The sequence below is a fragment of the Lygodium microphyllum genome, chromosome 2 (genome assembly GCF_053477565.2).
Source record: "Lygodium microphyllum isolate KBCC chromosome 2, Lygodium_microphyllum_v1.1.10, whole genome shotgun sequence".
Classification (NCBI taxonomy): domain Eukaryota; kingdom Viridiplantae; phylum Streptophyta; class Polypodiopsida; order Schizaeales; family Lygodiaceae; genus Lygodium; species Lygodium microphyllum.
Genome location: NC_141136.1, coordinates 112,000,815 through 112,072,903, shown reverse-complemented (window position 1 = coordinate 112,072,903; position 72,089 = coordinate 112,000,815). Strand labels below are relative to the sequence as shown.

Here is a 72,089-nt window from a genome sequence, read left to right as displayed (position 1 = left end):
AAGTCCATCAACCAATGAACCCAATGCCATCTCTCCTAGTAGCGGTGAAACCTCAGACTCATCCATGTGTTCTGAGAAGTCAAAGCAACTATTACTATCAACGGTTGCTTGCAACACTCAATCCACCAACAATAGAACTCGCATTGACCAATCAAGAGTGGATGCAACACTGTCACAACAGGGTGACAAAACTACACCAGTCACATTTGAGGAGAACCATGAAGCAATAGCAACAAAGCCTCAAGGGAAACATGAAAACCTTGAGGATATAGGCAATCCTAGCATTGACCAATCTTCTCATCTAGGTCCAACCCCCCAGCTACACTAACGCCTAGAGAAACTCCTAGAACCTTGCATGAGACAGCAACCGAGCAGGCCTTCATAGAACATAGAAGTGTCATAGAGTGCTTGAATGAGTTGGATGCTAAACTCAAATTATTCGCACGTGTCTACATCCTTGCAGACATGGGCACATTCCCTAAGAAGTAGCTTGAGGAATACTTGCCATGTCCCCTATCTTGGAAAGAGCAAGAATATCTTAACGACCACTACAACACACTCCTACATAAGCGCATGCAACTCATCTCTGACGAGGAGGTTGATGAACTACGCTTAATTGTGACATTCAACGAAGCACTTTGCCAACCAAATCTCTTAGAGATAGAGCAACAAAAGCAACAATTAGAGGATTGAAGTCAATTTGAAAAATGTTGGCTTGAAAACTGTGTTACAATGGCTGAACTAGGAGCCCTAGTCTCAAAGGAGCAATTGGCCAAATGGCATTCTCAAAGAGACCCAACCTATGTGGCACCAACTTCCCTTCGAGTACTAACTACCATTCAGGGTATGGACTTAGCCGAAACTAGCCAAGAAAACTCTCTGGTTGATGAGATTCTCGCTGAGGAGGAGCTACATGTTGCGAGTAGACTTGGACAAGGTACCATGCTACTCAATGTTGCAAAATATCTGTTATTATTGAGTAAGCTACCACGAGTAGTGGATGTGTGTGCCACACTCCAATACAATTGCGAGTTCTACAATTGGCTCTTATCCTCATGAAGTGACATGGATCCATAAATATCTACATAAATCAACAATGAATTTTGTAACTATGTATAGATAATGCCAACACACACAAGCAATGATAGTCAAATGCAGGGAGAAAAGTTGGATTTGACAGGATGAGCTCCTAAGGTCCTCCCCTCACCACACGTCTAGAAGTTGTGTGGCCATTCCTGCCTCCAAATGGAGGGCATGCAGTCCTCATGGCCGCCATGGGAAGCCCTGACCACCACCTTCGAGGGCATACCCGGGGTGTCGCCCCCTTCTACAGGCTTTCTCCCGTTTTTGATCTATCCTTCCGGGGACGAACCCTACCCCATTCCATCACAACCAGTCCGTGCAACTTGGTGTGAGCAAAGATATGCTACTAGCTGAAATACGCCCCACCGTCGAGACTGGACGAATATCATCACAGGGGTCATCCCTCCACATCAAACACTGCATGCCTCACCTCACCCCTCCTCATCATATGCGCTTGATAATCCACTATTTAATCTCTTTCATGCGAATGGTTCTATCCTGCCTCAAGGCCTAACACTTGGTTCACATTTTGCAAATTCCCCCACAATAGCCGTCATGGAGCACACAATGCAACTGGCCTGCAAGGAAGCTCTCCGCCATCAGAGGGAGCATACGGCACAAGCTCCTCCACGAGAATGCTAGTGCCTACCTAAAGAGGTATAAGCAGAGACGAGGCCCAAAGCAACACTGTCCGAAACGTAGGCCGCAAACTCCCCATGCCAAGAAGAGAAAGGCTCAAGGGAATGCCCAGGGGATAACGAACCCTACCATGTAGGCCCTCCCGAGACGCTCGAGCATCAAGCGATCAAAAGAAGAGAAGGAAGCCAAAAACAAGAATGAATTTGCTGAATTATTTAAAAGCATTCTTAATACGGCAATGGCTAGGGACTACACCATTTGGGTCCCATAGCCGATAGAAGCCCCCCCACCAGCAACGCTCCTGTCGCCTCACCACCCGGACTCACCCCACTTTATACAAATAAAATAGCCCCTATGTTGTATAAAATGTTTACCAAGTGCCACCTGGCCATGACTTTTTGTCTTTGGATGGTTAAAAGGGGGGCAAGTTCCCCAATTGTACCAACCTTCCATGTCTACTCTTAATATATTTCATGCATTTAGCAAAAGAAAAAGATAATCAAGCACAGGTGATATGTATCTAAGTTAACAACATGGGATTCAGATAAGTGATGTCTCTTTGCGTTGCACCTGTTCACTGTAGTTGAAGCATATGACTTGCATGTACTCTCATGAGTTGTCAAGTGGATATAGGATGACACATGTCTCTATACGAAAGTGTTCAATGTCCAAGATGCCACAAGACCACCAACCCCACAAAGAGCCATCACAGAAAAAGTAGTAGAAATACCATGAACAAAGAGCCACGACGGAAGCCTCACTGTCAAAATTGGAAATCACCCTTGCAGACCACCCACATCGCATGGCCCAAAGCATAGTCATTGGCTACTTTCTCATTCTGGGTCAAACTCTATATTTGGCTCACGATAGTTGTTACCTCAATTGTACCGATATCCTATGTCACAAAGAGGTTTTGTAAAATCTCAAGTGTATCTCCCCATCTTCACAACTATTCCCCTAGCAACGAGGCTAGTAACACAATCATCCTTGTAATATCCATTTTCACAGCCTTTGACTCTCTACAGTTCCCAATCCAAATGAAAGGCCGATGGCCTAAATGTATTGCAATGGTTTTATCTCCAAAAAAAAGGGACAATAATAGAAAAGAAAGAAAGAAACAATAAAAGAAAAATAAAAAAAGCACCCACAATCATCGCACAACACCTAGGGGTCCTCAAATTAGGTGTATCCAGTGACCTTGGTTGCCTGGCTCCATCCCTAGTCCCCTAGCCCTTTCCACATCCCCCACAGTTGTTCAAGGCACATCAAGGACAGGACATACCCAGGGAGCTTGTCGCACCTATGGTTAGACCTGTCACCTTAACCCAGTTGCACGCTTCCTTTTTTGCACTCCACTTCACTGCCATTGCGATCAATCCTGGTAAGCAACGCACGAATAACCAGGGAAAGTACACCATACTCATCAAGCAATACAAGTAGCTACTAGCTACCAAAAGTTAAAGTATCGATGAGTTCAATTATGCTACATTATGTTGTCACAACACAAATGATGTCTCGTTCACCTTCAGGTGTACTTCTCCTCAACCACATGTTGCTATGCGGCACCGGACTAGCAGTCTTCTAACTACGTAATATCTAAGTATGCACGTGCACTTACACAATATCTGCACCACAATTTATACAGAGTTTGGGTCCTCAAGTGCGGACATTACTCTCGGTTGGACCTGTCTCCCAAAATCATCAAACTTTGTCTTGTGCACGATAAGAAGACTAGCACTACCCCAAGGAGAGACCACATATGAGAGGTTTTCAATTGTGCAAGTATTGAAGACTCCAGCAAATGTACCATCATCTCATCATCAACAATCAACTCTGAATTCTTATCCTTCATCCTGCAAGCCTAGCAAGGAATCGTCGCCTACCGAATCCCCAGCACATCCTGATGCCAGAAGGTGTATTCCACGGTGGATTCCGTGCCACGGTGGATTCCGTGAGGTTTTACGGTGGATTCCGTAAATTTAGATGACCAAGGCTCATACACAAAGAGGATTCTTTGTGCGAGAAGTTGATGGGGACGCCTGTCCTTTTCGGGCGTTTCATTAATTTAGTGTGTACATGGGTGATTCCATAGCGGGTGATTCCGCAAAATGCATACTAAATTAATAAACGTTTATGAGTTTAGAGTGCGCACTCGTAATAAATTAAGGTTAGGATTTATTTCTAACCAGTTGATTTATTTATGTAGCTGAAGACTGCTAGGTATTCACTTTTGTCGGTTTAATTGTATTATTTTACTAACGATTGTGAATGCTTCAGTTGATGTGTAGAGATAGCAGCAGTGGCGGAGGAAAGCATTGGAGTCTAGCGAGTATTCGACCTTTGGATTATATTTTGATAGGCGCCACGCCTATATTTTGTTATGTCTATTGAGACATTGATTATTGATTATTATTTTGTATGCGCCCGGATATGTTATTTCTATTTGGACATTGAGATTGGGCGTGCCAAACTCTATGGGCACCGTCCATTAGCTTTATTTTCTTATTTTTGTAGAAAGCAAACTCAAAAGCTAAAAGCTTGTCATATTTTTGTAAATTGGGCTATTATTGAGCATGAAGATTGAAATATACATAAAATACATGCTTTGTGAAGCGCTCACACAAGGCATGGGGGAGATTGAACCCAATTTGTCTCTTGCCTCTTGTCGTGCATGCTTTTACATTGTTTTTTGTGCAAAAAGGTAGAGTTCATTGTTCTTGGGGACCTTCCGGGATTCACCACGTGAGCATTCTGCGACCAATCTGCGCACCAGTGGTATCAGAGCGGAGCAAAGATCAAGAGCTTCCAATCGCTACCAATCTCGGGCGAAGGCGGAGCTCCAGGAACGAACGGGCTCTACAATCAATTTCATCGCGAACCGTCGATACAGGCAGACTTCTGGCGATCAAGAACCCCTGTTTCTACTGTCAGATCGCGAAGGACCAAGCTCTGTAGGCGGAGGACCACGCATTCATCTCCATCAACAAGTCGTGAAGAAACAGTGAGAAAAACTCTTAATCCTCTTAATCAAAAGCTTAATCTTAAGCTTATAAGCCTTAAAGAAGCTTAATAAGCTTCATAATTCAAAATCGTGGAGAAACGGCATCATTCCGTGATTTTCGGCGCAAAAAACGGCCCCCTCCCACGAAATTTCACGCCGCCCTGTTTCTCCTCCATTAAGCTTATTAAGCTTAAGCTTAATTACTTAAGCTTAAGTCACTCAACTCTCATCAAGTCACACAGAATAGATAAGTCGATATACTCCAGGTCCTGCGCTGCCAAAGTCAAGTTCAGTAAGTCAAGTGGAATCAAGTCCTGTAAGTTCTGCAAGTCGGCCTAAGTTCAGCAAGTCAACAACTCTGCAAGTCTGCTAAGTCTGCAACTCTGCAAGTCAGACTAAATCAGAACTGAATAGTGCTTAAAACTCATAGAAGACTTGTTCATATGCAAAAACTCTAAATTGGAAAGTTGTTCGTAGCAAGCTGTTCTACCTAACTACATGTTCGTTGAAGTATTTTCAGCAAACGGATATAGAAAAATTGCAGATTTTCTGAAAATTGAGAAAGAAATACCCAAAAATACATAGCCTTGTAACCCCGAATTTGAGCTATGCTCATCCCGCTAACTTGATTTTGAGTGAGAAAGGTTTATTGAGTTTTACAGGATGACTACCCCACATATGGATGATCCTATGACTGAAGACGACTTACCTGAACCTACCATCGAACAAAAGCTGGATCTAATCATGCTGCAATTGGAAGAAGAGCAAAGGGCTAGGCAAGCATTGCAAGCGCAATTGACAAAATTACAAAGAGCATCTACCGACAAAGAAGAACCTCAAGCTGAAGATTTGATTCGCCGTACCATCGACGCCACTCTTGAAGCACAAACCATTCGCAAGGAATCCAAGATAAGTAAACGAAGTTTCAAGTTTCGCACTTTCAATGGCATACGAGAAGGAAAGACTGTTTTATCATTTATTAGCCAGTTTGATGACTATTTCCATGAGGAAACTTATCCAGAAAAAGATAAAATCAAGTGTGTTACTAATCATCTGATAGACAGAGCATCACTTTGGTGGACTATAGTCCGCAAGAGCATAGAATGTCTTGCTACTTGGGAAGATTTCAAGAAGAAGTTCATGCAGAATTTCCTTCCATCGCAATTTCATGAGAAGGCTATCAAGCAATGGGATTTACTTCAGCAACGGGATCGTGAGCCTATTCCACAGTATACAGAGCGTTTTTGGAATGCACTCCTACAGCTACGCATGCTTGAAGATGTACCAGAGGCGACACATAAGCGGAAGTATATGTCTAGACTTCTTGGACATTACTACACTGAAGTGAACATATTCAAGCCTGCTACCCTTGAAGACGCCATCTCCTTAGCTCACGACACTGAAGATAAGTTACGCGGAAGAGACGGACGACCACAGCAATTCCAAGCCAACGGTAATTATGGATCTAAACAATTTAATTCCAATTTTAGAAGGTTTAATCCAGGTCGTTTCTCATCACCATCTTTCCGTAAGAATTGGCCTAAACCACCTGCATTACCATCCACTGTCAATCCAAATCCAAAGCCTACTCCACAAGCAAATCCAAATGTACCCAGACTTCCAGCCATTGCAAATAATGTAACCAAAGCGAAGCCAATAGTATGCTATAAGTGTCACCAGCCAGGGCATCTCACAGCAAATTGTCATTCAAAGAAGCCACCAGCACATATCAACTATCTTGGAGCCATGGACGAAGACGAGCATGAGGATATGCCAGATTTCACTGAAGATGAGGATGATCCTACTACTACTTCCGACACTTTACCAGGTATGCCAACTCCACATTCATTGTTGACTATGAAATGTATGGTGCATGGAAAGGAAAGAATTATTTTGCATGATGACGGTAGTACCCATGACTTTATTTCAGCAAAATTGGTAAAGGAATTAAAATTGCATAATGTACCTACGCATTATCGCATAAAAGCTGCATTTTTAGGCACTAGGTACAATGGCACACAAGAAGTACAAGTTTAGAAATTCAAATTGGTTCATACATTGAAAGAAGAAATTTCTTAGTTGTTCCATTACAGTCAAGCGACATTATTTTAGGAATGCCATGGAGACACCAGCATAATCCAAATATAGATTATTCCACGCACACAATGAATATTAATTTTCAAGGAAAATCTATTACATTATATGGTATGCATGCATCTTATATTTTTCCACTGCTTTCGCATACTCAAGCAAAACGTGCACTACGCAAGAATACTAAATCATATCTCATTTGGGTTAATGAATTGCACGCAAAGGAAAATCATATGCACCCTAGGCATAAGGAATTTCTTGCATATTTTAAGGACTGTTTTGCAGAAGACCTACCACCAGGTTTACCTCCTTCACGTCCAGAAGACCATAAGATTGATTTAATTCCTGGCACACAACCACCTTGCAAAGCACCATATAGGCACAATCAAATAGAGCAAAAAGAAATCCAGAGTCAAGTTGAAGAATTACTAAATAGAGGCTTAATTCGACCTAGCAGTTCTCCATTCGGTGCACCTGTACTCTTAGTCAAGAAAAAGAATAATACTTATCGTATGTGTATTGACTACCGAGCATTAAATAAGATCACTGTAAAGAATAGGTATCCTATACCTAGAGTTGATGACCTTATGGACAAACTGCAAGGATCTTCTATATTTAGTAAAATTGACCTTAAGTCTGGATATCATCAGGTGAGGCTAGATAGAACTGACATATTTAAGACTGCATTCAGAACACAGTTTGGCCATTATGAATTCTTAGTCATGCCATTCGGATTAACTAATGCACCTGCTACTTTCAGTAGAATGATGAACCGTATCTTTCTAAAATATCAATATTGTGTGATTGTTTTCTTTGATGATATTTTGGTGTTTAGTCAAAGTGAAAAAGAGCATTATGAGCATTTATCATTAGTTTTTCAATTACTGAAAGAAAATCAATTGTTTGCAAATCTTGAAAAGAGTGAATTCTTTAAGACAGAAATAGAATATTTAGGTCATATTGTATCAAAAGAAGGAATTAAAGTTGATCCTAAGAAAATTGATGCAATATTGCATTGGCCTGTTCCTAAAAATGTACATGAATTACGCTCATTCCTTGGTCTTGCTAGTTTCTATAGGAAGTTTGTACGCAATTTTTCATTACTTGCTTTACCATTAACCAAACTTCTTAAGAAAGGAATTGTTTATCAATGGATTGAAACTCAGCAGAAATCCTTTGATTTACTGAAACGTGCATTAACTAATGCCCCAGTTCTACAATTGCCTGACTTTAATAGACCATTCTTTCTAGTTGTGACCAATGCTAGCGGATCAGGAATAGGAGCCATACTAATGCAAGACAATCATCCAATAGCATATTCTAGTTCTAAGCTGAAACTCTCTGAGCTCAAATATTCCACTTATGATAAAGAACTATTAGCAGTTGTACAAGCATTAAAACAGTGGAAGCACTATTTAATGGGTTCAGAATTCATGATAAAGACCGACCAGCAAAGCATTAGACATCTACTTAGCCAACCCCAAATTTCTGACCGTCATATCAAATGGGCTTCCTTCATTCAAAGTTTTCATTCTATCATTCAATACCAACCTGGAAAAGAAAATGTAGTTGCTGATGCATTGAGTAGAAGACCTGCAATTCATAATATTTCTATCATATCTTTTGATTCTTTGATTGCTATGAAAGATACATATCACCAGGATATTACTTTTCATTCTGATTGGCAAAAATTAGTTCAAAATAATTTTATTCCTGTTGATTCATTGTCATATAATGATGGATTTATGTTTTTTGAAAAGAGACTGTGTGTTACTATTCCATTCCGATCTTTTGTTTTGAATGAAATTCATTGTCCCCCATATCAAGGTCATAGAGGTATCATTTTTACATTACGCATGTTAACTGAAGATTTTTATTGGTCGCATATGGATGCAGATGTATCTAATTTCGTTTCTGAATGTTTGATTTGTCAAAGAATAAAGAGACATCATGGTAAACAGTATGGATTACTAATGCCTTTGTCTATTCCATCTAAACCTTGGGAACATATATCTATGGATTTCATTATTGGTTTACCAAATACTAAATCTAACCATGACATGATTTGGACAATTGTAGATAGATTTAGTAAGCAAGCATATTTCATTGCACGTAAGAAAACTTTAACAGCATCACAAGCAGCACACTTATTTTTGAAAACTGTTTTTACTAACCATGGATTGCCAAAAGTGATTATTTCAGATCGAGATTCTAGATTTTGTAATAATTTTTGGATTACACTGTTTGCAAATCTAGGCACAAAGATTGATTTCTCATCTGCATTTCATCCAAAAACAAATGGACAAACAGAAGCCACAAATAGCACCATTCTAGATCTTTTACATGCATACACTATCTCTAAACCACAGACATGGGATACTCATTTGCATTTATTACAGTTTGCATATAACAATACACCACACACATCTACAAAGAAAGCACCTTTTGAAGTCATTTATGGATATAGATTATCTACACCTGTTGCATCTTTGTCTAATAGAATTCAGACTGCTGATGATATTGCTACTATGCATAACAGTATTTTTGATGAGGTAAAGGATATGATTGCTAAAGCCCAACAATCATATACCAAACAAGCCAACAAGAAAAGACAAGCCATGAATTTCAAAGTTGATGATTATGTTTGGCTTAGAATAGAAAAGCGTAGACTGCAAAGTGTAGATAGACATCCAGTTGTCAAATTAGCTCCTAGATTCTATGGACCATTTAGAATCATTCATAAGATTAATGATAATGCATTCAAGTTAGAATTGCCATCTCATTGGAAAATTCATAATACATTTTACATTAGTTTATTGAGACCATTTAGAGGCCAATTACCTATCCACCCTGTTTATGAAAACCCACCTTTATTAGAAGAAGAGACTGAAATACTTGAACCAGAAGCCATCATAGACACTGACTACATGACCACTAGAACTGGCCGAAGGTATTCTAGATATCTAGTAAAATTTAAGAACCATCTTGTAGAGGAAGCACAATGGATGCACGCTAGAGACTTAAATGCTTTCCCCACTCTGTTAGCTCCACATTGAGCTAATAGCAATTGAGGTCAATTGCTATCCCACCCCGAGGGTATGATGCCAGGAGGCATATTCCACGGTGGATTCCGTGAGGTTTTACGGTGGATTCCGTAAACTTAGATGACCGGGGCTCATACACAAAGAGGATTCTTTGTGCGAGAAGTTGATGGGGACGCCTGTCCTTTTCGGGCGTTTCATTAATTTAGTGTGTACATGGGTGATTCCATAGCGGGTGATTCCGCAAAATGCATATTAAATTAATAAACGTTTATGAGTTTAGAGTGCGCACTCGTAATAAATTAAGGTTAGGATTTATTTCTAACCAGTTGATTTATTTATGTAGCTGAAGACTGCTAGGTATTCACTTTTGTCGGTTTAATTGTATTATTTTACTAACGATTGTGAATGCTTCAGTTGATGTGTAGAGATAGCAGTAATGGCGGAGGAAAGCATTGGAGTCTAGCGAGTATTCGACCTTTGGATTATATTTTGATAGGCGCCACACCTATATTTTGTTATGTCTATTGAGACATTGATTATTAATTATTATTTTGTACGCGCCTATGCGCCCGGATATGTTATTTCTATTTGGACATTGAGATTGGGCGTGCCAGACTCTATGGGCACCGTCCATTAGCTTTATTTTCCTATTTTTGTAGAAAGCAAACTCAAAAGCTAAAAGCTTGTCATATTTTTGTAAATTGGGCTATTATTGAGCATGAAGATTGAAATATACATAAAATACATGCTTTGTGAAGCGCTCACACAAGGCATGGGGAAGATTGAACCCAATTTGTCTCTTGCCTCTTGTCATGCATGCTTTTACATTGTTTTTTGTGCAAAAAGGTAGAGTTCATTGTTCTTGGGGACCTTCCAGGATTCACCACGTGAGCATTCTGCGACCGATCTGTGCACCACATCCACACCTGTGCCAACCCATGAGTGCAACTCTAAACAACAACCAACCCTATCACCTACTTCAACAACCCTATCACCAACCAATCAGGCCTACAAAGTGCCACCAACCACCTTCATTCACACCACCACTAAAACTCCTCCAAGGCCAACCACAATAGTCCCTTCCACCCACGTCTTCAGTGCATGCCACAACTTGCTACCTACGATGGTGAGTGCCATGGGACTGGTCCATCTTCTCTTCTCTTCTCTTCTCTTCTCTTCTCTTGCTCACAGCAATGGAGCTTGAGGATGGAGCTTTCTTGAAGCTTACAATTGGATCGTGGAGCTACCGGAGTGCTCAAGAGAGAAGGTAACTTGATCAAGCATGGAGATAAGCTCACTACACCTATAGAGATGAATAGTGTATCGGCTATGTGAGAGGTAGCCATTAATTCTCGGCTTGGAACGCTTGAAGCAATAAGCAATCCGTGGGTCTTGGTGGTTGATCGCCTCTACATATACCAATATCAGTGTGACATGGCATCAATATTATTTACACACTAAATCCTTATTCTTCCCAGCTTCTCACAATTCATCCCATCCCAAAGGTTTTTGCCCTCAAAAACAAAATTACAAAGACCGGAAAAGGATGGATAGAACAAAGTACCACTCTAGTTTTTATTTTGATGTACTTTTGGTACTATTTGGTGGATAGTTGGTCATTTTAGCCATTTCTCTTATTTTTAGCTTGTTTTTACATATTTACTGCTAATTATAGTAGGCTATTTTCTACATAGTCTGCCTCTGTGTGACTCATTATGACTGGTCATCTCAAAGATATGGCTTTGTTTAACATTGCCAAGTTGGATGGCACCACCTATGGCTACTGGAAGTCTCAAATATGGTAGGTTTTGGTGCAGAAATTTGTTAGAATATCAAGCTCCCGTTACTCTTCAGTTAGTCTATCTTTATGTGTGTGACCGACGTTAGCTAAATACAACTGTACATGTGTGTGACATTCAATAAGTCAGTGTAGTCAGTGACTTAATCACAGTTAGTCTTGGTTAGTCATACCTATATGTGTAAGTCTCTTTCAGTTAGCATGATGAAAGAATAATGGAAGAACAACAACAATGAGTTGAGGCTCATCTTTCACTCCACTCTGTCTCTCTCCCTCTCTTTCAATATGGTATTAGAGCTTGAATGTTTGAATTTTGAAGGCTTGGCAGTGGCCATTTGACATCAAGACATCAGATCTGAAGAAAACGTCATCAAAGGAGACTATGCCTTCATCTCATTTTTTTATAGAAGCTATATCTTGCTACAAATATGGTTTTTGGAGAAACGACTCACTCTCCTGACCATTTCGACGTGGTTGACAACTTTGCAGAAGAAAGTTTTTTCAAATTCCTCACAGATTTTGAGATATTCAGGACAAACCTCTGGAGACTGGTTGTTTACTGCAATAAATAGCATGTGATTCCAGGGCACTATTGGCTTTCATCCTAACAATGTATATGCCCTTATTATCATGCATTTGAGCATGATATTGGAGTGTCAAATGCTCAATTTTGGATCTTATTTGCAAGTTGGAAACAATGAACTAGTTGCTGTCCTGAATTTGGAAACAATATACCTATAGGGTTGAAGTATCTGTGATGCTTATTTGCTACTGACAAATGCTTGGATCATACCATTTGAGTGGTATATGCTTTTTGGGATATTGTGAGTGCTGAAAGTCCAAAGTTTGGACTAATTTGTTGCTGGTTATACTAGGGTATTGATTGGTTATTGTCTGTAGGAAGGATGCCTATCATCTTCACTTGACATACATGCAATATATTCTGACCGGTTGGACATGTATCAACTCCTGCATAGAGTGGCAAGTGAATGAGATGTTTTGGGGCTGTTTTGAGGTTTGAATACTCTTGTTTTAACAGAGAAAATACTATTGGTTATAGCAGTGGGCTGGCTGTATTTGGTACTACTACTTGCATACAGTACAAATATTGATACTTGTATGGATATAATTTGTTGTTGGGATGTTTTGCCACTACCATAGAATGTTTTGAACTGATTTGAGCTTGGTTTATGCTCAGTTGACTGTATTTTTTCATTGTTGGAATACAGTTTATAGCAAGCAGATTGTCAAGAAAACTGTCCTGAATTGTAGGAAATTGTCCTAAATAGTAGGAAACTGGCCCTGAACTGTAGAAAAAGGAGTCAGATATACATCACTGAATACCTAAGCTGCAACTATGGCAAATGCTCAAGGAACTGACAATATCACTCAAATTGTGGAAAAAAAGCTGGACAACAAAAATTTTGCTTTATGGAAGTTTCGTATGAAGAATTCTTTGGTTGACAGAGGTTATCGGGACTTATGTACATGTGATGAGGCTGAACCTAAAAAACATGAAAGGAGTCTGACAAATGATCAGAAAAGGGCTCATAAGCTATGGACTGAGAGAGCATGCAAGGTGTTACATTGGTTTTCCTTATGTATATCAGATGCTATGGTTATACACATTACTGGATGCAGTTTCCCAAGTTATGCATGGGACATACTCTTGAAGAATTATGGAAATGTAACACATGCAAGAAAGATTCAGCTAAAGTAAAAGCTTAATAATATGTCTAGGAATGGCAAAAGCATTCAAGCCTACACTACAGAGATCAAGAACATACGGATCAGCTTGCCACCATTAGATCTTTAGTGTTTGAGGATGATATGATTGCAGTGACATTGAGTGGACTTGGCAAAGAGTATAAAGCATTCGATACGTCTATTTCTGTGAGAGTTGAATCCCCTGATTGGGATGAGCTGATTACTTTGCTGCTGCATGAGGAAGTTAATCTTGGACTGAATATAGGTTCTAGTACGTCCCAAAGCAGAGACACTGTTCTTTACTCTAGCCAGCGTGGTAGAGGCGGTAGAGGCCGTGGCTCTTTTCGAGGTCAAGGAGACACTCGAAAAGCTTATGAACACCATCAACAGAATGCTTGGCATGGCACAAATACACAGGGCAAGCATGGATCTGCAGCTTTAGAGGCAGGGGAGATCACCCCATGGTAGAGGTGGTGGATTTGGTTCATGGCAGTCAAATGATCAGTCAAACACAGACAAGGACTGTCATTATTGCGGTAGATATGGGCATATAGCCAAAGATTGTCATAAAAAGAAAGCTGACATGAAAGCCAAGGGTAGACAGCATGGAAATTATGCTTCATCTAGTGGAGTTCCTGATGATCAGAGTGACAGATTGTTTGCCATGCAGCATGTGTCTAAGAATGCATCTAGGCAGAACAAAGATGAGAGATGGTACATTGAGTTAGGGGCTTCAAATCATATGACACCCCATGGAGAATGGTTTGATGAGATGCTTACAGGTTCACATGGTTATGTGTGTATTGGGGATGACACCCAACATGACATTCAACACACAGGAATTGTTCCATTGTTGATGCCTGATGACAAGAAAAAGAGCCAGCATGATGTACTACATGTATCTACAATAACCAAGAATCTTTTGTTAGTTGGACAAATGGTAGAATAGAATCTACAAGTGAGATTTAATAAAGATGGATGCTTTGTTGAAGAATATGATAATGGCTGCAAATTGATTGCTAGAGGTCGAAGAGATGGCAAAATGTTTACTCTTGATGCATCAATTCCAAAATTGAAAGCAACCATGTTTGCACATGATGATGGTGCTATACAGGATGTTGAGATATGATAAGCAGATTAACCATGTGAATGTACAAAATCTCAAATCTATGCAGCAAAAGGAGATTGTGCTTGGACTGCCTAAGTTCAAGTATCATGACTTTGGACATGTATGTGATGCATGTCAGTTTGGAAAGCAAGCACGGTTTCCATTTATGAGACATGTACGGAATAGCTCATGATCCTTGCAGTTGGCACATTCAGATGTATGGGATCCATCTCATAATGCTTCATTTGGTGGTGCTCGTTACTATGCATCCTTCATTGATGATTTCAGATACTTGGCTTTACATATTGAAACATAAGGATGATGTGTTTGATGCATTCAAGGACTTCAAGAAGCATGCTGAAAATGAGTTGAGCTGTAAAATTTCAAGTCTTGGATCAGATGGAGGTAGAGAATATGTCTCTAATTATTTTGACAGGTACCTTGCTAAATATGGGATCAGAAGATAGTTAACTTGCAGCTATACACCATAGCAAAATGGTGTAGCAGAAAGGAAAAATAGGCTACTGATGGAATCGACAAGAGCTATGCTGAATGAGAAGATTTTGCCAAATGGTTATTGGGTTGAAGCAGTAGTGACTGTTGTCTATGTGCTGAATAGAACTCGTACAACAGGGATTCATGATGTAACTCCATATGAGAGGTTGTATGGTCATAAGCCTGACATTTCACAATTGAAGGTATTTGGCAGCATTGCATATGTGCATGTTCCTGATGAAAAGAGGAAGAAATTGGATCCTAAAGCTGTCAAGAGTGTGTTCCTTGGTTATGCACAAGACCGAAAAGCTTACAAGTGTTATGTACCGTCTACACATGAGACATTGATTAGCATAGATATTGTTTTTGATGAGCCGGCATCATGGTATGGTAATCCTGTTTCAATGGCTACTGATGAATCAGCCAGCAGTAGTAATGCTGAAAATACACCTGCAATGAGTACATTTATGAGTGGTCCTACATGTGATGGATCACCTATAGTAAGTCCTTGGTCAAGACGCTTGCGGAGTCATACTCCTACGTCCACTAACACGGATATGTCAGCGAGGGGGAGATTGGATAAGGGAAAAGAAAATATGATTGAGGATGTGACAAGTCCACTTACAGTAGGTTATGAGTCATCTAACAGCGATAGTTTGGATAGTGAGTTGTGGGCATTCCATCTATTATGATGCCTGGAGCAAGGTAGAGTCGTTATGTACCGCCTCATGAGAGGCAAGCTCAAAGTGAGCCACAGTTACGGATATCTGAGAGAGTCAAAAAACCAGTTGACACGTTTACATACACTGGTTATTCAGTCCACCATTATGCATATATGGCTAGTGTGACAGGTTACAAAGAACCTACAAAGTTTGATGATGCAATTACATATGATAACTGGTATGCTACCATGGATGAGGAGTATGCAGCCCTAGCTGAAAATGAGACATGGGAATTGGTTGAGTTGCCTGAAGGCAAAGTCCCCATTGGCTACAAATGGGTGTACAAGGTTAAGTGCAAGTTAGATGGTTTGTTAGAACGCTATAAGACCAGGCTGGTTGCAAAAGATATGCATAGCAATATGGCCTTGACTATGAGGAGACTTTCAGTTCACTGGCTAAAATGGCAACAACCATAACTGACATTGCTTTGGCAGCATGCAAAGGCTAGAAATTATGGTAAATGGACGTCAAGAATGCTTTCTTGAATGATGATTTGGTTGAGGAAGTATATATGGAACAGCCTGAAGGCTATGTTCACCCGGACTTTCCTACGCATGTATGTAAGCTGAAAAAGGCTTTATATGGGCTGAAACAGGCACCTAGAGCATGGAATGCTTGGATCAACAGTTATTTACAGCAACATGGATTTAGATCGGGTGATGCAGATCACAGTCTGTTCATGAAGAAGACAAATCATGGATATGTATTGCTAGTGGTTCATGTAGATGATCTTATCATCACTAGAGATGATGAAGAGGGCATTGCTGAAATTAAATCATGTTTACAAGCTGAATTCAAAGTCAAAGACCTTGGTCAACTGAAGTATTTTCTTGGAATTCGGGTAATCTACGCCTCAAGGTATATGGCTACTACATCAGAAGTATGCTCATGACATGTTATAGAAGTACGGTATGGCTAAATGCAAGCCTATGGAGACACCTCTTGATCAGAATGTCAAGCTGCAGATTGATATTGGGAATGGCATAGAGAATGTGACCATGTATCGACAGATGGTGGGTAGCTTGATATACTTGACTATTACCCATCCTGACTTATGTTATGCAATGGGGTTGATTAGTCAGTTCATGCAGAAGCCTCACAAACCACATTTAGATGCAGTCATGAGGATCATGAGATATGTAAAGGGTACTACAAATTATGGGCTATTTTATGCATATGGAAAATCTCTTGAGTTGGTATGGTTTATTGATGTTGATTGGGCTGGTTGTGCCTATGACAGGAGGTCAACCAATGGTTATGCATTTGGATTGGGCAGTAGTATGATCAGTTGTTGGCAAAGTAAGAAACAACCTATTGTTGCATTGTTGAGTACAGAAGCCGAGTACAAAGGAGCTGCCTTAGCAGCTTGTGAAGCAACCAGCTTGATGAAACTGATAAAAGACTTGGGAATACAACTGGAAAGCAAAGTGAGATTGCATTGTGATAACCTCAACAGTGTTATGTTGGCTAGCAATCATATCTACCATGCTAGGTCCAAACATATTGAGGTTCACTACCATTTCATTAGAGAAATGGTTCTTACATGGCACATTGACTTGATTCATGTGAAGACTGAAGACCAGGTAGCAGATATATTTACCAAGTCTCTTGGTAAATAAAAGTTTATATACTTCAGACAACCACTTGGAGTTTATCAGATGGTTTGAGCTTCAGGGGGAGTGTTAGAATATCAAGCTCCAGTTACTCTTTAGTCAATCTATCTTTATGTATGTGACCAACATTAGCTGGATATAGCTGTACATGTGTGTGACATTCAATAAGTCAGTGTAGTCAGTGACTTAACCACAGTTAGTCTTGGTTAGTCATACCTATGTGTGTAGGTCTCTTTCAGTTAGTATGATGGAAGAATAATGGAAGAAGAACAACAATGAGCTGAGGCTCATCTTCCACTCCACTCTATCTCTCTCCCTCTCTTCCAACAAAATTGCAGATTAAGTTATTAAGAAATAAAGGTATTAAACCCGAGAACATGGATGATGATGATTGGGCTAATTCAGATGCACTATGCAAGTCCACTATCCTTTTATCACTCTCTGAAGAAGTCCATAATAATGTTATTGAAGATGAATATCAAAGTACATGGAATCTATGGGAAAAGATTCAAGAACTTTATGCAAAGCAAAGCCCTGCTTTACAAATGAATTGGCTTAAATAGTTGATGGATCTCTGCATGAAGGAGGGGACCCCATTGTCTACTCACTTTAGCCAATTTCATTCTATCATGAAGAATCTACTTCAACAGGGTATTGAGTTTTAGGATAATCTGCATCCTTTGTTTCTGCTTGGCACTTTACTTGAGTCTTGGGACGTATTTCGCACTGTGATTTGTATCAACAAACTTGATGGGTTGAAATTGAAAGATGTAGAGAGTGCTCTTTTGATTGAAGAAATTAACATGAAAAAAAATGATGCTTCTTCCTGCAGTTCACAGGCTTTATCCGTTAGAGGCGATGGAAGTGGCAAGAAAGATAATGATCATTATGGGAAGAACTCTCAAAAGTCCCGGTCTAAGTCACGTGGACGCAGCAAGTCCTATGGACGTAAGTATGATCTTATATGCCATTATTGTGGGAAATTAGGACACATACGACCATAATGCCATAAGATGCGTGATGACAAGCGCAAAGAAAAGGGAAAAGAAAAAGTGCAAGAGAAATCCTATGATTGCAGCATTATACCCCTAAAGTCTAGCATAAAGATTGGTACAATGTTGGCTCTTGGATTTGAGTGCGTCTTTTCATGTTGGCACCTGAATGTTGGCTCTTGGGTTCGGGTGCACGCGAGCTATGGCAGGAGAGCAAGAGCAAGAAAGAGAGAGACAAGAAATGGGAACTCCAACAGTCACAATGTGTGACAGGGCCTTCCTTTATTTACTAGTCACTAAAATGAATGTAAAGAATAAAGTGACGTGACGGGCGCCCGCCACCTGCAGCGTGCAGTGGCGGGTACTGTCAGTGTAGTAATACACGGGGTAGCACGGCGGAGGCGCCTTTATCCGAACAAGCTCCCACTTAAAGGCGAATCTGCCCCAGTGAGAGAGAAAAGAAAAGAAAAAAGACAGTACAACTGTATATAGGTACAAGGGATGAGGAAAGGCAACATCTCATCCAATGCCCATCAATCTCCTGAGGAAGGCAAAGCGCTCAGTAGTGAGGCTTTTCGTGAGCAGATCTGCAGGATTCTCGTTAGTGGAGATCTTGACAAGGTCAACAGACTTGTCCTCCACGCCACCACGTATGAAGTGATACCTCACCTCAATGTGTTTCGTCTTCGCATGGAAGACCGAATTCTTAGCCAATTGAATGGCACTCATAGAATCCGAATGCAGTGTAGGTATAGCATCAATCCCAAGGTCAGCAACTAGACGGCCTAGCCATATGGCCTCCTTGCAAGCCTCAGTGGCTGCAACATACTCGGCCTCAGTGGTAGACAAAGCTGTACACTTCTGAACCCTGGACATCCAAGAGACAGCACCTCCAGCATAGGTGAATACATAGCCAGAAGTGGACTTCCTACTATCTGCATGTCCTGCATAATGAGAGTCAGTGTACCCCATGACCCCTATATCCTGGTTGCCATAGCAAATACACATATCTGTTATGCCCTTCAGGTACCTCATGATACCCTTCACGGCATCCCAATGTTTCCTGCCAAGTGTAGGCATATAGCGTGCCACAACACCAACTGCAAAGACAATATCTAGACGAGTGGCTATCATGGCATACATCAAACTGCCCACGGCTGAAGCATAAGGGATCTGGGACATCTTGGCCCCCTGCTCATTTGTCTGCGGACAATCAGCCTGTGATACCTTCACATAAGAAGGCAATGGACAGCCAATAGGCTTTACGTCCTGCATGCGGAAGCGCTCAAGGACTTTATGAATATACTCCCTCTGTGACAAGTAGAGGAGTCCCTGATGCCTGTCACGTCTAATGCGCATACCAAGGGTGTGAGAGGCCTGTCCCAAATCCTTCATCTCAAAGCTCTTCTTCAACTTAGATTTAAGAGCATCTAGCTCATCATGAGCTTTCCCTGCTATTAGCATATCATCCACATAGAGTACCAAAATAAGCAATGAACCATCACAGGCTTTCTTCGTGTAAAGACACGGATCCATAGCACTCCTGCTGTAGCCCTGTGACTGCATAAAGGCATCAAACTTATGATACCATTCCCTAGGTGCCTGCTTCAAGCCATAAAGGCTTTTCTTCAACTTGCACACTAGGTGCTCCTTGCCAGATTCTGCAAAGCCCTTAGGTTGCTCCATATAGATCTCATCATGCAAGTCCCCATGTAAGAAAGCCGTCTTGACATCCATCTGATATAGATCTAAGTCAAGCTGAGCAACCAAAGCCAAGACCAAGTGCAGGGTGGCCATCTTAACCACAGTAGAAAAGACCTCATCAAAGTCTACACCATGCTTCTGCTTAAAACCCTTTGCTACCAATCTAGCCTTGTATGCCGGCTTGGGGTGTCCAGGGGTACTTTTCAGCTTGTACACCCAGTTGCATGGCAAAACATTCTTGCCCTTAGGCAAGGCAACCAAATCCCAAGTCTCATTTTTATGCAAGGAGTCGATCTCAGACTGCATAGCCCTCTCCCAGGAGTGATTGTCACCCCTGCGCATAGCCTCATCATAAGTGAAAGGCTCTCCTGCATTTGTAACCAAAACATAATGCATAGAGGGATGAAATCTATCAGGTGGACGTCTGTCTCTAGCAGACCGTCTCATTGCAGGCTCTGCTGCCTGCCCAGCTGCCTGCCCAACACCCTGACCATGAGCATCTGCTGCAGCTGTAGGCTGTCCAACTGGCTGTGCAGGAGCTCTAGGCTCCTCCTGAAAGATCACTTTGCGGATCTCAACCACCTTCTTAGGCTGCCTGTGCATCTTGTCTTCATGGAAGACTACATCATGGCTGCCTACTATTTTTTGCGCCTACGGATCCCATAGGTGATAGCCCATCTCTTCTGAATCACCATAACCAAGAAAGATGCATTTAATGCTCTTTGGATCCAACTTACTCCTCCTGTCCTTGGGCACATGGCAGAATGCCTCACATCCAAAGACACGGAGATGCGCATAAGAGGGTGGCTTACCAACCCAAACTTCCTCTGCAACCTGGAAATCCAATCCACTAGAAGGCGATCGGTTTATGACATGCACTGCTATACTAATTGCCTCAGTCCAAAAGCTATGTGGTAGGCCTGCATGGCTAAGCATAGAGCGGACATGCTCCTGAATAGTCCTGTTCATGCGCTCAGCCAAACCATTATGGGCGGGGGTGTAAGGGGCGGTCAACTGACGCTTAATACCCTTGTCATCACAAAATTGCTCAAAAGCACGTGAGACATATTCTCCCCCATTGTCAATCCTAAGGCATTTCAGTCTATACCCAGTCTGGTTCTCAACAAGAGCAAGCCAACGCTGAAAGACTGCCAAGACATCGAACTTTTGCTTTATGGGATAAGCCCATACTTTCCTAGAAAAATCATCAATGAAGGTAACAAAGTACTTCGCGCCACCCATAGACATACATGGCATGGGCCCACAAACATCTGAATGCACCATGGCCAAGGGCTCACTTATGCATGGCCTACCCGATTTCTTATGCGTAGACCTATTTTGCTTACCATAAAGACAATGATCACACGAGTCAAAACGTGCATAGTCCAAAGGCGGAAGATGCTGCAAACCAGATAACATTTTCATTCCCTTCAAAGACATATGCCCCAAACGGGCATGCCAAAGTGATACATTGGGGATAGAGCCCACTGCCAAAACATGGTCTACAGAAGACCCAGATATAACAAGAGGATAGAGGCTGCCAGCCTTGGCGCCTCTAGCAAGCACAAGTCTGCCTTTGGTAATCTTCCAGGCAGAATCCCCAAAATAGACATGAAACCCTGCATCATCCAACTATCCTGTAGACATAAGACTGCGTGTAAGTGCAGGTACATGATGTACATCCCTGAGCAAAAAGGAACTACCAGTGGAAAACTGCAACTGAATATCTCCACAGCCCACAATATCAAGAGACCTGTCATCTCCAAGTCTGACTGATCCAGATACAGTACGGTAAGAGTGAAACCACTCATGGTAAAGCGTCACATGGAAGGACGCACCTGAATCCAGTAATAACCAGCACTGTGCATATATACTAGGTGTCTCAGTCAAGTGTGAGGCATCAGAAGAACTAGCTGCAAGTATAAACTCATCACTACCATCGGAATCCTTGGTCTGCGTGACATTAATTTCTTCAATCTTGATGCTGGACTTTGCAGGTATTATGCTGCGATTAGAGGACTTCTCTTGCACTTTCTCTTTCCCCTTATCCTTGCGCTTCTCATTGCGCAACTCATGCACTGTGGTCTGATATGGCCCTTTTTCCCATAATGATGGCAAGTGACATTAGCGTTGCGCCCACGTGACTTACTATGCGACTTTCCACGATATTAGACCAACCCTTCCGAGAGTCACGGCCACGGCCATTCCCACGTTCATTCCTGTCATTCCTGCCTCTAACTGTCAAAGCATGTGAAACACGAGAGGCATCCAAGTTTTTGCAATTAACCTCTTCCTGCAGAAGAGCACTCTCAACATCATTCAGTTTCAGAGTAGCACTAGAGGCACATAGGGCAGTGTGGAATACATCCCATGACTCATTTAGAGTCCCAAGCAAGAAAAGAGGAGTTACTTCCTCTCCAAAGGTGATATCCTGCGAAGTCAGGTTCTTCAGTATAGCATGGAACTGGCTCAAGTGAGCAGACATAGTCGGATTATCCTTCATGCGCAGATCCATAAGCTGCTTCAACCAGTACATCTGACCCGCCGGACTTTTCTTATCATAAAGATTCTTGATCTTATTCCATAGATCCCATGCACTCTGTGCTTCCTCAAATACATTATAATGTACATGTTCAGTGAGAGACAATACAATCGTGGACTTGCATAGCTCATCAAGCTCAAGCCAGTCGTCATTGTCCATAGTTTCAGGCTGCTCCCCGCTCAACCAAAGTGGCTTAATTTGAGATTTTTGCACCAAGACCTGCCAAATTTGACTCTTCCAATAAGAGTAGTTGGTACCATCCAACCTTGTGATGTTAAATATGGCATTATCAGTCGAAGAGGATGCCATAATGCAGGCTGGAAATGCACAGACAATGTAATACTGCTGGCTGTTTTACTGCAAAAAAATGCCCAAAATCCACTGAAATGAGCTCCAAATGGCGAGGAAAGTGTGCCAAAAGATGCTGCCCACTTAGTACTAGGTGCGGTACACCAAATCAGGATATTTCAGCATAAAAAATACTGCTCAGTCAACCAATAAATGCTTGCTGTAATAAATTTCAGAATTGCAATAATGAGAGCAAACTGTCCCAAAACTGGATCTAATGTCAACTAAACAATGCTAGGTCCAAAGCCGGCATAAAGAGGACAAAGCAAAGCCAAATGACAGTGAAAATACATGAGCATAACACCAAGAGATGTCAAATAGCATCTGCCAGTAAGAGGCACACCCCCAGACAATCTAGGCAAAATGTAGGACCAATTGCCAAAACCTGACACAAATAGGTGTCTACTCAAAAGAAAGCGGATCCAAAACTAAGACTCAGCTCATAAGCATCCTATGAACCAAGACATATACTCAATGCAACATCCAATTGTCGGAGTATAATCCCAAAGTCTCAATACATCTATAACTGCTCAATGACATAGACTGCTCCAATAGCATGTAATCCCTGCTCAAGGTCAAGTAAGCATGCAAGATGCTCCCACTGGCACAAAAGACGTACAAACAAGCTCAAGGGCTCAAGCAACCCAAGACAAAGTACCAGTGACAAGTGACCAAGTCAATGCGTCATACGCATCCCAAGAGCATGACATACATGAAGCAACTGATGGAAGCAACCAATGAGCAATACATAATTCCAAAATAAGATCTCTGTCAACTCAATGACATCCGATAGCAACCAAGTAAATGATCAAACTGAGTCGCAAATGCTTAAATACATCCAAGGCAAAGCTCCCAATGTCGGTAAAGCATAGACGAACCAAGCGGCATATATCACGAACCAAAGCATGTAATGTATGAAGCCTAACTGTCAAGCATAGACATGAGGCATAAGCGGTCCAAGAGCATGCCAAGTCGGTCCAAATGCCAGTGAATACCAACCAAGACGGAGCTTATGCGTAGCTCAAATACATTCCATAGATTCAAACATGAGCTCAAAGTCATCCCCAAATGTCAGATACATGATGGCAAATCCCCAAGCATACATCCGGTACCAATAGGTAAGTGACAAAGCATCCAAAGTACCTTCAACCCACTATTATTATAGCCAAGTTTGACTGTCAAAATTGAGAAATTTCAGCCAATATTTCAGGCCAAAATCATGGCATAATCATGTGCATACATTCCCAAGGCACTAGGCATCATGTAGGCCGCATATGGGCATCAAACAAGGTAACCGGAGTAGAGTATAAGCATCAAATGCCAATGACAAGTGTGCCTGCCCTGTTTCCACCACTGTATAATAGTAAATGACAATCCCAAATCAGCCAATATTTCAGGCCAAAATCATGGCATAATCATGTGCATACATTCCCAAGGCATTCGGGCATCAAGTAGACCGCATACGGGCATCAAATAGCACAACCGGAATGGAGTATAAGCAACAAATGCTAATGCCAATGGTGCTGCCCTGTTTTTAGCCTGTTATGACAGTTTATGACAGTCCCAAATCTGAAAAAATCAGCCCCGAATGATCAAGACCAATGCCCAAAGCTTGAATGACATCAAACATGAAGTTTAATAGCCCTCTTGATCAAGGTAGAGAGCAAGAAGCAATGGCCAAGTGTGGAGCTGAAGTAGACGAGTGCTAATAGCCTAGAAAAAATGGCACAATCTGCCCTGTTGGTGCTGAACTTGCTGCTGCTCCACATGGGCTGAAAGGGGGTAATGGGGGGCTCAAGAAGGGCCTATCAAAGGCTTATGACAAGCCTCTTTGAGCCTTGATAAGTGTAAGGCACAATATGAGGGGAATAAGCTTCAAGGGTTTGAAGCCATGACTGCCCTTGCTGTTTGTAACCTATAGACTGAAATAAAACCCTAAAAGAGTGATCAAATACCTCAGTACCAATGCCTTGAAGGTGCCTCAATAGGCCGGGAAGGTGCTCGGGAAGCCGGGGAGTGACGGGAGCTCGGGGAGATCGGATATGGCTGCCGAGATGGAGGTCCAATGCGTGAAGGAAGTCAATGCGAAGGTAGAGAAGCACCAAGTTGAGCTCGAGCAAGTGGAAGCCAAGCTCTGATACTAGTTGAAAGGTGAGAAGGATCGAAGCTTGCACGCGAGCTATGGCAGGAGAGCAAGAGCAAGAAAGAGAGAGACAAGAAATGGGAACTCCAACAGTCACAATGTGTGATTGGGCCTTCCTTTATTTACTAGTCACTAAAATGAATGTAAAGAATAAAGTGACGCGATGGGTGCCCGCCACCTGCAGTGTGCAGTGGCGGGTACTGTCAGTGTAGTAATACACGGGGCGGCATGGCGGAGGCGCCTTTTACCCCAACACTACCGTGAGTGGTTTCATACCTATCACAGTGTATTTGGTACTATGCACTTAGGTGATGATTTGTCTCTTGCTACTGTTGGCATTGGTAATATCACTCTACAGTTTCCTTTTGGTAGCACTTTTGTTCTGCATAATGTACGTCATGTACGTGCACTGACTAAAAGCCTTATGTCTGCTGGTGGGCAGCTTGATGATGCAGGTTATCATATATGCTTTTGTGATTCTATGTGGAAGATAACTCGTGGCAAGTTTGTCCTTGCAAGAGGTGCCAAGTCTGGTAGCCTCTACCCCTTGGTTGTATCTAGTACTATTGACCATGTTTTGTCAAGCTTGTGATGGTTCATTATTTATTTTGGTACTCTATGTGGATGATATGCTTTTAGCAAGGAAAGCTCATGATGAGCTAGATGCTCTTAAGGCTCAGCTCAATAAGATCTTTGAGATGAAAGAACTTGGACATGCCTATCATATACTTGGTATGTGCATTTATGCATGACAGGTTGTGGACATGTCTCAGGACTACTATATCTTTCTATATCCATAAAGTCCTTAAGCGCTTCCGTATGCAGGATGTGAAGCCTATTGGTTGTCCATTGCCTTCTCATGTGAAGGTATCATAGATCGATTGTCCCCACAGATAGATGAGCAGAGGGCCAAGATGGACAAGATTCCCTATGCATCAACAATGGGCAGTCTTATATATGCCATGATAGTCACCCATCCAGATATTACATTTGCAGTTGGTGTTGTGGCATGTTATATGGCTACACTTGGTAAGAGGCATTGGGATGCTATGAGGGTATCATGAGATACTTGAAGGTTACTACTGATATGTGCATATGTTATGGCAGCCAGGATACATGAGTCGTGGGATACACTAACTCTGACTATGCAAGACATGCAAATATAGTAGGAATTCCACTTTTGGCTATATGTTCACTTTTGCTGGAGGTACTATTTCATAGATGTCCAGGGTGCAGAAATGCATGGCCCTTTCTACTACAGAGGCCGAGCATGTTGTAGCCACTAAGGCTTGCAAGGAGGCCATTTGGTTGGGTTGTTTGGTTGTTAACCTTAGTATTGCATATGCTATCCCTACATTGCATTCGGATTTTATGAGTGCTATACAGTTAGCCAAGAATCTGGTCTTCCATGCAAAGACAAAACGCATTGGGATGAGATATCACTTCATTCGTGAGATCATTGAGGACAAGTCTCTTGACCTTGTCAAGATCTCAATTGACCAGAATCTTGTAGGCTTGCTCACGAAAAGCCTCTCTACAGAGTGCTTTGCCTTCTCTAGGAGGTTGATGGGCGTTGGATGATATGATATCTTTCTTCATCTTGTTGTATCTATGTATATCTTGTACTATCTTTTCTTTTTTCTTTTCACTCCTCATTGAGGCATATTTGCCTTTAAGTGGGAGGTTGTTGGGGGTAAAGGCGCCTCTGCCTAGTCGCCCATGTATTACTACATTGATAGTCTCCGCACCTGCACACTACAGACGAGGGTCACCCATCACTGTCACTTCATTCTTTATTCTTTTAGGGATTGTTGTCTTTGTATCGTTAGGTGTTGGGAGGGATAATGGGGCTTCCCTGAAAAAATTTGGAGGCCTATTCCCTAGGTTAGTTGTAAGGTTGTGAGTATGGAAGTGGTAGTCTACAATGGATGGCATCATGACCGAACCTGCCGCAATTGGCATAGGGTTGGGACTTAGGGTCCTGACACTCAGCTGGAAGATGGTTTTAGCCAACTCTTGGCTCTAATTAACATTCTTCCCTTTGCCTTGGGTGCTTTGGTTGGATCCTTCACTAGCGGTCGTGGTTCTTTCTAAGGTTCCAAGAGCAATGATATCTCAAGTTGTGGGTCTTGAGCTCCTCTCTTTGAGCAGATCATCCACTCGTATGGCTTCTTCGAAGATCCTGCTAGCACATCCCTTTTCAAGTTTTGAGTTAATCACTAAGGCTTTGTAAAGCTCTTCACTTTGGACTCCACTTATGAACACAGTGGAGGCCACTCGTTCACTAGGTCTCTCCGTGGCTAGGATTCTCTTGAAGAGATTTTGCACATAGGTGACGTAGTCTCGAATATCCTGTTTGTCCTTCTACCTAACATTCATCAATCTAACCATGAGGTTGTCAGAGTATCCTGCTTCAAAGAATCTCTTGATGAAGAGACTCTTGAGATGTTAAAGTCATTGCATTCAACATTAAGCTAGTGTACCATATCCATCCTTTATCTCTTAGGCAAAGTCCAAAAGCTTGCAAGCACTGAGTGAGATTTGTGAGGCCGTTAGCCTCGCAAACTTGCTCAAACTACTCAACAAAGCTATATGGGTCATTGCTCGGCTGGTACTTGCCTAGTTGTTTCACAACTACGCGGATTCTTGATTGGCTCTTGGAGCCTTGGTTAACTCTCCTAATCTTGCAAGCAACAATGTTGCTAGTGTTGCAACACTTTGCTCTGTTGACGTGTTGTTTATCAGTTGCTTCGTGTGGAAGCTCACTCAACGTAAAGTCTACCTCTAGTGCTCTCTCCCTTTTTGCATTTAGTCCTGTTTGGTTTCTATTTTCTAGGGCTAACTTCTCACATTTCTATTTCATGCTGCAATCTCCTAACATGTTGTTGCTGGTTGTTTGCTACTATGCCTTGCAGGACTTTTTGCGCCAGCTTGCATTCCTCTTCAAGGTCCGCTATGATGTCTTTTGATGGCTTGCCATGGTGGTCTACCCAAGTTTATGTGTAGTATGCATCCACCATTCTCTGGACTTCAATCGGGAAGTCTCCTAGGTCGAGCTCTTCATTTTTGCAATTTACGCTATGTTCTGCCATGTTTGCGATTTCCTACTCCACCAAGTTGTCGATGAGGTTGATCAACTCTGGCAACATCACACTCTCAATGGTGTTGCTTCTTTGAAGCATTTGGCCTTCCATATCATGTTTGTCACTTAGTCCTTCCAATTGGGATTGCTTGATCCCCCGTCTAGGTTTGAGCGACATCTCCTATTAGTGGGTTCGTTCTGTTTATTAAGTCTGAGCATGTTCCTTTTTTATTGACAGTCGATCCTCAATTTACGTTCGCTCAATGTGTGTGTGGTGCTCTTTTCTGGTGTGCATTGTGCAAAATCAGGCTTTCACTTTTTCCCAAGTGCACTTCAAGTGTCAAAAACAATGTGGGTGCAAACACAAGTTAATGAATGCAGCTTCTGCACTTGGGTCTAAGCTCTTGGCCGAATAGGGCTTTACACTCAGTCATCTCACTGGCCACTCTCTCTGGTCTCTAGAGTCAATGCTACGTTGTTCAGCTCGCTCAAGGTCCATTCTTACAAACACAGAGAAAAGAAGGGGACACCATTTTAGATTGCAATGCAGGATGTGGTGACTTTGCATTAGTAGCACTTAATTCCAATATACAAATTGCATGTTTGTATCACTTTGCCGAAGATGGAAGCTATCTAAGAGAAAAGGTAGCATGTTTATATAAACTTGCACAATATTTGACTGTAATATAGTGTTCTTTTTCGCCATACCAATACATAGGTGCTCACCTTTCCACATGCACATGTACAGTTACCTCCCATATGTACATAAACTTGCACAATATTTGACTGTAATGTAGTATCCTTTTTCGCCATACCAATACATGGGTGCTCACCTTCCACGTGCACATGTACAGTTACCTCCCACAACTTAAAAATTAATCATGTTCGATATGAATGGGGTACTAGATACGCAATGAAATTAGAAGAGATCATTATCGACGAAGCCCCCTAGATGTGGGTAGGTATTTAGTGATTTTGTGGCCAGGGCTTGCAAGGTTTTTGAAGGAAATATCTGCATTGTTTGACATTGCCATCTGGAGCTCCATGAAGGAAAACAACTTAAGTGAGCTATTCCGATTGGTTAGAAGTGAATGTGTGAAGTTGTCAAAGCAAGCACTGACCTTTGTATTCAATATGGACAAGGCAAGTGCAAATCAACTCCCACAACAACTTCTACCAGAAGGAGTTACAGAAAGCTCCTTTTCATGAAATGTTTTGATGACATTAATTGGTTGCACTTCAGCCCAACAATGACACTATTTGTGGATCATAGCATGGAGAAGATACAGATGAATCCACCCTATACCTTTATTTTCCCACTCCCATTTGAGGGAAATCCCATTGACACTGTCCTTTTGGAGGAGCACATGCTTCCCTACTTAATTGAGCTAGCGTGCTTCCATGGTTCAATCCTAGACTTTGTTAGGGATCACCAATTCCACCCCCCATCAATGGAACTCAATTGATATTTGATGTGCATGATGAATATGTACTTTTAAAATTATTAGATTGTGTTTATTTTCAACCGTAATGAAATGAGGATGAGAGGGAAGAGAAGAAAGAGAGAGGAATGTGCAAGTGAAGGAGATTGTGTATAGGCATTCGCCCAATTGCAATACTACAATATGTGTAAATAAAGCACATGCAAAATATCTAGTGAAGGGTGGAGTGTAGAAACATGCAAGCATGTGAATGTATATGTGCACAATGGATTGAGTAACAATGAGATAATATTGTTGTCCCGATATTAACTATTCGAACAAAGTAAAAAACAATAGATATCACACATTATGAGAATGAGTGTAACAAACTATTTGATACCTTATCCTCTTGTAGTAAGTCCACATAATAATTCTAAATTAAAAGTAGTGAAAACATGTGCAATGTAGTTTCACTTATGTGTGCACAATGGAAGTGATATATTAGGATATAAGATCAAATTATGCATACAAAAGTGAGAGGTATGTGAATGTATATATGCATGTGGGAGTAACAATGTGATATTCTCTTCATCCTGATATTAACAACTAAAAGTGTCTAAGACAATGGAACTCATGCAAACCCTCTTGACCCTTGCAAAAATAAGAGGGTTGTGAAAAATGGATGGATGACCCTTGAGAGAGAGAGAGAGAGAGAGAGAGAGAGAGAGAGAGAGTAGGAGAGGGAGAAAGTGAAAACTTACTAATTGAGAGAGAGAGAGAGAGAGAGAGAGAGAGTGTGTGTGTGTAAGAGGGGGAGAAAGAGAGGAGTGGCTATTTGAGAGCTATTTGAGAGAGAGAGAAAGAGAGAGAGAGGGGAGAGGAGGAGAGAGAGAGAGAGAGGAGGATAGGAGAGAGGGAGTGAGAGAGAGTGTGTGTACGTGTATGTATTTGTGAGCAACACAAGGAGAGAGAGAGAGAGAGAGAGAGAGAGAGAGAGAGAGAGAGAGAGAGAGCAAGAAAGAAGGTGTGTAAGAGAGAGAAAGCAAGAAGTTGCTTTTATATATATATATATATATATATATATATATATATATATATATATAGAGAGAGAGAGAGAGAGAGAGAGAGAGAGAGAGAGAGAGACCTGTACTTGAGGTAATTAATATGGGGGGAGAAACATGGGAAGGGATGGTGGTGGTTGTTGAGAGTGGAAAAAGACTGAATTTTTGACTAATTTTTGTTGTTTTTGAGGTCTGAATGATTGATTTTTGATGGATTTAGAGTGATGTATGGTTGTTAATGGAAGTATTTGAGAGTGTTTTGGATGATATTAATTATATTTTGGAAGTTCATGATGATTTTTAGTGAAGATATGAATCTCCGTGATGTTCTGATAGATTCTGTTGAGCTTCTGATTGGTTCTGTATACTTTCTGTATAGCTTTTGTTTTGTTTTGATTGTCTTCTGTATGAAGAATGGATTGAGGATTGATGTAGATTGAGATCTTTTGAAAGCTTATTGAATAGTTTTTGATAGTTTGGAATGGTTTGAGTATGAGTTATGAGGTTCTGATGACCTTCTGTAGACCCTCTGTAGAGCCTCTGTCTTTGCTCTGTCTCTGCTCTGTAGCTGTTCTGGTACTGTACTGTAACTGTTTTGTAGACCTTCTGTAAGTGTTCTACAAAATTTATGTGTGACTTTGGGAAAATTTTCTAACCTTTGGAAAGGATGAATCTAAGTTCAAAAGAGCTAAAACAAGTGGAAGAAGCAGCTGTTGAAGACTGAAGAGAAGACTAAGTGACAGTGACAGTAGTGAGCTGTGAAAAGACACTATAGTGGCTTTGGTGACTCTTCATATCAGACATACCTCTTGGGAGGTGCATCCACGACTAAGAAGTATTATTGAGAGAGATTATGAGAGCATTGTAGTGAGGATATGATATATAGAGAGAGAGAGAGAGAGAGAGAGAGAAATCTATCAAAACAATACAACTATATATGAGAGATTGAGAGAGAGAACTATGAAGACATTGAAGATGAATAATATGTGATTGATTTCCATTAAAAGATGGTGTATTCTTCTATGTTCTTTTTTCTATTGAATAATTTTACGAAGATGTTGAAGATTATGGTTGATTCTATCAAATCTGCGGGAGAAATCTACTATGATGCTGCATGAAGAATTGCTGTTTTCTTTGTTTTGATGATCAAAAGAATGAAATAAAAGCTTGTTGATATTACAAGATAGATTTTAGTGCAAGAGAATTCCCTTTTCCTTGGTGTTCCTCTTGGGGCTCCATGTTTTTGGTGTGCAGTCGGGGAAACTTGCCATCAACAAGTACCAGAAGAGGCTAAAAATGAAGGAAATGGCATTGCCAAGAAGAGGAGAATTTAATGGAAGTTTGTAAAGTTCCTTCTTCCACTGAAGAGTTGGAATTTCTCATAATCAAAGCCACTTTCTACAAGAAGTTCATCCCACAATGGCGGAAATATATTACCATCATGATGCATGCTCTATGTGGTGGACTGGTTCCTCTTCCTGTTGAAGCAGCAGAAACTTGCATCTTGGTGGCAAACTGTTTGGGAACAAACTGAAAGAAGAAACAGAGAGAATGACCATCCATGGAAGATTTGGCATTCATTGAGAAGTTTCCCCTATGATTATATAAAATAAAGGGAAGAATTAAAATTAAGGTGGTTGTTGTGAATTGAGGGATTCTAAATGAGACATACCTGCCTGCGAAACCCATGGAGTAACATAGGGTGGTCATCTAGTTTTTGTCCTAAGGATAGCACTTGGATTTCATGAAACACACAAGCATAGACGTTTAGGTTGCTTCAAGGTCTATCTCATAGGGGAGTGTCCAGCTTGACCCATAAGAATCAACTAAGGTTCCTAATGACTTGATCAGCCATGAAGAGAGAGAGAGAGAGAGAGAGAGAGAGAGAGAGAGAGAGAGAGAGAGAGAGAGAGAGAGAGAGAGAGAGAGAGAGAAAAAAAAAACAACAACAAACAACAACAGCAATCAAAACTCAAAGCAAACAAGATCCCACTTGGTTCAATGAGAGTGAGAAATGAGGGAGAGTGGAATGTCAATCCCTTTTTCCATAAGGCACAATCTCATACTAGCCCCCTAAAATAGTGCTATGTAGGGCTTAGCATGAAATTGCCATGTATCAAGCAAAAACCCATGTTGGATAGTCTATTTGTGATACTAAGCAAACCACTTTGCAATGGAACTATCAGCACCAAATGTTACCTTGGATATCTAATCAAACCACTCTAAACTGAAACTATTGGTATTGGGCCTTCATTGTACCCCCTACCTAGCAAAGGACCTTCTAGTATGCATCTGGGGGGCTTGCAAGTCATTGATCTCATTTTGGACTCATGAAAATCTCCCTGGAGCCCAACTAGTTATCATGGCCTTGCATGATTAGTCACATCTTGCAAAGAGATCTCTCATCTATGGGGCCGGTCCAAGTACTCATGAGATGAAACTAGTTTTTGGTGGTGAAACTTAGCCATTAGGGCCAAAAACGTTTCAAAAATGGCACTTGTAAGAAAATGATTAAGTTACTAATTAGTTGAGGTTTTAAAATAATGAACCCTCCAAATTTGGCCATTCAGACGTGATTAATGAGAGAATTTATTATTCATTTAAGAGGTTAGCCATTAAATGCCTAAGGACGTTAACTCATGTCAGAGGTCACTTTTCGGCCATTATTCTTTCATTTTGAATATTTTACTATCACGTTTCCCACCAAAATCACGCTTCTTTTTTCGCCTGCATTTATTTGAATCATCATTCTCTCCTCTTCACTTTGTTTCTTAGTTCTTAAAGTAGATTTTACTATGTCGTAAAATTTCTCACCAAAATCACGTCCGGTTCTTACCAGCAGCGTGCATTGGTCTCCCTTCGTCTCCTTTCACAAAATCTTGAGAAGGTGATCAACAATCAAAAGAGTCTCTACACAGAGGATCAATACCACTTACTTGCCGATTGAGCTATAGAGATATGGTCCTCCATGGACCTGAGACGAGATCATCTTGTTAGTTTTCAGCAAACCCAACTAGGTTGGGACATCCAAGCCGCATCTTTACTTCAACCCCTAAGATATCCATTCTGTAAGATTTTGTTTCAACTAAATCCAAGTTTTTTCTTCAATCTCTTCAATTTGATTCATAAGAAAATGGGTAAAAGAGTCCCATGGTGTTGATGCAAATTGGTAGGGATAGATATACTAAGGATAATCCTTAAGCTAATAGAATAGAAAGTGAAAATTTTCACTTTGATCTTGACACTTGAAAATAGAATATCTTCATTATACAGTGTTGTAATATCAACTTTTTAGCAAGGACTAATTGATAAGACAAGGATAATATATTATAATTAGAAGAAAGGAAGTACTTTGATTTCTGGGAGATAAAAATATTTACCTAGTAATAGATTAAAAATATTTATTATTCAATTTTGTCTCTTAAAATATAAAAAAATTAAACAAGTAATAGATAGAAGTATTAGTGATATTGTGTATCATATCAACTTTAGGACTAAGATGATTTTATGTGTGCAGGATGCTTCGAAGAATATGAAGGATACAACTTCTTACTTAATATTAGCTCTTAGGAGTATTTTTCTCATCATACCCTCAACTATGATTAGCACTATGGGGTTTCAAGTTTCAATATCTTCAATTGTGATTCTTATTGGCACTATCAGATTTCAATACCTAAATGGTAGCTTGATGTCATGGGATGATACTACTCATGATATCATATCCTAGCAAATCTCTTAAGATCTATTCCCTTGATTTGTAAGAAGAAATAGAAAGGACTTGAATCTATTTCTTTCTCTCAGAACTCTGATTCTAAAGCAGATTGATTTTATAATTGAAAGCATCACTACATTATTGATGCTTTATCATTGTATATCTTTTTTCAAATGTAATATATCTCAATTTCACAAAAAAAAGACCATCAAAATAATTAGTCTCCATTTCACAAAAAAAATTACATAACTTTATTAGGCTTTGAAAAAAATTTAGAAAATTTTTAAGTTATTTTTGAGCTCGTTTGCTATTTTAAAAATATTTTAAAGCAAAAAACGGCCTAAAAGAGATCCAAAAAATCACAAAAACCACCCAAAAATGTATAGCATGGCCGATACGACGCGAATATGGGTAACCGAGCGTCGGCCATGCTATACCCATATAGCATGGCCGATACGACGCGAATATGGGTAACCGAGATGCTCGGTTACCCATATTCGTGTCGTATCGGTTACCCATATTCGCGTCGTATCGGCCATAGCATGGCCGATACGACGCGAATATGGGTAACCATGGCCGATACGACGCGAATATGGGTAACCGAGATGGGTAACCGAGCATCTCGGTTACCCATATTCGCGTCGTATCAGCCATGCGACGCTCGGTTACCCATATTCGCGTCGTATCGGCCATGCTATTTTTGGGTGGTTTTTTTGTGATTTTTTGGGTCTTTTTTAGGCTATTTTTTGCTTAATAATATTTTTAAAAATAGCAAAAGAGCTCAAAAAAATTCAAAAAAATTTCCATGAGTTCAATAGGCTTTGAAAAAATTTTTAAGATTTTTTTGAGCTCATTTGCTATTTTTAAAAATAATTTAAAACAAAAAACAGCCTAAAAAAGACCCAAAAATCACAAAAAAACCACCCAAAAATAGCATGGCCGATATGACACGAATATGGGTAACCGAGACGCTCGGTTACCCATATTCGCGTCGTATCGGTCTCGGTTACCCATATTCGCGTCGTATCGGCCATGCTATTTTTGGGTGGTTTTTTTGTGATTTTTTGGGTCTTTTTAAGGCTATTTTTTGCTTAAAAATATTTTTAAAAATAGCAAATGAGCTCAAAAAAATCTTAAAAAATTCCTAAAATTTTTTCAAAACCTAATGAACTCATGAAATTTTTTTTGGATTTTTTTGATAAGTTTAAGATCTCACAAAAAATAAGTCATTACAAGGGGGTGTACTTTGCACGCGCATGCATGTTTACTCCTTCATGATACTCAGGGAGGAGGACCCCTACGGAGATTTTGTTGTGCCACTCTTGCACCATATCAAGTCATCCATGATATGCAGCGAAAAGTGTAGTAACAAACATTATGCTTTTTGCCACGCTCGCGCCGTATGAACTGCTCCACGATACGGTGCGAATATGACCCTGCGAAAATTTGGCTTTGCTGCTCTCGCGTCATATCAACTTATCCTCACATGGTTGACTTTATGAATTTATGAATTATCCTTACATTGTTGCTGCTCATGCTCATAAGATCACCCTAATGAATAAAGATTTTAATATGATTAGCAGAATAAGGTACCGAGGATGATGTTTGCAAGAGAAAAATCGATGTACTTGGACTTGTTAATTATAAGAGAATGGGCGAGGTGTATGGGCAAATGGTTATTAATGTTTCTTGCACTTCTGAGGAAGAGGACTATCTTAGCATATCTCATGAGGACAAGTCCATGCTAGTTGTAAAAATGATATTTAATTGTTAGATTTTGTAGTTTATTATTGCATAAGGTAAGGCATTTTGACTCTAAAAAATTTTAGTATATAGAATAATTGTGCTATTGATTGCAAATAACACTCCTTTATTTTTGCTATTAGCTTTAGGACATTGATTGCATCTCTTAGCCAATAAATCTCTAAAATTATGTGTATTGTTGATCCACTGTTATCAATGGATTTTTTTTTGAGATTTGGTTCAAATATAACAATGTCTTTCAAAGCTTTTGATTCCATCACAACTACCATAATTTTTTTTATTACATCGGATACACTCACCAGAGAAATTATCCTCATGAACTCTCTAAGTGGTATCCATGGCCAAGGAAGAATGTGGGTTGAATGGAATACTGCTTGCTTTTTGGTTAATTATTTATTTTATTTGATTATCTATTTTAGTTACATGTTTCCATTTGCAGTGCTGGCAGGCTCCTGACTACCTTCTTGGACACCACATATGAGGATATTGTTGATCCTAGAAAACCATATAAATCTCTCTAACAAGAAGTATCATTGCAAAGTCACAAAGTCATACATATATTTATGGAAAAAGAGTGCTTTTCAAATGTCTGCAGGACAATAGATTCAAAGATACTCAAGATAGATGGAGTGAATGTAAGTCTCTTTCATATTGTTGGTTTTTTTAGGGACCCCTTTTTACCAACTTGTTACATTTTTTCTTGCAGTGCTGGTAGGCTCCTATTCCGAAAAGTTTCTACTTAGCCAGGATACCTTCGTTCTTTGTAAATTTGCTGTTTTGAAGCAAGCCACGAAGATATGGAGGGGTACAAACCAATGTAAAAGTATTCTTCTTGAGATCCTTCCAGCTGTCATGGACTTTTTAATATCCTGAGATATTTTGAATTTGAAACTCTGCACCGTTACCTTGTCAGGAATCTCCCAGTTTAGAGATGAAAGACTTGGCAATGGCAAATCTTCGATATTCCCATACTTATCCGCTTTAGAGGGAACCACATACTGTGCATAATATATAAAAACCTTGCATTCACTAAAAAAAGACACAGTTTGATCGGCATAAATAATGTCTGCCAATACCTTATGAATGGCATGGAAAGTCCCACTTAGGCTTTCCACAGGTTGCCATTCAATACTTGTTGACGGAAAGATATCTACAATGACGAACCGTTTGTTAAAACTTGCATAAATGGAAAAGAATTATATACGTTATTCAACTAATAACTTACAATGTGTTTGTTGGGGAACACATTCGTTTGGAGGCAAGTGCATATCCTTGGCCATGTAAACATGTTGCACCTTGACAAACCAGCCTTCGGGCATAATTTTGAAGGCAATGATACGCCCCTTCCAATGATGTTTTATATAATCTCGTTTTCTTCTTTTCACCTTATGAGAGCCCTTGCAAGATGGCAGCATGGTAACCCAATCGTTTACAACAAAGGTTTTGGGCTCAAAATTTCCATATGCTCCCTGGCTATAGACTATGCAAGAGTGTATTAAATGAGAAGGGCGCCTGGAGGAAGCCATGAAAAGAATGAAAGTGTAGAGAAAGAAGCTCAAAGAGGGGTGAATGAACTAAAAAGTAGCGCCAAGAATACAAACGAGTATGTATTGGGCGCCAAAAACAATATTGAAAGATCTCCCGACTTTCAAAAAACTCATTATTAATTTCATCACATCTCTGTCACGTATTTTGTCAGATTTGTAAGTAAATAACGTCTTTGGGACTCCAAAACATGTCAGACTTTAGGGGTTTTGGCTAAAAAAGAAGAGAGAATCACGAAATGGACTCCACTATCTCTAAAAAAGAGGAGACAAGAATACCATATTCTTGCATACGTGGCGAACTCTCTTTGGCCCTTTCCTTAATCCCGTGATTAACAAAAGTGCATTTTTTGAAGCGTTTTTGGCCCTAATGATAGTATGCTTTGGGATAGCCACAGTTTCTCAATCCATCCATAGCTTTCTTATTATTTCACAAGCAAAATCATAAAATAGACATGCCAAGACAATGAATACAATCTTCTTGCAACAAAGCTTCTATTAATTGCATCTATGGAATTGAAGAAACAAAGCAAGCGATATTTTTGCTACTCATTGACTATAAAAGTATACTATGTTCTTCTTAATATCTTAGGATCGACTAGCAAGATAACTTGATTAGGACATAATAGAATCAACCCCATCATTTTTGGAGAAGGAAAAGAGTAGACCCTTGAGAGTAGGATTTTAAGCCCAAAAAAGAGCTAGAAATGTGCCAAATTTTGTTAGTTTGAGGTGGAAATAGAAGCTTGCTGGAAGTGGTAGATGCAGATTCGATGATTTTTTAAGCGGCCATGGAAGGCGAGATTTAAAAGCACTTTTGAAGATGGATCTTGCAGTAGTCTAATATTTTTAGTAATTTTTCTAGGTACGAGAATGAAGTGGAACAAGCTCTAGGTAGTTTAGGACTTCGAGGCAGCCATGTAAAAATTTTTGGATCGCAATTCGGACGCCGAAAACTGGAGTTGTGGGTGCCTAGGAAAAGGGGGGTCAAAAGAAGAATGTGAAGGGACTTTAAAGGGGGGAACGTGTGACTCTTGGGAGCCCCCAAGTCCCCCCCAAATTTTCATGTGATAGAGGGGGAGGGGGCGTTTTTAAAAAAAGTAAAAAAGAAGAAGATGTCCTTGCATGACAACACCATTAATGGATGGGGGGGGGGGGGGGCTAGAGAGCCAAATAATACTCGTATATTCCGATCACATCAGCCTACTCCTTCAATTTTTTGCTTCCAATCTCCACCTCTGCCTTCGCAATTAATGGACTATGAGGAAGATACAAAATTAGTATTTCTCTCTCCTCTCTCTCTCTCTCCTCTTGTGGGCTATTCATGTGGGAATTCTTGTGGGAATATTGGGATGGAGATCAGTTGTCTTAGCTTAAACCAGATTGATGTGGGACCATGACGATGTTGAGTAGTGATGAACTGGTGCTATTTGGAGCCAATGGCGAGTCCGATCGCCATCTATAAAATCAATTTCTGAAATCCGAAACACAAAAAATGACGGTAAGCCTATTTTTCAATGGAAATTTGGATACTTTTTGACATTTAATAGATGAAATCATGTTCATATGTGATAAAAAATTGTTTGAAGCTTAGTTGTGATGTATTTGAGGGTTGTAAATTGTAAAATATAGAACCCATGTTCGTGGTGGGTGCGAGTTATTAATTTTTGAAAATTCAAAATACGTGTTTTAAGTGAAAAAATGTGAGGATGGTTCATAGTTCAAATTAATTTCTTAAATCTGGAAAATTAAAAAATATAGCATTTTATATAAGAAAAATAAGAAAAAATTACTAAAAATACGATTTTTGGGACAAATAAAATAGGAAAAAGATAGTGTTTATGCATAAAAAATTTGTGGAAAATTAGGGATATGTTTGTGCAAGTATTATGGAGGTAAGGCATGAGGATTTGCCTTAATTTACCCCCATTTGTATGTTTTAGTGTATATTTATTGCTTTCATTATTACAAAGAAACATACATGGAAACACCTCTAGACCTACCCATCACAAGCAAAACCCTAAACACTAGGAAGAGAGGGGTTTTTATGTGTTGAATAGGGTTCCAAATCTGATTTTTTTGTTGCAATTTTCATATAGGTTTTGATCTTATTTTAAGTATTAAGAGGTATAGTGATATGAAGTAGTCCGGCATTGCCTTATCATCACACTTTTCATATAGGTTTTGATCTTATTTTAAGTATGAAGAGGTATAGTTGCATGGAGTAGTCCGGCACTGCCTTATCATCATATCAAAGTTGTTAGTGGAGGAAAATCATGGAAAGAATGGTTGAGCATATTCACAATGTTGATTTCGTTTAAGTAAAATGTTTGTGTACTCAAAGTCATCCACTTTGCATTGCATTGCATTGACATGCTATAAAGGGAACTATCTCCTAGATGCATAAAACTTGGTTTCGATGTATGTGGTCCCATGCCCTATCAATCTCTCTAGGTGATGTGAAGTGCTTTGTCACCTTCATTGATAATTACTCACATAAGGTTTGGGCTTACCCTATAAAGAAAAAATTTGATGTCTTCTCTATCTTTTAGCATTGGCTTGTGCTCTTGTTGAGAACCAATCTAGGTATAGGCTGAAATGCCTAAGGTTAGATAATGGGGGTGAGTATGTCTCGAAAGCTTTCACATTGAGATGTGTTACTACTTTATTTGAGAGGTTATTGTGGACAAGATCTAAACCCAAAATCTTGCAAATTTGCTCACCAAACGTTTATCAGCGGAGCATTTTGCCTTAGGAAGTTGATGGGCATTGGATAAGATGACCTCTTTCCTTATCCTATTGTACTTTATGTACATTTGTTTATTGTCACTTTTTTCTCATTCTCTTCTCACTAGGGGCACATTCTCCTTTAAGTGGGAGGTTGTTGGGGCTAAAGGCACTTGTGCCTAGCCACATGTGTATTAATTACATTGATAGTACCCACACACCTATACACTATAAGTGGCGAGCACCCATCACTATTGCTTCATTCTTTATTCTTTCAATGATATTTGTATAAGGGAAGGCCCACAGCCACACTAACTATTGGAGTTTCCACATCTTGTGTCTCTTGCTCTTGCTCTCTTGCTCCTTCCAACATACCTCTTGCTTTTTCTTGTGGGCTTCCACTCAAGGCTCACTCCCTTCATAAACCACTCTGCAATGGGACTATTAGCACCAAATGTTACCACGGATATTTGATACTAAGCAAACCACTCTAAGCTGGAACTATCAATATTGGGTTCCTACCTAGTATAGGGAACTTCTAGAATGCATCTGAGCTTGCAATTCACTACTCATGAAAGTCTCACTAGAGTCCAACTATTTATCATGGCCTTTATGCCCACTCAACTATGCTAAGCATACGACTACTTGACATTGACACATGCTACCTAATATTGTTGTTGTGACTCAATGCTAGCCATCAATCAAGCCACGATAAATGCTCAAGATGCTAGCTACTCAAGAGCCAAGCATATGACTACTTGACATTGACACATGCTACCTAATATTGTTACCATGACTCAATGCTAGCCATCAATCAAGCCACTTGAGAGCCACATCCCACATCACTACCGAAGACTAGATAGCACTCAGCTCCCCATCATTGACATTCAATTATAGCCATTTTCCCCCTCTACTTGGCTTGACATGTTGCCAAATGATCAATCCTTAGCTCCATGATTGGTTCTCGTGCTTATGTACCAACCATGCAAGCCTCTATCAACACATGGCTCATAACACAAACCCACCCCACATCACACGGGGGCCCCTTCCATCCACCTAAACCATGTGGCTCACAACAATTACTGTCGTCCCATTTGTCATCTATATCACCATGCAACCTCACACATGACATCATACATCATCTGTTAATTGGCTCTCACATAGGCTCTCAATAGATGCAAGGTGAATATTCAAAAAGAAGAAGTGAATAGGTCTAAGCATTCTATTCAAGTTTAGGAAGGGGATGTGGTAGGTCCTCTTGAAGAGGTTGTGGTATTGGACATATCGGTACTAACCAAAAGAACATATTGAGTCAACAATTTTAGTTAAGAAAATTTTAGAATAAGAATATTCATATCGACATAGCAAGACCTGCACACCAGAGCTCTAGCCATCTTGATGTTTATAGCCCAACAACTCATTCATCGTGCTTGATTCATAATCAAGCCCCTTTGACTCCTTGACCATATGATGTTGGGGGTTAAAGGATGCCTATGCCTAGCTGCCTACATTTACTTGTACTTATTGCCTACACAAATGTATATTGCAGGTGCCAATTGTCCATCAGCACCATTTTTTAGTCTTTATTTTTTTCTATGACAATAGAATAAGAGAAGGTATGTCTCACATTGTGACTGTTGGAGTTTCCATACATTGTCTTGCTCTCTCTTGCTTGAACCTCCATAGCTATTACTCCTCTCTTGCTTTTTCTTATGCTTTCACTCTTGCTCCACCTTTCAACTCATATCAAAGTGGGCATTGGAGGATCTTCACTAGCATTACATTTAGCCTAGGAAGAGAGCTAGACCTGACGCTTCCATGGTTCCCACACACCAATGTATGCATCAGTCACGTTGCTTCTTCAATTAGCTCCCACCCTTCCACCATTGACAAGGCCCCTCCCCATAGGTATTTGAGCCTTGCAAGTGACCCCAGAGGATCAAACACATCAAGGTAGCCCCCACGATAGTAGCCAAAAGTTGTAGTGCAATTTTAGGGGTTGTCCTTGCACTCATAGCATCAGTCTCTTGCTCATGACACTTCTCTTACTTGTTGCCCTGTATTTGGGGGTTCTTCCCAATTTCTTTGACATTGTCTTGAGTTTCATTTGCAAGGTTTGAGGTCAGCCATTGACCTACAATTCATGATAGGTCTATTGTTCACTATTTGAGCATCAAGCATTTGATCGATTTATGCTCTATTGATGCCTATGGGGACCGTTTCTTGTGCTCGGATGATGGTTGATGCTTGAGAAAGGCTTTTGGGATGATTACAGTGGGATTGTAGCTTGATTACTTCAGGTATTGCAAGGTTTAATACTATAACAAAGTTTGGACACAACAAGCATTCATAGTGAAGGTTTATGTCTTTTATGCCTACACACGCTTTGGGGATGCTACATGTATGTATTGATGCTTGGCATTGATTCTTATGCCTAGATATGCTTATGTTGAGCTCTATATCTTGCATTTGGGTAGTGTCTACTTGCATTGAAGTTGTATTAGTTACAAGCTTGATGCCTTATTGCAAATACATGCTCCCATATGTATTACTTCATGTCATTGAACAATTTGATGTTATGAGGTTTACATCATATTGAGCTTTTCTTGGATTTTGGACATTCCAAACTTCCTTTTGTGGGTGTAGTTTGATATTTTATTGTTGAGCTTAGACTCTTGAGTTAGTGGGAGACTCCTACTTGCTCATATACATATGCTTATCTAGTTATGGTCTATATTGTTTATGCAGAACCGATGACTATGGATTGATTTAGCTTTGGGTTATACACTTGGTACTTTCTCAAGTTAGCTTGGATGAATTCTTGGTTATATACTTGAGCTTCATTGTTTATATGCAACGATCTAGTTGTTTGCAGATTGGTGGATCTCTACTCTCCCTCTCTCTCATTAAGTGATTTACCTTACTAAATGATAACTTGTGTGCTCATTTTTGACATAGTAGTTCAATTATATCTTGACATAGTAGTAGCTCAATTATATATTGACATAGTAGTAGTTCATTTATATATTGACATAGTAGTAGTTCAATTGCACACACATAAGTGAAACCATATATAGATACATGTACACATTCCTCTGTGTGTGTGTGTGTGTGGTTTGGATCAAATATGGATTGAAGTTGTACATCCATTAGACCATTGTATTTGCTCCAAAAGCACATAAAATAAAGCTTCATGTTGATTCATTACATGCATTTAATATTCCTCCCAAGGATGCATACTATCATAGTCCAAAACTATAGCAATCAAATATTATATGTCTTTCAAAACACAAAATTATTTCACATTTGCATTGCAAGAATATGATATGCAAAAATAAATAGAATATATGGTGTTTTACAAGTTGAAAAGTTGCAATATATAAAGTAAATGCACACATTTGTTGCAAATATCAAATTTCAATCCAATTCCATTGATGGAGGCTGAAGTGGAAAAGTCTTGGAGTTCCCCCATGAAAACTCGCTAATTCTTATAGATAGGGAAGCATATGTTTCAAGGGTACAATATCCATAGGGTTTCCTTCGAATGAAGGTGAACATATAAAGAAGTTAGGTGGGTTATTTTGCATCTTTTCTATGTTGTCATCAAACAGTGTCATTGTAAGGTTGAAGTGTGGCCACTCAATTTCATCAAAACATTTAAGAAAGTGTAGCTTAAACTTGATTCTTTCCCAAAGATTGAGCTCGAGGCATTGTCCCACACTTGCCTTGACTATTCTAAAAGTCAAATTGTGGTGCTCATATAGTTTGGTTTATGTAGTCACTCCTTATGACTTGAAGTATTAAGATTTATATACTATTAATATATGAACGTGCCATCAACATAGTATACTTATAAATAAAATCACTATTCATTTACGTAATATTACATTATATTATAAAAATATAATAGCTTCTCTCTCTCTCTCTCTCTCTCTCTCTCTCTCTCATGTACTTGTTTGTTGTGCTTCGCTTCACCCTACTCCTCCTCCTTCTTCTCTTCATTATTATTATTATTCTCCCCCTACCCAAGATTTTGATTGAAGATTTTGTATATACTCTAGAAGCATATTTTGTCAAAAATCTTTCAGCATTACATCTCTTTTTCTCTGTATGAAGGTCTTTTTCGAAAAACACTTGTCAAATTCAATTGAGTAGCAAGATATCCTTTTTATACTTTCTTTCTTAAATATGTATAGTTCAGATTTTTCGAAGGAATTTGTCAAACACACACACATAAATGTATTGAGTATTCTTAGGGATATATAGTGCATCTTAAACTAAAGCTTGAAAACTTTAATTTGTTGAATGTGAAAGATTGTACTCTTTTTAGGTATTAGTACTATATATATATTAATAACTTTAATAATTATAGTATTTGTAGTTTTATTTGTTAATAATAACTATATGTATCAATGTGTGTGTGTGTGTGTGTGATATATATAGAGAGAGATATTAATATTTTTTCCACCAAAAAAGGAGGTTGTTGATATCCTCGTATTTGCCCAAGAAAAATATATCAAACACCCTTCTCCCCCTCTCTCTAGATCTCTTCCTCTTTCATAGTATCTCTCTCTCTCTCTCTCTCACACACACACACACACACACACACACACACACACACACACACACACACACACACACACACACACACACACACACACACACACACATCTTTAACATGCATTTAATGCTTCCCCTCAGCTATCACCTCTCATCTCTCATCTCTAATTTAAAGTGTGTGAGGCCACCCCTTCCTATTATCTCCCACATTATGGGGATGCAACATCCAGAGAGAAGATCCCCTGCCTCCACACATTAGGTATTCTCAAAATCAAACCCCTCTCCCCCCTTTCTCTCTATTTAGCTCTCTCTTTGTCTCACACACACACACACACACACACACACACACACTCTCTCTCTCTCACTCTCTCTCTCTCTCTCTCTCTCTCTCTCTCTCTCTCTCTCTCTCTCTCTCTATTGAAAGATGGAGCAAGAGTGGAAGTATAAGCAAAAGCAAGAGTTATGGACGTTCAAGAAAGAGAGAGTAAGATAGTATATGGGAACTCCAATACTCACAATGTGTGACTTGCATTCTCTTATTCTATTTTCATAGAAAGAATAAAGAATATAGAGTAAAGTGATAGTGATGGGTGGCCACCACTTGTAGTGTTCATGTGTGTAGGTAGTAAATATATATAAATATAGGTGGCTATGATGGCATCACTCAATCAAACCCTTTCTCTTTTAGTGTTGGCCTTAGTTTAGTCTCTAGCATGTTTAACTCCACACAATCTTGATTGCCTTAATCAAGTTAGTTCCTCTTGTGTTTCTTCATGCTACTCATTAGGGAGGCCTCATCGAGATTCATTACATTTGTTCTTCACTTGTAATATAGCTTCATTGCTATTGAAAAAATAGTAATTCTCATACCTTGTTTATGTTTTTCCTTGTTTGATTTTCTTATGTATCTTCTCTTGCACTCTTGTTGTCATTTCCTTGACTTTAGCATCAATCTTCTTAGTGGTTGTAATAACTTCCAAAGCCAAATTGTCCTCTACCTTAGCCAAGTACGTGTGCACTTTGGTAAGTAAGTCATTCAAGGTCACATTCTCTTCTTCTAAGTTATAACTTTTCCAACATATCTTAGGTTAGCTTGGGTGGTGTTTCCAAGACTGGTGAGATAGTTATTCATGTTTAGCTCAAGTCCCTCTCCCCTACATGGCACCTATGGACTATAGGGAAATGCTATGCAAAAGGTTGGAAAAACTTGGAGATGTTGAATTCGCACATGAACTAGCTAGGGTTTGGAGAGAGAGAGAGAGAGAGAGAGAGAGAGAGAGAGAGAGAGAGAGAGAGAGAGAGAGAGAGAGAGAGAGAGAGAGAATCTTGGCCATTGACTCCATGCGCTTTGAAAAGGGCTCATCAAACTTGCTTGCACATGGATATGATTTTGAAGGGAGCTTATAAACTTTGTTTGCATGTGGATATGCTTTTGTACTTTCTCTCCCATTCCTTGTAGCTACTCAATTTTCTTGTGGGAAGAGGCTCTTAACATGCATTCAAACTTAAGATTGGCAAGCTTACACAAATATATGTGCTTCAAATAGAACTACATGCCTTGGTCCATGATTAAAAGGTCTTTGAAAGTGGTAAAAAGATAGAAGTCATTGCAAAAGTAAAACACTAAACACATGGGCAACATGGCATTGTATTAAGATAACAACGTTGGGGCTTGTTTGGAATTGGACACATGGACATGTGTATGCGTGCTGATCAAGTAGTGAGTATGAAGAAGAGTTTACATCTTTGAGTAATGTACACATACTTCACTTATCCATTATAGTTCTTTGCAATCGAAGGTTTGATTGTTCATAACCCATAATTAAAGAAGAGGAATTTCTCTCGATAGACAATGATAAGGTAGAGGGAAGTCTTTGCTTCACTTAGCAGAAATATGCTTGCATCTGGTGGGACATACATCATTTTTACCCTAGTTTTTGGGCTTATGTTTACCATCTTGGATGACGGTGATCCACGAGGCCATTGCAGCTTCTGGCGAAGGCAAAGGCAAGGGCGAGGGCGACGGGGAGGGACTAGAGGGCTGCTCGGAGGTGGGGCTGGTCTTCTCGGACGAAGGGAGCTTCAGTTTCTTGAGGCGCTCTGCGAGCGACAGGGCGGCAGCAGCAGCAGAAGAAGAAGAAGACGAGGATGAAGAAGTAGCAGCCGCTAAAGAAAGAGAAGAAGAAGAGGGAGAAGAAGAAGGGGAGGCCGAGGAGCAGCAGGCCATGGTGGAACTGACCGCGGGAGAAGAGGACTGGCTCGATGATCCGGCCCTGACATTGTTGCCATTGTTGTTGCCGCCGCCGCCGTCGCCGTTGTTGTTGTGTTGTTGTTGTTGTTGTAAGTTGCGTATGTCTAGGCGAGGGGCCTTGAAGCGGCAGATGGGGCGCTGGGAGGCTGATCCTTGCAGTAGATCAGTCGGCATGGATGGTGCCGATGACGACGATAGCGTCGATGATGATGGCGGCGACGGTGGCAGGACAGCAGATGCCGTCCATGACGACAGGCTGGACGTGGCAGTTAACAATGCATGGGAAGGCAAGGGCAGGGAGGGTGACTGTCGAGGCGAAGATAGTGGGGCTGCAGCGCCAAAATGGTGTGGGAGGGGGGAAGCCAAGGGCTGGGGCTGGGGTTGGGGCTGAGGCTGAGGTGTTTCTCGATGGAGCATCCGCTGGAAGAGAGGGCGGTGGCTGAGGTGCGCTGGCCGCACAGCCAAGACAAGGCAGCGCCCGCGGCGGGGGGTGGGGAGGCGAAGGAGCGCAGGCGACGCAGGACAGGGGGCTACAAAGCCAGGCGAAGCCCACCGAGCAGACGACGACGACGCTGTCGACGCTGACGAGGAAGAAGACGAGGAAGCATCAGGCACGATCGCGGGCGTTCTCGTGAGATGCGTGGGGGCGAGCTCCGGCGGCACATGCACCACCAGATTTGCGTCCGCCACCCACACCGCCACCCCCCCTGCCCTGGCCAGCCTCTTTACTCTCCCTGCCAGCCATTTGCAGCGGTTTGCCCTCACCATCACCGCCTCTCCTCTCCGCCATGACTGGCCGATCACTTCTTCTTCTTCGTCTTCTTCTTCTGTCCTCTTCTCCTCGCCCTTGCACGAACTGCTCGACCACCCCGGCGCCATGCATGTTTACCTGTCACTCTTTCCTTGAGTGCCTCCTCCTCCCTCCCCTCCTTTCCTTCCCTTCACCCACATCCTTGGCGCTGTATTGTCAGACCATGAGCCATCGCTCAGGTACCCCAAAGGCCATTGATTCCCTCCCCAAGCGTCACATTTTGTCTCATCTTGAACTTCACAAAGAAGTGTACAGCTTCCCCAACTGCCTGCTCTCTAACCGGAACCAAGTGGAAAGCTTGCCTTACAAAGAGAACATCTACCCTTATGCTTCAAACTGAGTACAAATATTTTGTAGCAAAATGTATTAGAAGCACGAGGCTTCCTTAGCTAAAAGTAGCGAATATATATTATGTGTAACACCTCACAAAGATGAAGCTAGCTCTAACAAGCGATTTCCTTGCCAGGTTGTAGGAGTTGGACTTGCCACTGGAAATTATAGAAGGCATACCACCTCACTAGCAAATCTTGGAATCACCATAGGCTTAATCCCCAATGCTAACTTGCAATTGCCAAAAGGGAGTTCTTTCTTGCTTACCCAAACAACTCTAAAGAGCAAAGCCCTCTGTATAGCTCAAGTTTCATGAAAGCATTCATGGAGATTGCTTTTGTCACCAAAGAGAGCGTCCTTCCAACTGATTTGATGGGGCAACCAAACCCTCTCCATAGCTTTAATCCTTAGGTGTCTCCCACATTCCTTAACTTCATAGCAATCCCAAAATGTATGCTTGATGTTCTCCTTGACCCTTTTACAAAAGGGGCATAGAGCAAAGGTACTCAAACACCTAAGCTTGTCCTCGAAAGGTAGCTTGTAGGCAAGGATTTCCAAAGCAACAAATTGAGCTTGAAAGTGGGAGTAGCACTCCAATGATTGAAAAAAAAAGCAAGTTCTTTGTATGTATCTAGAAGAGCCGAGATAATCTATAGGATCTTATGTTGGAAATGTTGTAATTAGAAGCTCTTGTGGCTTCAAGTTGTAGGATGATGTAGACTCCTTCCTTTGCTATATCCATTGGGGCATTCCAATGTTGTAGAACCAACAAAACTTAGGTATTTGTGTGCCGAAAGGTCGTGGTTGTATAGGAGGAATACCTTTGCTTTCGCTAAGGTAATTTGGGTGCATCTTAGATGGCATGTACTCACCTTGGCGAACCATAAAGTCATCAATGTGGTCACGTCATGGCCCAATCATGTTGGTATAACATGATGGTGATGATGAGTTTTGGACTATACAAGCCACACTTTCTTTCTTTCGTTGTGGTACTCAAAGTGTTAGGCTATGCCCTAGGTCTTCACAAGAAGTGCTGTGCTTTGTGCATGTGAACACTTATGGAGGTTCAAAAGAGTGGTCATGGTGATGGATGTAGACCAATTATGGTGGTTTCTTTTGAGCTAGGGTATCACTACTTTTATGTTTGGAACCCGAATTGATGATGTGTAACTCAAGGCGGTAATAATCTTGGTAGTGACTATCTTGCTCATAGTGATGATGTGATATCCATGGTGATTTGAGTCACTCACGATGGTGATCACTCATTATGATACTGTTTACACAATGCAATTCTTGTGGCAAATCATTAACAATATTCTCTATTAGTTCACAAGAGGCACGCCATAAGATCAACCTAATATGCACCCATGGTGGTGGTGTTGCTAGAGTCCGACAGTCATGGTGGTGGTGAGATATGCACAATCATGGTGGTCTAGGTTTGCAATCATGTATTGCCAAGGGAGCTTACCAAATGGTTGCCAATCAATAGGCACTACATTAGACATAACAAATATAGTTTAGAAGCCCTATAGCATATGATCAGCTACTCAACTTGATTAAAAAGCACAAGTTTAACCCAAAAACACATGGTTTTGGTGATATAATCATAATGGTGATGGTAAAATCACACAAGGTGATGGAAACTGGAAACTGGAAACTCAAGATGCTACTTATTTCAAAGCAATGATTAGATAGGCTAATGCTCTAGATGATAGATGATAGATTTTGACACCCAAAGGTATGCAATCATGATGGTTTTAGCTCACGTAGATGTTGTCATGTTGATACAAACATGCAATTGTGATGGTTTATATGGGTCTCTAACTTGTAGATTAAACAATGCTTAATACCTATGAATGATATGCAATGATTAAGCCTTACTCTATAGGTGATGGACACAATCTTTATGCACTCCATAAACATTTGAATACTAAGGCTTTTTACTTCAACAATAGCAAATGTGGTGGTCCTATGATAAAATCCTAGTTATAATCATTGGTCTCCTTTCAACTCAAAATAGTTTCAAATGATTAGTGGCAGCAAAACACACTCCCATTATATGAAAAAATGATGAGAAGTCATTTTCTACCATGCTTCAATAAAGAAGAACCACAAATAATCAATGCAATCAAGTACAATGTTTCTATGCTTCCATTTCTACTCTTCAAGCAAAATATGATCTATTTGAATAATTGTGGCTCAATCTACCACTTACATAGCTAGGTTGTGCTCTAGCTTTAAATTGAAAATGCTTTTTTCAACCAATCCCATGTGTTAGCCACTATAGCAAATAAGGATGCAAGTCAAGAAAAAGTGCAATGTGCTAGAATTAATTTTAGAAAGAATTATGTTCTTTGATCTACATTGTAATGTTTTAATCACCATTGCCCGCTAGGTACAATTATAATGTATTTGCATTATCTTTTATGATCACATATATTTTTTGTAACAATTAGTCCCTTAGCCAAGCTTTCTCCTATGCAAATTGTAAAGTATCCCAAAATTAGTTAGGAAGACCCATGGCTGTAAAAGGTTGCAAATGCTAATCTTCCATTCACCTGAGGTGATCATTACAACCAACTTGGGTTGTATACATAAGGTAAAGAAGATCGGTCAAGAGCCAAAAAGTGCAAGGGCACTCAAAGTAAACATCTCCTGCTTGGGAGAGTGAGGAGAGGTGGATTAGTGATGAGATTAGAGTGTGAGTCAATGGTGTGAGAGTTGGTTGATTCTATGAGCATTGAAGCTCTTGAAACAATAAGAGTTCCCTCCAAGTCAGGCATGTCTTATTCGTAGCTCAACATTTTTGGTTTCATTTTTGAGAGATGAATAGAATGAACTACTCTAGAATGCTCACATTCCCACTAAGCAATGAATAGGAGGCCTATGCATTTAGATTGGGATTGAGAGATGAGCATCAATATCCCAATGATCTTATGTCAGGCTTGATGCTCATCTCTCAATCTTATTTTTTTCTCACAAATGCATTTAGATTGGGATTGCATTTGTGAGGAAAAAAAATGATTAGTTTTTTTAGATGGATAGATTATGAGAAACATCATGATCAAGAGAAAAACATTAACCCCCTTCGGCCCCCCCCCCCCCCAAAAAAAAAAAAAAACAATCACTCAATTGTTGTAGTGGAAGGTAGGGAGGTGCTTATAGATTTATAAGCTTAATTGTATGTTTTTTCAAGTTACGGTCGAGTATACGTATTTGATGTTTTTTAAATTAATATTTTAGATAAAAAATATTGCTCTCCAAGAACTTTTGATATAAGAAAAATTGAAAGCATTTCGAGCCATTTTAAAAATAGTTTTTTGCTCTCCTCTTGGCTTCCAAGTCTTCCCTAGTACTTAGCCCTCTTTGAATGCACTGTTATTTTTTATCAAATTTTAAATTTTGTTTATTAAGGTTAAATATATTATTCTAGTATAGTATATCTTAATCTAATCACCCATTTTGGTGTGTGTTTGAGACGGCTTGCCTCACACTCTAAGACCAAGGCCTTAAGATAAAAGTGTTTTTTAATTTTATCCTCTAATCTGTGTGTGTTAGAGGCTTGTCTCACACTCTATATCTAAAATATTAACAAAAAATTATTTTTAATATTGTCTTCCCATTTGTGTGTGTAGACATACTCCAAACCCAAAATATTAGCAAAAAATTATTTTCTAATTTAGTCTCATGTTTGTGTGTCTTTAGACTTCCATTTTTGTGTGTCTTTAGACTTCCATTTTTGTGTGTTAGGGGCTTGTCTTACACTCCAAAAGTGGGATAATTGGATTAATCACTTGCATTAGGAAAATAATGAACTCAAAAATGGGCATTTTAGCCCCCCTCTCCCCCTCTTAAAATAAGGGAAAGTGGAGAGAAGAATAGTAAAATAATCCTCTTCTCTCTCCACTTTTGCAATCTTCTTTTGCCTCTTTTATATTATCCACGAAGGATTTGCTTAGATTCCTTCTCTCTCCTCATTCAATAACTCTTTTTCAACCAAATTTTATATTTAGAAAGAAGTTACTTATGAGAGTATAGTACTTGGTTTTTAATGCAAAATGATTAGTAGATATAAAGAAATCCATTTTTAAATTAAAAGTAAGAAAAAAATTAAGAGTTTCTTTTAAGATTTTTAAGGGGATTTTCATATTTTGGATTTTGGTTTTAAAACATGTATACTTCTCAATGTTTCCATTATTTGAAAATGTTTTTGGAGGTAAAATTGAATTAATAGAATTTTTTTACTTTTAGAGATCTCTTCTCTCTGAGCTAGTTTTCTTTGTTTTACTACTCTCTCATTGCTTGACTGTGACCTCTTCTCTATATCTATGCAATCTGCCTTAACACAACGAACTATCTTGACCTCTCTTGGTCACAATCATCAATACCTAGTGCTGACACTAATTATTTGCTTTTCTTTGACATCATTATGTGTCTATCTATACCTCTCTAGTCTATCTCCTCAAATATCTAACTCCCTACTATTTCCATTAATATCTTTGTGTGTCTATCTATGCCTCTCTAATCTACCTCCATAGAATCAAGAACCCAAATACCATTACCATCTCAATGTGACTATTTGTGCTTCTCCAAGCTACCTCCATAGATATCTCTAGTTTGCCTACATAGATATCAAACCTCCTATTTTCATTAACATCTTTGTGTCTATATAGACTACCTTGATGCACTCAGCATGGATTGAGCTAAATTGTGTAATTAATGCATATATTTGTAACAAGACTACAATCATTAAGCATAATGAATAAAACAAAAAGGATTTTCATGTTGAGATAGAGCTTGAATATGCTCTATTATTAAAAAGGATGCATGTTAATCCTCAAGTTCTACAAAGATACAAGTAGATGGGATTGAAGAAGGTGGACTTTGGGTTGATGTGTGCATCTATACAATTGATTCCTTGATTAGCTCAATGAATAGGCACCAAATGTATTCACAATCTACTAAGAAATTGTTAAAAAAGTCATGATATCATCACTATTCATCAACTTCAAATGCAATGGCTAATAGGATAATTGAAGCAATTTAATGAAGTTGTAACTCAAAAAAATAATGAGATTATCATAATGCAAGACACTATTCATAACATTGGCATCTTATACGAGGAGACAAATCTATAATTGGACAATCTAAAGAAGATCAATAGCAAAGCCAAGATTTGGATTAGTCTCAATAATTGGTTCCTTTACTTCGAAGGATGGTGTTTACTGATAGAGATAAGCAAGAGTTTACTAATAGTGTACACGGCTTCTATGAAAACACGATGCAAGCATTAGGTAAAAGTTATATCACACATTACATGGTATGTACAAACTCAAGATCTTAGAAGTATATGAATTCCATAAGTTATTCCATATTATTCATGTGTGATGTATGACTTTGTTGCATATCCTTGAAGTGCATGGGCCATACTTTGTAGAAAAGGGAAGCATTAAAGTTTAGTCCATACAAGCGATGGAAAATTCACATTGAATAGCATGTTACCAAAGAAAAATTGATCATGATGGAGGAGTGAATGGCATCAATCCAATTATGCAATTGTTATCCTCGTGGTATAGGATCATAGCAGTAGATGAAGCTCAACTATTGCATAAGAGAGCAAATGAGAGTCCTAATGAATTGGTTGTAGACATGATTGAATCACGTCATGTCACTAAAAGAGTGTGTTATGATGCATCAAGTGCTAAAGAAAACCTTGCCAAATGGCTAGAAACAAGTCTTCGAGAAGGCAACAAATGGTCAAAAAAGGGCTATGATAGTAATATAAAGAATGCATTCAGTGGGAATGCAATATTTAGTATTTAAGAGAGAAGAAGAGAGTGTGAATTTATGTAAATGAGTCTTAAAGTTGAAGCACTATATATTAGGGTTTCACTCTCTATCTTATTCACTAAGTTTCCAAATCTCTTGTTGTGTAGAAAAGATGGCTAGGCTTAAGGTAGCTGCGCAAAGAAGCTTCCTCTGAGAGCCCCATATCATGTTCAACTTAATGGAGCATCTATTGACTCAGATGCACTCTTTGACAATGGGATTTCACAGCTTGCCAAGGTATCACCTCCTTCTCAACCCAAGCCAACTTCCTCAAGTCAAGGGTCCTCCTCAGCATCCCCACAAGAAATGCAAGTGGAGGCTAGGTATAGTAGCCTTAAGGGAAATTAGAAAGTATCAACACTCTAATCTCATCATCCCAACGGCTATCTTCTCAAGACTCATTCATGAGATTGTGTAAGGCCTCTACCAAATAGAAAGTAGGATATAGTTTTTGGTATAGGGTTAGGATAGACCCGATCACTTCACAAAAGAATGTCTTCATGGCTTCTATGAAAACAAGATGCAAGCATTAGGTAAAAGTTATATCACACATTATATGGTATGTACAAACTCAAGATCTTAGAAGTATATGAATTCCATAAGTTATTCCATATTATTCATGTGTGATGTATGACTTTGTTGCATATCCTTGAAGTGCATGGGCCATACTTTGTAGAAAAGGGAAGCATTAAAGTTTAGTCCATACAAGCGATGGAAAATTCACATTGAATAGCGTGTTACCAAAGAAAAATTGATCATGATGGAGGAGTGAATGGCATCAATCCAATTATGCAATTGTTATCCTCGTGGTATAGGATCATAGCAGTAGATGAAGCTCAACTATTGCATAGAGAGCAAATGAGAGTCCTAATGAATTGGTTGTAGACATGATTGAATCACGTCATGTCACTAAAAGAGTGTGTTATGATGCATCAAGTGCTAAAGAAAACCTTGCCAAATGGCTAGAAACAAGTCTTCAAGAAGGCAACAAATGGTCAAAAAAGGGCTATGATAGTAATATAAAGAATGCATTCAGTGGGAATGCAATATTTAGTATTTAAGAGAGAAGAAGAGAGTGTGAATTTATGTAAATGAGTCTTAAAGTTGAAGCACTATATATTAGGGTTTCACTCTCTATCTTATTCACTAAGTTTCCAAATCTCTTGTTGTGTAGAAAAGATGGCTAGGCTTAAGGTAGCTGCGCAAAGAAGCTTCCTCTGAGAGCCCCATATCATGTTCAACTTAATGGAGCATCTATTGACTCAGATGCACTCTGTGACAATGGGATTTCACAGCTTGCCAAGGTATCACCTCCTTCTCAACCCAAGCCAACTTCCTCAAGTCAAGGGTCCTCCTCAGCATCCCCACAAGAAATGCAAGTGGAGGCTAGGTATAGTAGCCTTAAGGGAAATTAGAAAGTATCAACACTCTAATCTCATCATCCCAACGGCTATCTTCTCAAGACTCATTCATGAGATTGTGTAAGGCCTCTACCAAATAGAAAGTAGGATATAGTTTTTGGTATAGGGTTAGGATAGACCCGATCACTTCACAAAAGAATGTCTTCATGGCTTCTATGAAAACAAGATGCAAGCATTAGGTAAAAGTTATATCACACATTATATGGTATGTACAAACTCAAGATCTTAGAAGTATATGAATTCCATAAGTTATTCCATATTATTCATGTGTGATGTATGACTTTGTTGCATATCCTTGAAGTGCATGGGCCATACTTTGTAGAAAAGGGAAGCATTAAAGTTTAGTCCATACAAGCGATGGAAAATTCACATTGAATAGCGTGTTACCAAAGAAAAATTGATCATGATGGAGGAGTGAATGGCATCAATCCAATTATGCAATTGTTATCCTCGTTGTATAGGATCATAGCAGTAGATGAAGCTCAACTATTGCATAAGAGAGCAAATGAGAGTCCTAATGAATTGGTTGTAGACATGATTGAATCACGTCATGTCACTAAAAGAGTGTGTTATGATGCATCAAGTGCTAAAGAAAACCTTGCCAAATGGCTAGAAACAAGTCTTCGAGAAGGCAACAAACGGTCAAAAAAGGGCTATGATAGTAATATAAAGAATGCATTCAGTGGGAATGCAATATTTAGTATTTAAGAGAGAAGAAGAGAGTGTGAATTTATGTAAATGAGTCTTAAAGTTGAAGCACTATATATTAGGGTTTCACTCTCTATCTTATTCACTAGGTTTCCAAATCTCTTGTTGTGTAGAAAAGATGGCTAGGCTTAAGGTAGCTGCGCAAAGAAGCTTCCTCTGAGAGCCCCATATCATGTTCAACTTAATGGAGCATCTATTGACTCAGATGCACTCTTTGACAATGGGATTTCATAGCTTGCCAAGGTATCACCTCCTTCTCAACCCAAGCCAACTTCCTCAAGTCAAGGGTCCTCCTCAGCATCCCCACAAGAAATGCAAGTGGAGGCTAGGTATAGTAGCCTTAAGGGAAATTAGAAAGTATCAACACTCTAATCTCATCATCCCAACGGCTATCTTCTCAAGACTCATTCATGAGATTGTGTAAGGCCTCTACCAAATAGAAAGTAGGATATAGTTTTTGGTAATAGGGTTAGGATAGACCCGATCACTTCACAAAAGAATGTCTTCATGCTTTATAGGGGGCTATACATGCTTTTTTGGTAGATATAATGATTGATGCTCAATGTTATGCAATACATGCAAAGTGCATTACTGTAATCCCAAGTACTTTCAACTTGTAAGAAATCTTCAAGCAGTGAAGGATACGTTCATTCCAATGGAATGAATGCCATGTTATCTTTTTTGGAATAGTGTTCTCTAGTAGGTGCACATGACACATGACTATTTCACATATTAAAACTATTGTACCACCTTAAAAGTATGAATAATTTTTTTAATTTTAGTATTTACTCTTAACTTTAATGTGCATCTATGTGATATTTTTATTAATTAATTTTAGTTTCTACTATCCTTGTCAATTTCAACAAGAAAAACATGCAAAGAGTTATATTTTTTTGTTATGTGGTGTAAAATTTCTAAGGAGTAGTAATTGCAATATTAATTTCTCGATGGATATATAATTTTAAAAATACTAATATTCATTGAAATACAAAACTTCATATGCATATTGGCTAGGTGGCCAAGAGTCCATCAAGTCTTTTTTGGTTTTAAAAAATGCCAGTAGGATCTTGGTTCAAAGTTTGGCATGTTTGGAGCTACTTTTTTGGTAGTTTGCCAAGAAAAGCAACTCTAGATATCAGACTTCAAACCAGGGCCATGCTAGCATTTTTTTTCACTAAATTTCTTTTGGTGGACTCTTGGCCACCTAAGTGGTATGATGTGGAGTTTTGTTGCATTTCAATAAAAGGTATGGAAACTTAGACTATTTTGGTGTACCAGTTTTGATCCTAGAAAAACTTGTCTCAAGATCATGAGCAAATATCCCATAAGCACATATCTAGAATACTTATGTACATATCTCTTCCTTTTTTTTCCTTCATTGGATATGTAACTACTCAACATCCACCCCCTCCAAACCTACATATCCTCTAGCATGTGCCACTCCTACTCATCATCATCTCAAAGATCAACTACCAACTCAAAGTTTTCCTCTTTCACTCCATGTTCTTCATCTTCTGCAAGTTCTTCTCCTTCTTCTTCTACAACATCATCATGTGGTGTATCATCCATAAACTCTTTCACTACATATTTTTTTTCTTCCCTCCTCTTGAATAATTTGATCCTCTTACTTGCTATGGGTATCCTTAAGTGAATCCCATCTAAATCTATCAAGGCATATGTTACATTATCATAAGCATGCTTTAGTATGTATGGTCCAAACCATTTGTTTTTTGATTATTAAGGATACTATCATATACTAAAACCCAAACTCCTTCTTCAATAGCTCTAGGTCTCAAACTATGTCTACTATCAAATCTCTCCTTATTTTGTAATCTTGCCTCTTTGAGTCTCTATACTGCTCTCTCAACATCTTCAGGTCTTCTCTCAAGTTGTCAAATTCTTAGAGTTCAAAGCTCTTCTCTACATGTCATCATGCCATGGTAGTATACTCCAACTAACAGCATTGGTCTTTGTGGGCATCACTAATAGCTTCTATCCATACATAAGTTTGTGTAAGCATTTACTGAGTAGTCACACTATGCATGGTTTGGTTGCCCATAGAGCATAAGTCAATAACCAGCTACTCCCTAATCTTTCCTCTACAAGCCTTAACCAAAGCCTTGAAAATATAATGAGGACGCCCTCTTTTGCTCTTTCCATTTTCCTCTGGGTTATCATCATGATTACTTGGATACTTGTCCCTAAACTGTTTTGTTTTCTATTCGTGTTCTTCCCTTAAAATTCATATTGCATACCATACCAGATTTTCCATGCTTCCCCTTGTGAGGCTATAAGCTTTGACTGCTTTTTGAACACATTATGATTTACAATCTAGTCGAATAACTTCACTGACTATTTTGACTCCCTTGCCCTGATCAGCCCATTCTTCCTCTTTGACCTTGCATTATTGTTGCCACCTTGCACTTCTATCTTGGATTATCACTGCACGTCCCCTCGCACCATGTTGTGCTCATTTCAACTTCTCACTTCTTCCCATCTTTAATTATTTGCAACATAGCCTGCTCTGGCATATTAGCATGTGAGTCTTTTGTGTTAGCTATTTTAGTAGTAACCTTGCTACTACATGTTAAACTCCAATGGAAATCCCCCGCTTTATCATAATTTTGAGGGCGGGTTTGGTGAAGACATTGACATGGGCAAGCTCACCAATGCTATAAGAACCTTGATCAGTGTCACCTCACATTACTACCCCCTATTGGGTAACCCCTACTAGCATAGTGGTCGAGAGCATGCTTGTTGATCTAGACAAAAATTATGAAGATTGAATGAGTTGACATCATCTCAAATTGAATGAGCCACCATGAAGTCCATGACTAAGTGATTTTACTACCCTTCTAGCAACTCTCTACATTAATGAGGTGATAAAACACTTGTGTGAAATTTAAGGGAGAAATTCAATATGCAAGAATTTGACAAGAGGAGTGGGACATCAATACAATAGGATATTCGTCCTTAATGCCGATTTGCTCCATATTAATCATTAGCACTTATAAACTCTGATGAATAGATTATTCCATGTCCTGATGATCCTCCACATGATCACTAAGATCTCTCCATGTTATGATAAGCTACCCTAGTCATACCAAAAAAGCTAGTTCCATGTTTGAGTATTCATATGAGTTCCAAACAAAGTAGCCTCATGTGCACAACATATAACAAGGCCAACAAATCAACTTTTGTACATAAGATTTATTTTTGTGAACCTCACTCATCAGTAGATTCTTATTTCCTATTTGCTTAAACCAAGCAACTAGCAATCAACTTTTGTAGAGAAGACATGAGTAGTGAAAATACTGGAGTAACTTGCAATGTACCTGAGGATCTAGCAAAGTCAATATTATCAAGATGAGAGATGGTTTTCACCATGCCTTTGCTTAGAAACCCAAACATGGTCAATTCAAGTGCAGGTGAGCCACACTTGCCACTACTATAACGACAAGCATAAAATTGCATCACAAAATCTAGGCAATCAATTTTCATGATGATCGTATCTTGTTTGGATATTATGATTACCAAAGCATACATAGGCACCTATGTAAGCAATATTCCAAGTGATGCAATGAAGTAACCCAAAAAGGCAAGGCTAAAACATGCAAGGTGATGTACCAAAGAAATCCAAAAACATAACACATAGATGATGCACGATGTTCACCAACTACACGTCCCTCTACTTCCACAATGGAAGGCTTAATTGACAAATGATCACTTATACTACCCTGGACGTGACCCTCATTTGAAAAATGCAAGTAAATGTTGTACATTTTGAGAGAGAGAGAGAGAGAGAGAGAGAGAGAGAGAGAGAGAGAGAGAGAGAGAGAGAGAGAGAGAGAGAGAGAGAGAGAGAGAGAGAGAGAGAGAGAGAGAGAGAGAGAGAGAGAGAGAGAGAGAGAGAGAGAGAGAGAGAGAGAGAGAGAGAGAGAAGCCAAGATAGTTTGTCATCCATCCATCCTAATAGTATGATGTTATTTTTCCCCTATAATTTGTGTTCTTCTTATTTGTGTTATCCATTCATCTGTCTTTTTTTTTTAGCATTCTAAAAACTTTGCTATGTGGCAAGTGGGGTAGTAGGAAGTCATCTTTTGTTAACTAAATGTGAATATTATGATTGCCAAGTTAATGTTGTATTTTTATTTTCTATGTACTAATAAATTTGTGTAGCTTGATTGATGATTGATTGTCTACGTGATTTTAAGAAAACATATATATACATTTTTTAACATATTACATTCATGTGCCTAGAAACACATAGTCTTAGATTTGAGCAATCCAAGTACATATTGCACCCTTATAAGCATATGTATTAAGATAGTAACAATTTAGCATGATAGTATGAGTATTGGTAATTTGAGTTCGGTCATACTTTTTGTTTAAATAAATAATATTTATTTAAAAACTAATAATTTTTAGTATGCAAATAGAGAATTTTTAATATATTAGGCTACGATGTGGAATTTAAAAATAATAATTATTTTTTAAATAATTTTAAAATACATTTATTAGTTTATTAACTTATTAGTCGATTAGTTTATGAATTACATTTATGTTAAATACATTGCAGTTGAGAGAGAGGGGGGGAATAGAGATATGAAGAGAGACTTAAGGATAAAGGAAGAGAAAGGAGGGATGTATATACGAGAAAGTAATTATATAATAAAGAGGGGACCCATGAGAATATATATCTATGTTATGAGGTGGTATAGACAGAGGGTGGTGGCTATTGATGATTGATGGTTCATTTACAACTCTATCTCCTTCCATATTTGCATGTTCAATAGTTCAATGTTTGAATTCCTCCTTTTTTTTTGCATACCTCTACCCTCTCTAGAAGAGATTTGGATATCCTTATTCCTAGATCCCAATACTATCCTTGTTTCTCCTAAATCTCTCTAGCCACTAAAACTTTAGTGTTGTGGTGCATTTTTTTTTCCATTTTCTTATTTGGCTACTATATTCTCTTGATTTCCTCAAATTCAAAGGATGTCTGCCACCCTACACACATTTGTGGATGGAGAGAAGTATAAGCAACATGTGCCTTTGCAGGAAGGAAACCTTATTTTAATGAGATCATTCTTACATAGGCTTCTACCCCCCAATAAGGAGGTTCACTAACCTCATTGTTGTATTTCACAAAGCTTTATAGACTAGCTTAATGAAAGAGTGGGATGTTGAGGAAAAAATGTATTACATGCTCAACTCCTCCCTTTCTATTAAATATGAGAGCCATTAATTGCCAAAGATGGCAACTCTAGCCAATCAGAGGATATGATAGAAAATTATATTAGCACTAGATAAAATGGCGCAGCTACAAGATCTAATAATTACCCTTCATTTTGAGGTGCCAACTCATCAATTGTGGCTATTGTCGATGTTATTGACCTAGATAAGATGCCAAAAAGAATGGATTTTCAAGGACTTGAACTGTTAGACAAGGATTGTGTTGTTGGACAAAGTGCTAACACTATAATACTTGAGAGGGGGACCAATACTGTGCTCAAATCAAAGATACAAGCAATGAAGGATAGGGTCACAGTGATAGAGATTCCTAGAATGTATGATGGCGACAAGGTATTTGAGTTGCCTCCCACCTATAGAAAGGTCTTAGGAATGGATGACATGGAGAAGAAGTATGATGGTCACCTTTGGACTAAACCTATAACATCTAACATGTCAATCCCTTTCACTATTCAAGTTAGCTACTATGTAGGTGCCCTAGAGTGTTGCATGATAAATTGCCTCTATTATATCACCAATCACAAATTTAATCATGTCTTCTTCAGGGGTTCACTAATAACGAAAGTAGAACTCATATATTAGACTGAGGATGGTAATAATGCTATGTTATGCCATTATTATAAAAAAATTGGCCATTTGCGTAGATACTTGCAAATGTGTGGTGTACTATGTCATGTCATATGATGCCAATATATGCTTCATGTTGGTCAATACTCTCATGTAGTGCAGTGCGGTACATCTAAGTCAATGTTTACAAAAACAAAGATGATGGTGTCAAATGTTTTAAGAAAGGATAGGAGTGCATGGCCACAAAAGGTGCATATGACTAAGATATGTTCTCATGAAGTCACTAATAATGCAAAGGCAAGTTTTTGAATGGCAAGATTGTGGGGGATTGTGATTTTACAAATTTGTTGGATGAGCTGGTACCTCTCATTGAGAATCGCATGTATAGAAGTTGTAATTTTAGCCATCCCCATTGGTTATTCATTACTACCTTTTTGGATATTTCATAGATTTTGACGTATTGTGCAACAAAGAGAAGAAGAGTGCAATGCCTGCAAGGGAATGCTCTGATGCTCTATTGCTTTTGGAAAAAGAGATCAATGAATACCTTCTTCCATGGAAGTCACTTTCTTAGGCAAGGTCTACCTGGAGAGAAATATTTTGTTTTTAATATGTCTACAAAAGGCCCTAATTTAGGTATAGACATAATGAATCGCATGAGAATGTCAAGAAATCGAGACCTTTGCAATGCATGGGTATAGTTTGATCATACCCACCAAGTCAATGGCTTTGTTACAATGGCTTGCCATGTATGTGCCAAGGTAATAGCATTTGTTGGGAAATGTCACATGATACAATGCTCTTAAGATCACTCTTGGTCGTTGAAATCTAATGTAGTGTGCAAGAACTAATGGAAATAGCCACGTTGTCGAAGGGGTTTTAGTCGAAAGGTCGTATCCATTGGGGATTAGATATAGAAGGAAGTAGAAAATAGGACTCATGGAAGAGAAGAAAAAGAATAGACAAGAGATACACACGATAAAGACAAAGCACAATGAATCAAAGCACTATGTATTGATAGAACCTGAAATTCCTTGTCTGGCACTACTTAGAAGCAATCTCCAAGCATTAGATCTCTTGGAGCTCCCTTGTAGACCAAAAATGTGCATCAAACACTAGCTTCTTCTATGTTTTTCAAACCTCCAATCTGATGGTTCTGTTGGCTTCGAAAGGGAGGTAAAATCCCATGACACTCGGTTCGAATTCTTCTAGATCACTCCTTCTTTTTCTTCCAGTTCAAAGTGTTGTTTGTTGCCTGTAAACTGCGATTGCGTAGCGTGCGATTTTTCCAATCCTTTTTTTTGCATGAAATCTCCAAAACTGGCTAAAAAAGCCACTTGCTTTTTCCATGCCACCCTATTCTAGAAGTTTTCTACAACTTTTTAGGATATTTATAAGAAGTAATATCAAAAATATCAAAAATAGGCTAAACTTGTCCAAAAATCTAGTATTTTTGAACCATCCATAATATGGCCACCACTGACACTAATGACTAATATGGCATTGACTCTCTAGATCAATAAGAAAGCCAGATGACGATGTGCTTTAGAGTTTTTCACATTGTGTTCGCGTAGCGGCACAACATCCACCCCCTCTGAATCCGCACATCCTCTAGTATGTGCCAAAGTCCTAGTTGACACTAGAATGTGAGTCCTCATCCTCTACAACCATATCCTTTGCTTCTTCATCTTTCATATCTTCCTAGGTAGCCCCAATATCATGGCCACTATTTTCTTCCAATTCTAGCAACTCATAAGTAGTAGGTTCCTGCCTCTTGAATAATTTGATTTTTTTTTCCTACTACTGGAAGTTTTATGAATGTTCCATCCAGCTCATTTAATGCATAAGTAGCATTATCAAGGACCTATCTTACCACGTAGGGTCCAAACCATCTTTTGGAGACTTTACGTATAGCACTATGCTGGTTTTCTAAACTGCTATTATAAACCAGTACCCAATCCCCATCTTGTACGGTTCTTGGCCTCAATTTATGTCTTTTCTCAAACTGTTTCTTGTTTTGTATTCTTGCTGCCCTTAACTTTGCAACTGCTACCTCTATGTCTTCTGACTTTCTTTCCAACTTTCTAATACATAAGGCCAACAACTCCTCTCGATTCAACTCCTCTTCCCAAGGTAGCACACTCCATGTGATTGTCATCTCTTTTATCAGCATGATAGGTTTTTGACCATACATCAATTCAGTAGGCATATGTCCTATAATAGCACTATGATTTGTTCTATCAGTCCACAAAGCATAAGGGAGCAATCATGGCTAGTCTTTTACCTTCTCTCCACATGCTTTTGCCAATGCCTTCACAATATGTGGATGACCTCTGTCACTTTTGCCATTTCCTTCAAGGTTATAAGCTGAAGTTAAAGCAAGCTTTATGCCCAGCCGTGCAGAGAAATCATGGGCTTCATCTGCATCCAGTTTACCCCTATCTATTGTAATCTTTCCCACATAACCATACCAACAAAATATCTATTCTAAGAGAAAAGTACACACTACATTTGTTGTCTTAGTACGTAGAGCTCTCCCTTCCACTTGATTAGTCACGGGCAAGTACAAGATATCTCATTTGCCAAAGGCCTGTAGGCATCATGACTAAATTCACCACCCACTTAAAATGAAGAGACAAGGGATATGTGGGATGCAATCCATCCCGATGTCTCATAGATGAATACATTTGACATGTCGTACATGTTTCCACCACAAAGTGAGCAACATCCTTATATATACCCTGCCACCAATATCTTTCTTTGATCTTTGCAAAAGTACCCCAAACTCCTCTATGGCCAGCCCCATAAGCTTTCATGAAATTCTTGCATAACATTTACTTGTGAAGCTCTGTCACCCAAAACTCGCAATGTTTTTCTTTTTAGCATGTTTCCACAAGTATCCATCTTTTAAGAAAAGCTCATAGGCTTTCCTCTTGATCTTCTTAAACTCCTCATCCGACCACTCTTCTCTCTTTGTTAATGTACTGATATATTGACCAATTATCAGCCACTCTCTTGCATATTTATCATCTAGAAACACTTCTACACAAGAAACATAACATCTAAAGTGTCTTCTCTTTGCTGTCCAAGATTCTGTTAGTGTTGTAGCAAATCCTTACATGGCTAAATTCACTCTTACAACATCATTTTCAGCTGCAAGAAAGTCATCTTCTTCCTTTTCATCCATCATCCCATCTTCATTCTCATAGCGTGCCTGAGATAACATGTCTGCCCACCACTGGGTTATCTCTTCGTGCAATATGCCAAATTCAAGGTTCAAAGATTTGATGCATGCAATCCACCAAAGCATAGCAATGTTTAGGGTAGTACAACTAGTAATCATACCCAATATCGGCAAACAATCAGTTTCAATGACTACATGAACACCCATAAAATACTCCTTATCACATTTAAGGGTTGTCACAAATTTCCATAATTCACTTATTACATGTGGATACCTTCTCTATCGTTCATTCATCAATACCAAAGTGAATTGCATATCTTTGCCCTTCCTCATCATCTTGCCCAATTGCCCGTCCAATCCCGATTGGGCTCATATCAACAGTAATAATGATAGGCTTTCCATGTGAATAATTAGCCTTTCTCAATGTAGGAGTAGATTTCAAGAGCTGCTTCAATTTCTTCATTGCTTTCTGATGCTTCCTTTCCCAATGAAATCTTTGACATTTCCTCAAGAGTTGATATAGAGCATCAATTACATGTGCAAAGTGAGGAATCCATATCAAATAGAACACACATGTACCCAAGAATCTACGCACCTCTGATACATTCATACATATATCTTGCATTCTATCAATCCCATCTATTTTTACTGCTGGTGATGGTCTTTGCCCATAAGGCCCACATATATGCCCAACAATCAAAACCTCTTCAACTCTAAAGACATACTTTTGTCCAGAAATAGTTAAATGCACCTCTTTTAGACGCATCAAAATCCTTTCACAATCCACAATATGGTCTGCAACAAATTGTCTTCACCAATGAGCATCCATCGCTTCATTCTTTTCATCCACTGCACACCCTTTGATTGGAACATCATCCAAGAAGGGCATTGTCAATTATGGTATAAAATCCATGAGTACCCTTGTTAACCTTAGCACAAGAAAAATCCAAAAAAAGTGAAAAAGTGTAAGTCAGGATCCGAAAGAGGTGGCCGAAACAGAAATTAGACACAAAGGAAGAAGCAAGAAGGGAAATGGCCAAAATCACAAGGGTGGCCTCAAAAGCTAAGTCAAAGAGACGAGCGGTAGAAAGAAAGCTAGGAAGATAGGAGGACAATAGGAAAGAGGACCAGCCATGTAAAAAAGGGGATGACCGCCCAAAAGGGATTAGGGTTTGGTATATAAACTCAAAAATCAAACGAGAAGCTCATTCTTTGGTGTGTGGCAAAAGTGATATCTTCTTCTTCTCTTCTTATCTCCTTCTTGCTTGCTTGTGTGTGCTCGATAGAGGGAGTGTGAGAGTGTGAGGGAGTGAGGGATCAAGGAGAAGAAGCTCTCCATCATCTCCTCTCTTCTTCTTCTCTCTTCTCTTCTCTTGTCTCGCATGCAGCTATGGAGGATGGAGCTTGAAGGTGGAGGCTTAAAGTTGCTTGAGCTTGCATCTAGAATCATGGAGCTACCGGGTTTTGCTTGAGGGAGGAGGCTACTTGTTCGAGCATTAAGGTAAGCTCACTACACCCCCATTCGATCAAAGGTGTGTTGGCTATGTGAGAGATAGCCATTTGTGCTTGCTTGAAATGCTTGAAAGAATAAGCAGCTAGTAGGTCTTGCTGGTTGAGCATGACCTTCCACTACATTTTGGTTTCATTGTCGGGACCAATGGATTCAAGCTTGATCATTTACGTGCCTCAAATCGAGTAACAAAGTAAGGGTTTCATCCCAGAACCGGAGCTTGAGATAGGTAGGAGATTTTGGGGTTTTAATCTTCGCAACAAGTATTTCAATTTTTTTATGAGTAGACAAGTAGGAGGATTCATTTCAGTATTTGTGTTTTGATTTTTGTTGCATTTAGAGTAGGTTAGGAGCAAGAAATCGAAGCAAAGCAACCTCGGGTTTATGTTGTAGAATAGGCCAAAACAGGGAAAAATTGAGGAAAAATGGACTTGCAATCCGTTGAAAAGGCATGAGCGTTAACATGGCAACACTTGGACATTAGCACAAGGGCTTAAGACCCAAGGAAGGGGGTTGGAAGGCTCATTTTCAATTCTACAATACACACACACACACACACACACACATGAGAGAGAGAGAGAGAGAGAGAGAGAGAGAGAGAGAGAGAGAGAGAGAGAGAGAGAGAGAGAGAGAGAGAGAGAGAGAGAGAGAGAGAGAGAGAGAGAGAGAGAGAGAGAGCTTAAGAGTGAGAGTGAGACTTCCGACGTTCGGCAAATCAATCGGCTTTCCCAAGAGTTTTCTGGTTGGATCAGGTATGTAGAAACCTTCCTATGTATCTACAATTTGATTTTGGAGATCCTTACTTATGGGCATGGCCAAAATCGTTGCCATGAATCAATTTTTGTTACCGTTGTTTGCGTATCGGTGGAATTGGACACAGTCCATAGGGGTCCAATTCCCAGAATTGGACACTCGGACATTCAATTCCTGGAATTCGAAAGATCAGACTTAGAAAAATCTGACACTCCCAGATTTGGACAACCACTCTGGTGCGACTCTCCTACACCTCGGGGATTGGCACCAAGATTTGTTGCTCCAACATATAAGACATAACCCACAAACTCCACTCTTTTCTTGTTTTACAAAATCTAGGAATATATAAATCCTCACCAAATAGTCCCAAGGAAAGTGTACAACTGACCTACAGCAGCAAAGGCTCCTTTCCACTCAACATATAAGTCATATCCTAGGAAGACAATTGCTATGCAATCCAGGATTGATACCATGCCATGCATGATGCATAGTGCATACAATCCTAGTGCACAAACAATATTTATCAAATCAACATTTTGTGATGTGGGAAAAACAACCCATTCATGCTTTTCACTAAACCTATACTTCGATGTATGGAGACTAGCATCGATTTCTTGTGCTACTAGCCTCCCCAAAATTGGCCCTCCGCCATTTGGCCCAGTCACATTCGAACGCTTCACTAGGACATTTGGTCTGACTGATTCGGCCCAACTACCATTCATCCCACTAAGCTTGACCACTTGAACCACCATATTCGGCCCAGCCGATTCAGACGATTGACCATTCGGCCCACCTTGCCACGTGGTATTCGGACGCCCTCAGACACTTGGCCTCAGATTCGGCCTTAGACCTATCCCTAGGCCACTCGGACGAGTCAAATTTGAGGGTCAAATATGACACTCGAATCTTGCAATTCGAACCAGCTCGGCCAAATCTAGAATCTATCAAATTTGACATCTATAGACCCTGATTGACCTGGACTATAGCCGGACGAACCCTCGGGAGCGATACAAATGAATAGAACACCTGTCTGGCACAAGAAACGAGAGAACTAGTGAATTGCAAATCTAGCAATGATGCTAGCCAACTTGCTAGCTATCCACCCCGCTAAGAGCACCAAATTGAGCCATAGACCCTCAATTAGACCTTAATTGAGCAAAAGGATGCAACACAGACCCTAGAGAATAGCGAGAGCGGCCAACGATGAAGCTTAAAGCCCTATTAGGCTGAGAACGTAGACGGGAGAGCTGAAGCTGCATTCACCATTCGGAATTGCACCCGACATTGTTTTTCAACACTTGAAGTGCACCTGAAGAAAAGCTAAAAACTTGATTTCACACAATGCATGAAAAAGAGCGCACACACACACACACACACACACACACACACACACACACACACACACATACAAACAGTGATGATTAATTGAGGACTATTTGTAAATAACAAAGAACTCACTCAGACTTAAGAAACTCAATGAACCCACTAGTAGGAGAAGACCCTGAAACTTAGCTGGGTGACCAAGAACCCCAAGTGGTAGGACCGAGAGAAAGATGTGAAGTAGGAGCTAGATGAATCGAAGGTTTGACATCATTGCTAGAGTGAATCTACCCGATTTAATCAACCTCATTGACACCCTAGTGAAACAGGAAGAGACCGTGGATATGGTAGAGACCAGCGCGAACCGAAGATGCAACAAAGAGCTCGATTTAAGGGATTTCTCGAATGAAATCCAATAGATGGTGAGCAAGTACGACTTGCAAACCTGGATGGATCACCATGGTAGGCCATCCAAGGATATCATAGCAGACCTCAAAGAGGAGAGGAGACTAGTGTGGAAAGCTTTGCAAGGCATAGTGTCTTACAATTAGGAACAACAAGCTAGAAGCTTGTGATGATAGAATGTAGAAATGCAGGAGATATAGCAAGTGTTAGCCTTAGCAAACAAAAATCTATTAGGACTCGACGCCATAGAGAGAGAGAGAGAGCACGCTAGAAGGAGACCTTATGCTGAGCGAGCTTCTTATGAAGCGACTATTAGACAACACATCCATAGAGTAGAGCACAACAACACTTGCAACTCATTGCTCACAGGGCTAGGAGTCAACCAAGGCTTGAAGAGCCAATTGAAAATCCATGTCGTTGTTGCTAAGCAGTTAGACAAGTACCAGCCAAACGATGATCCCTAGCTTTGTAGAGCAGTTTGAGCAAGTCTATGAGGTCAAGGGCCTCATCAATCTCACCCCAACGCTTGCAAGTCTTTAGCGTATGTTTAGGCGATAAGGGAAGGACTTGGTACACTAGCTTAGATGCCGCAAAACATAACAAATTCAACCATCTCAAGAACCTCTTCATCAAGAGATTCTCGGAGGTTGGGTACTCGGACAATCTAATCATATAGCTCATGAACGTGAAGTAGAGAGAAAAGGAAGATATCAAGGATTATGTGACCCATGTGAGGAGTCTCTTTAAGACAAACGAATGACCCACAGAAAGAGCAGTGTCCACGGTCTTCATCAATAGAATACTAAGTGAGGAACTTTACAAGGCCTTGGCAGGAAACTCAAGCTTGCAAATGAGACGTGCTAACTAGGGCCTTTGAAGAGGCCATTTGAGTGGATGACCAGCTCAAGGAGAGGAACTCCAAGAGCTCAAACTAAGATGAGGCTAGAACCTCAGAAAGGGCAACCACATCCAACGAACGGTCGGTCCCAAATAGCCAAGATAAGGGAAAGAGTACTAACTAGAACCAGGAGGTAACAAAGATGAAGATGGAGATTGCAAGGCTACAAGAAATGGTGAGGAGACTAATGCACCCACACGTCCAATGCATGTATTGTGGCGGAAACCACCTACCAATCGAGTGTCAAGACCCTAGGTCCTAACCTTGTGGTAATTACGGTAGGTTCGGTCATGATGCCATGCATTGTAGAGACTACCAAGAGACGACTCCCATACTTGCAACCATACTACCGGCCTTACCTAGGGAATAAGCCACCAAATTTCTTCAAGAGGAGAGCTCCATTGGCTCTCCCAGCACCTAATGATGCTAAACCATCCATTCCTAGGATAGAGATAAATCCAATAGGCTACTTGGATCTTTCGTAACCCATTCCTTGAGTGACGCTCCAGTCCACTATGTGGAGGAGCCGAATGACAATGAGCCCTATGTGAACCCTTATGTCTCGCATGATGAAGAGGGCAATCTAATCCTCATGGATTATTGACCAGTACCGGTGATGGCGTTGGGTAGAGGTAGAGGCAAAGGCTTAGGGGGGCGGACCCAAGAACCGATTTCTTGTTGGATTTGCTGCCACCTAGGACACATCTCCTCACGCTGCCCCAAACGGGAGCAAGTTTAGTGCGGCGAATGAGCCATCACTACCATTGGGGTTGTTTGGAGTTGAGACATTTTACGAGGAGGACACACCTACCCCATTACATGTCATGACTTGGGCACAGACGAAGTAAGCCAGCATATCAATGTCGGGACCCAGCAATCTAGACACAGCCTCGATAGGGAAAAAGAGCCGTAGATGAAGGAAGAAGGGGACAGAGGCCAAGGTCACACTTAAAATGGAGGGTGCTATGACCTCGCTATGACATTGCTCACAGGAAAGAAAGTCACTGACGGCACAGAGGTAGAGACATTTGCTCCAAGGACTGATGAGAAGGGGAGTGCTAGGGTGGGGGAGTACCCCAACCCAAAACGCCAGCTCGAAGCCATAGAGAAGGTCAAAGAGTGGGTGAAAGAGACCCAAGAGCACCTTAAGGACATTGAGCTCATCTTTGAAGGATGAGATTGATGATCTCTCAAGCATAAGCACACTAGCTTCGCCTCCATGACCAAAGTCGGAAGACACTTCTACACCACGAGTAGTGTCGCTTAGATAGAGTTTAAATGCTATGGGCCAGCAAACCAATCAAGGTCATTGGCTAAGGAACGCAAGACTAAAAGAAGAGTAAGCAACTAGCAATCTTCTAACAATGCTAGTGACCGCCCTAGTGACTCTAAGCTTAGGAGCTCTGCTTAGGCATCATCCGACGTTATGGCAAGAACTAAAGAAATGGGTTGAAGGACCAACAGAGCAAGGGGCACCTAACCTACACGATCATGATGCGGTAACTTAGATACCCAATTTGACACTGCACTTATTGCCCAAGTCCTTGTATGTTAATGCTTTTTGGGAGGGCACAGAGATGCATGCAGTCCTGTCGGTCCTAGCATTAGGAGATGGCACATGAAAAGGGATTGTGGAAATGGGGGTAGAGAGATGCATGCAGTCCAGTCCTGCCGGTCCTAGCATTAGGAGATGCCACATGAAAAGGGATTGTGGAAATGGGGGCAGGAGCTAGTGTGCTTAGCCATGCAATACTCCAGGCTTGGGGTAACCCACTTGTCGAGAATGCTAGGTTTAATGTTACACTGACCAATGGAATGAAAGTTAGGCCATTCGGAGTGTTGAAGAAATGGCTGTTGAAGATTGGCCATGAATTCTTTGATGTTGTAGATAGTTCTAAACTTTATCTAGTTGTAGATGTGGTTCCTGAGGAAGATGTGGTACCTTGCC

The 72,089-nt window shown here is 39.9% G+C and overlaps 1 protein-coding gene across 1 annotated transcript; it reads right to left on the bottom strand.

The window, feature by feature from the left end:
* Positions 1–46,542: 46,542 nt before the first annotated feature.
* LOC148040195 (uncharacterized) lies at positions 46,543–48,310 on the bottom strand. The gene has a single exon (XM_087666173.1). It carries the CDS (start codon positions 48,029–48,031, stop codon positions 46,832–46,834), a length of 1,200 nt encoding a protein of 399 aa, XP_087522299.1. The 5' UTR covers positions 48,032–48,310; the 3' UTR covers positions 46,543–46,831.
* Positions 48,311–72,089: the final 23,779 nt, after the last annotated feature.

What these genes read in the sequence shown, in the direction of transcription:
- LOC148040195 (XM_087666173.1), bottom strand. Translation starts at nt 48,031, where the DNA reads ATGGCGCCGGGGTGGTCGAGCAGTTCGTGCAAGGGCGAGGAGAAGAGG.